The sequence below is a fragment of the Triticum aestivum genome, chromosome 4A (genome assembly GCF_018294505.1).
Source record: "Triticum aestivum cultivar Chinese Spring chromosome 4A, IWGSC CS RefSeq v2.1, whole genome shotgun sequence".
NCBI classification, from domain to species: domain Eukaryota; kingdom Viridiplantae; phylum Streptophyta; class Magnoliopsida; order Poales; family Poaceae; genus Triticum; species Triticum aestivum.
Window position 1 is genome coordinate 370,917,060 of NC_057803.1, and position 72,089 is coordinate 370,989,148.

The window sequence follows — 72,089 nt, forward strand, 5'->3', positions numbered from 1 at the left end:
TGAGCACATAAAAGACTTGTATGCGCATGATCCTACTTTTGCTACTCCTTATGACAAGTGTTTGACGCATACATCTTGAGAAAGCTATTACATCAAAGATGATTATCTTATGAGAGCTAACAAACTATGTATCCCCGAGTCTTCTCTTTGTTTGTTACTTTTGCAAGAAGCTCATGGAGGAGGACTTATGGGTCACTTTGGACGTGACAAGACATTTGCCATGCTCTCAAGAACTACTTTTGGCCCAAGATGTCCCGTGACGTCTCACGCTTCACCAACTAATACTCTACATGTCGCAAAGCTAAGTCTAAACCTCAATCCCATGGTCTCTATATGCCACTTCCCGTTCCATATCACCCATGGGAAGATATTAGTATGGACTTTGTGCTTGGTTTGCCTAGAACTCAAAATGGAAAGGATTCTGTGTTCGTTGTTGTGGACCGTTTCTCTAAGATGGCACATTTTATCCTATGCAACAAGATAGATGATGCTTCACATGTTTGCAAATCTCTTTTGTAGGGAAATCTTGCGTCTACATGGAGTGCCAAAGACGATTGTTTCAGACTGTGACGTCCAGTTCCTAACCTACTTTTGGAAGACCCTATGCGCCAAGCTCGGAATCAAGCTCTTGTTCTCTTCGGCATACCATCCACAAACCAAAGGTGGCTGGTGCTCCCGCGAGGCCGAAGGACATGACCTTGTAGTGCCCTTTTAGAGTCTAGAAGGCTGTTTTGAATTCATCGCCAGTGCCATACGAATCTGGTGATAACCAGCTCTGAGTTCGGGTTTAGAAAACCATGAGGCACCAGACATCCAGGAGTTCTTCTACCCCATTACCTTCTGGGTGGAATTGCCATGACATGGGCATTCTTCTTAGCGAGAATAATTACAGTAGGATAGTGGCTAGGAGGATTTGAAAGGCATTATGGAATTAAGATTTCCAAGGTTTAGCCAAGGGTTAGTTTAGGACCCCACTACTTGTCGTATTTGGTTTGGTATTGCTACCGCATATGATTTCGAAAGTCATGATGATATTACTGAAGAACGTCTTTATCAGAATGAGTCAAACTCAATAGAATTGGATCCATTCCAAATAGCGAGAATTAGGATTCTTGATCCCTCTCAATCTCTCTTTCAATTCGAGGATCCACCCTTTGTAGTCCTATGCATAGTAAGTACTATAGCCTCACTAGTCCTCATCGAGGAATCTCCTTGCCGCCCTAGAAGTTTGAGATCGTGCCCGACCGTTTTGGAGTCTGTTCAGGAGCTCCTTCAGCGCTCAGGGATTGACGTCGGACTAGAGTCGGCTCAACATGAAATCAAGCATGGTCCTCTTCTACGAATCTACAACTCTCTTTACTGAGCGAGACTTCATCTATATCACTAAAAGTGGATTTGGATTCCCATTTATTCTTTGAATGATACCTTCAACTAGGCTCCACCTTAGAGAGGGTTTTCGATTTGAATCAAGATAGGATCAGGAGCGCGTCGGAACGGCCAAACGGAGGTCACGAATCGGACGCTATCTATTCTCCAACGCGTGTTGATCAAGAAGAACATCAAGGAGTCGGAGGAGTGCTTACCCATCGCCGAGTACGCCTACAATCGCGCAAGACATTCGACTACCGGCAAGTCACCCTTTGAGGTCGTCTACGTCTTCAACCCATTGTCCCCATTGGACATTCTACCTCTACCACTACAAGAGCACATCAACATGGACGCGAGTGCACGAGCGAGCTATCTCAAGAAGGTGCATGAAGATACAAGGCACACCATCGAGCGCCAAGTACAACGCCTCACGACCAAGATCAACACCAACAAGAACCCCATGATATTCAACATCGGAGATCTTGTGTGGCTACACCTTCGCAATGACTGCTTCCCCAAAGAATGCAAGTTCAAGGTTCTACCTTGAGCCGACGGACCCTTCAAGGTGCTAGCACACTACAACTACAATGCATACAAGATCGACCTACCGCGCGACAGGTACAATGTGAGCAACATCTTCAACATCAAGGATCTCTCTCCCTACCATGGTGATGAGACTTTCGATCCGAGGTCGGATCATTCCCAAGGGAGGGGGGAGATGATGCGGAGCATCCTACGGTCATCCCCATGGACTTATCTACATCTCCTACGACACCACATGGACCAATGACTAGAGCTCGAGCAAAGGCTATTGAAACTAAGGTGAACTCGCTCCTCTCCGAACTACCACTCCCCACATGTGAGACATGGCTACTACCTCAAGCGGAGACCCTATGTGTGATCAGGTACTTAGAGGAAAGCCACGGAGCAACTACAACTAACGAACAAGACGGCGAGCACACCAAGTACAAGAACCAAGAAGAAGAGCTGCCATGAAAACTACAACCACCGGATGACCGAACCAGTCCGAACGTCCGACGCCTGAAGCCCCAGCCGGCCAGCCCAAGTCCCAGCCAACAAACGCTACAGCGGCCGGACATCCGACACCTCCCAGCGTCCGAACGACCGACCGGCTCCAGACATCCGGTGTCACATCACAGAAGGGAAATTAACAGATTCCGAAGACCTCCGGACGACTGAGCCCCAAACGCCGTACGCCCACCGGACTTTCGGCAACGCTTGGCCAGAGCAGAAACACCGGACGACCGGACCTTCGCAGGCCACCAAACGTCCAAGACCATCCGGACGCCCAACACCTGTCTACGCATAAAGACTAGGGCCAAGGCCCATGTACCCTTTCGTCCACCTAGACTATATATACTCCTCCTCCCTCTTATTAGGTTAGCATTGGTTTAGCTCATACTAGAGATAGAGAATTGCTCATCCACCTGATACTACTCCCTTTGGAGACCGAGGCCTCTAGGAGAAGATCACCCAAGTGGAAGACCCCCCTTCTGGGAAGATCCCCTAGTGGATTCAAGACCTCTTGGAGAAGAACTAGTTACTTGTATCCCCCTTTGTTGGATTTGAATCATGTATCTCTCTTTGTGTTCATGGATCTAGCATGTGTGATTGTATCAATCTATTTGAGTGTTTCCTCTTATTTTCCCCCTTGTATTCTTCGTGTGTTTGCCATGTTCTTCGGAAATCCCCCTCCAAATCGTGAAAGATCTACCCCTAGGATTCCACCCTACATCAGGAAGGCGACAACGAGCATAGAGGCCTGTCGTGAAGCGCATCGCCCTCCCATTCGCCCTTGCAGTCGTTCACAACGATCATCTAGCTATACCCCAATGTTTGATCACACCATTACTTGCATGGTCAATAAAACGAGCAATATATCCACATGTCATTAGATCCGCCATGTTTGCAAAATATGCATATAGTGTCCACTTAGAACTACGCAAAAATTAGTCCTTAATTACTTATTGGTGGGGCCATCTTACATTCTACTTGAAACGAGAAATAAGTTATTCAGCTTGCATCAACCAATGCTTTGATGAACTGATCCTTGAGGTGGCCATTTGATCCTGCCATTCTTTGCGCCATCAGATCAAACGCATCACCGCTCCTGAAAGTCAAAATGAAAGAAAATGTACAACAAGAAATGGAAAAACCAAATCTCATCAAATTATGTACTATGATAGCAAGAGCCAGCCACATAGTTTTGACTAAATTTGACAACTTACGGATCAAAAACAAAACCCCCAGCTTCCTTTAGAATCAAAGCTCCAGCAGCCACATCCCTAGAGGAAAATTTAACAATTAGATGTGACTTTTGGTTTATATATTTTCCATGTAAAACTATCGTTAATAATTTGGTAACCATACCAGGGGCCACCAAAACCGATCTCATAACACAAATCTAGCCTACCACAAGCAACTCCACACATGTTTAGAGCCAAAGAGCCACACATACGTATAGATCTAATCTGAAAAAAATGAATAACCCGTTAGAATATTGACATGCTACAAATAACTCCGATAAAAATGTTACTTTACAGGGTTTACCTTGAATAGTAACTTATTAATTCTGTTGGTTGTATCATCCAAAGTGGGCTTGTCTCTTTTGGTCCCTACCTGCTCAATTAATATGGTTATTTGTTGAACACTCCAGTAGAATTCTTTTGAAAGTAAAACGTCCAGACTTAAGTTTTCATGGCATAATACTACAGCTGTCGTGTGCAATATAATTATTAGTGAAGAAAAATGTGCAATGTGTGGCTACATATTCCCAATTGCCACTTAAAAGAAAACAAAAAATACTCTAGCTGCAAATGTTGTGTCGTCAAGTACGAGGGGCTTAAACTATGTTTCTCCAATGAACCATGTGCTGTATTGAAACTAATATGGAACGGATAACAGTAACTCTATGCCGTTCTCCCACTCTAACAAGAAGGCCAACAAATGAGCAATTATTTTATGCATTCTGCTAGTACGATAATTCAAGATGCAGAACAATTTAAAAGCCATTCAATGTGATATGGACAGATTTGATACACACAATTCTGTTCATCTCATTTACAATTGGAGAGTTAAAGAAAATGCATGAATGGTCATATAAGTATGTGTACCGACAAAGCATTAGCTCATAGGTTGCACATGTCTAACCAGCGACTGTTGGCTGGCTAGTCTACCTGAGCACACACCTAAAATTCTCAATATATCCTTGTCAGTTGCATACTGAAAAGGAAAAGGCTGGCCCCCCGCCCCCAACCCCACGTTTTTTTAAACAGTAACCTGGCTTTATTATTAACATACAGAAGCAGCTAGATTGCTAGCCACCAGAGATAATACATGGTACCACCCTGGGACATATGGGCACCATGGAGTAGCCAGGACATGCGCCACTGAGTTACAGCCACGCTTACACGCAAGCACCTTAAACTCGATAAAGCTAGTAAAAAGAAGAAATTTTGCCTCCCAAAAGAGAACTCCGTTACAAGCAGTATCCAATTCATTGGAAAGAAGAGCCCAAGCGAGCACAGTCGAGTCTGTTTCAATGATGATACGCCCAAACCCAACTTCAGTCGCGAACTCAATCGCCTTCAGACAAGCTATCGTCTGTATGCAAAGCATCCTTCAGGAAGTGGATGTGGCCCATACCAGCACCGATGACATCTCCAGAAGCATCCCTTGCACAAAAGCCCCAACCTCCTGTACTGTTATCTTTTAGGAACGTGCCACAAGTGTTCATCTTTAGGAAATCATCAGGAGGCTTAGACCAGCGCTCAGCAGGCGCTACAACCGAACATGAAGGTATACGAAGGTGTTCAGAAAATTCTGTAACCTGTACAGCACTACAGGATACGACCGCCGCTGCTGAAGGGCACCTATCACCATTATTGACAGCATTTCTAGCATTCCACAAATTCCACATCAAACAAATGCAGAACATGGATGTCACATTCTCCAAGCATAGCAGAACTTCGACTGATTGTTTTGCATCAGTGCAACTGAGCACCAATCCCCTTACATGCTCTTGGTTAGCTTCACGCCAAACGGCCTTCGCAAATTTACATTTGAGGAAGGCATGGCCACCATCCTCGTCGAGGTGTTTGCACATCAGGCAAATGGTATCCAGGTCAATTCCACGACGTTTAAGATTTAACCGGACAGGAAGGGTGTCGTGACTCAATCTCCAAAGGAACATGATGATTTTCCTAGGCATTCTCAAACTCTAAAGCTTGGTCCAAACCATTGCAGTGCTTGTTGTCCGATCTGCTACAGTGCAAGTTGATGTTTGACCTGCAGCAACATCATCCAACTGAAGTTTGAGTTTGTAAGCTTTTGAGTTTGTAAGCTGAACGAACCGAAAAGTTACCTTTCGGATCGGGATGCCAAGCTGGAAGATCATCAAATCCGTCCTTAATTGGAATACTCAGAATATGAGGGCCAACATCAGCATTGAATACTTGTTGAACAAGATCTTGGTCCCACTGTCCAGAAATAGGGTCGATCAGATCACAGACCTTCTGAAGTAAAATTTGGCCTCTAACTGTACTACTAGGTCTTCTAGTAATCCCTCTTGGTACCATGGATCTTCCCAGATATTAACGTTTTGGCCATTTATACGCCATATCAAGCCTTATTTGATAAGATCGCAACCTTTGAGAATACTCCTCCAAGTGTAAGAGATGTTGTTTTCAACCCAATCTCCAAGGAAACTCTTCTCCAAGCAACCACAAGGGTCAAGGATAACCTGCACTTGGCAGGATAAGATGGCAGGCATTTATTGAGCCTGTAAGGCTAGGATAGGATAGCAGTGTGGCTGGACTTAGAAGTCCATGTTCACACACTATTACTAGTTTGTAGTGCACGTAATGTGCAGCCTATAGTCGGTTCTTTGTCCTATATAAAAGACTTGTATCCTCCGTTGTAAATGAAGCCACTCCTTCAGAGAAAAATATTCAACTTCAAGCTTAGTACTGTTAGGAAAGCAACTTCTCTCTCTCTCTCTCTCTCTCTCTCTCTCTATATATATATATATATATATATATAGGGTCACGCTATTCGTCACCCTGGGTGAGAAATAGTTATTCTTCACACCCTCCTCCCCCCTCTATTTTACCATCAATGCATCGTAATTTTACGTTCCGTAAGTTTTGTCTTATTTCCGACGCAAAAAGGGACCATAAGAAAATATATAATCGCCGTAAAAAATATTTTATGTTATGTAAAATTACAAACGTAAAAACATAGTCTAAAATACACATAAACTGCAAATTTTCTTGTCTTATGACCTATATTTTTATTTTTTTATGTCAAATTTTACGTAGTGAATCAATAGGAATGTAACTATTTGAATTCAAAACGTAATTTAATTATGAAATGATCGTAAGATTACCTCGGGTGAAGAATAACTTATTTACATTCATATTGATTCAGTACATAAACTTTGGCATAAGAAAACAAATATATAGATCATAAGACCAGAAATTTTGGATTTTATGTATGTTTTACACTATTTTTTACGTTTGTAACTTTATGTAACATAAAATATTTTTTACGGTGATTATATATTTTCTTACGGTCTATTTTTACGTCTGAAATAAGACAAAATTTACGGAATGTAAAATTACGATGAATTGATGTTAAAATAGGGGGGGGGGGTGAAGAATAACTATTCCTCACCCAGGGTGACGAATAGTCATATATATATATATATATATAGGTAAACACAGACTAAAATAAGGGCTCCTAGACCAATACTAATACTTCCTAACACCCCCCCTCAAATGCAGTATGCAATAGCATTACATTTGAAGAAGTGTAATACTAGAAAAAGATGATAATCCAAATCCACGCCTTGAGAGTGTCGTCATAGAAGAGTCTTCAAAACCTGTCGAGTCGCCAAAGGGGATAACGAAGAGATGGCACATCAGAGGAAGACACCGCATCAATAGAAGATACAAGAGAAGATGGGTTGTCAAAAGAAGATGACACATCAAGAGAATGAAACATTGCTTAAAGAATCATGGCCCATGAAAACCGACGGCGAAAGAAGCTCCAAGAGAATGGGCTTAGATCAACAATGCAAAGAGAGGCCATAGAAATCCTACAGAGAGGACAATGTCCAGAAAAAGGCTCGCGGACAAAAGTTTGGCAGGCTCGCATGACATGAAAAACACAAAATATCAACGGATTTGGTAGATGCAGCGGAAAATATAGAGCAAGAAGTTAGGAAGCACACACGAGACAAAGATGCAAAAGCCATCATGTATGCAGAAGACATTGGACGTTTTTTTAGAAGGAACAAACTAGGAGGGTTGTAGGACGCATCAGCAAAACACACCAAAAACTAGACTGAGCGCCGCATGCTCTAGCCAATGCAACCAAAATCTGATGAAGAGACTAGGCAATACATTTATACGTCAACACACCCCTCACGTGTGGCTCCCCCGGACCTTAACATGGACAGAAAGTGGGCTGCAATTTAATTGCACCAGCCGGGTCTTGAACTTAAGACCTCTTAACTCTGATACCATGTTAGGAAAATAACTTATCTCTATTGAAGGTCCAAGGGGCAAGAAAAGTAAACATAAACTAATAAGGGTTCCTAGACCAATACTAATACTTCCTAACAAGTACTACTTGTGCAAGTTTACGTGTGTGTGTGAGAGAGTGGGTACTACTAGTTTGGGCACCCCTACCACTAGGAAAATACCGTTAGCACTCCAAATTAGGACTCCTACCACATATAAGGTAGAGCCCCTACCACCCATTATACACACCTACCACAATAGTTTGGGCTAACAATTTGGCATTAAAGCCTCGTTCCGATAGCCATGGCCGGTGTAGAAGGAAAGTGTTGGGACAAACCCTCCGGCAACAAACGCCGAGTAGCCCTCCGGCGAGCAGCGCCAGACAGAGGTAGAAGAAGATGAACCAAACACACTTGGTTATGGCGACGAACGCCCCGGCCGACGAACGGCCTGTATGTTGGCCTCTATTCAACTCAACTCCCTCAAACACATACATAGAGGTACACACGCACACACGCAGCACAACCCGGAAGAATTCTCACGTCGACCGGGCACACACCACGGTTCCGGCGGAGACTACATCTTCTTTAGGCCCCTCTCACTTGGCTCGGCACATATCGGAACACTTTACACCAGTACACAGTGGGGTTTTTATACCAGGCTCACACACACAGCACCGGCCGCTCCACTCGGCCACGCACGCACGTAGCCATGCAACCTTATCCTAACTAACCCGCACATGCACTAACCAATCTCTACCTACATGTACACTACGCTCGGCACTAGCACAACAGTAGCATCCGATGCATACGCACTCGACTTGGCTAGCTAGCTCAACACATGCACGCATTCTACGGATCCGCTGCACGAGCGCATGCGATCCGCATGCACGACCATGCCCGTGACGCGCACAACGCGCAGGACGCGGCCTGCCCAACGGATCGGCACGGCCTGTTTGCTACTGCTGCACACCATCGTGACACACACGACTAATCACCGTGGCGAGTCATGATTTATTTCTAACAATCTCCTCCTAAATCACAAGCTCGCGGTCGTCATCGTCGTCGTCATCATGGCCGCTGCTACGGCCTCCACCCTCTTCCTCGACGACACACTCTGAGCTTCTTCTTCACCGGCGACACATACCCGACGTTCAGGCGACATACGTCGTCTTCCTCGTGTTCAGTTGCGGTGACATATGCCATCTCCTCCGGCTCCGGCAACACATACCGGTGACAGCCGCAACACCACGCATTTCCTCAGGCCGACACATGGTCCGAAGCTCCATCACGCAGCCACCGGTGAACGCCGAACAACACCAAAGACAACCAAGCTCTAATATCAAATGTTGAGACAAGCCCTCCGGCGAGCAACACCAAGCGGAGGTAGAAGATGAACAAAACACACTTGGTTATGGCGACGAACGAACTACCTACATGTTGGCTTCTATTCAACTCAACTCCCTCAAACACATATATAAAGATACACATGCACACACGCAGCACAACCCAGAAAAACTCACAACGACCGGGCGCACACCACGGTCCCGACGGAGACTACATCTTCCTTAGGCCCCTCTCACTTTGCTCGGCACATACCGGCACACTTTACACCAGTACACAGTGGGGTTTTTATACCGGGCTCACACACAGCACCGGCCTCGGCCATGCACGCACGTAGCAGCGCACCACCTCGGGTGGTTCCAGGTCGCAGCCATCACAGGACGACTCCCAGTCGCCGCCTCCGGAGGAGCGGTGAGGGCGCAGCCAGTCTAGGCGCGGCCATAGTGGTGAGGTCGTGGTTAGGGAGATCGTGCGCGAGACCGCAGGCAGCGGTACTGTGTCCATCACCTTCCCGATGCTCACGCGCTCTGATGCGAAGCATTCCACGGACATCACCATGTCAAAAGTCCGTTTGACAAGTGACACGTTCGACATCCACTTCACATACATAAAGGTGAATCATCTCCTTTACGCGTGTTCACTTGACCCCTTCGAGGATGGTATACTACTTCTCCACTCGTGTGCATGCATAGGTATTGTCGGAACGCTACAGACGACGAGGAGTGCGAGCGCAAGTGTACAACTACACCATCCGCGAGGGAAGCGTGGAAACAAAGACGCAAGAAGAAGAGCTGCCGAAGAAGCTCCAGCGAGCGGACGTCCGAACGACACTAGACGATCGGCCCCTCCCAGCGAGCGGACGTCCAGCCCCCACCGAACGACCGGCACATCTACACCCGAGCCCATTCAGCGGAAGACCGACGACACCGAACAACCGGCGACCGGACGACCGCCAGCTACCGGACGTCCGGTGCCACCTCAACCGAGCCAAAGTGAGCGGAAGTCCGACGACTACCGGACGTCCGGAAGCCCACGAGCCACCGGACGACTGGTCCCCAGCGGACGTCCGGTACCTGTCTGCGTACAGAGATCGGGCCTGAGGCCCATGTATCCCTCTCCCACTTACCCCTTCGTGGACCTAGACTATATATACTCCTCCACCTCCTCCTAGTTAGGGTTAGCATTGTGTTAGCTCATTTGTGAGATAGAGCTTCGCTCATCCATATCGGATCTACTCCTTGAGAGAGACCGCGGCCGCTCTTCGAAGAAGATCCACCTTGGATTCAAGACCCCTTTACGGGAAGATCCCCTTGTGGATTCAAGACCTCCTCACGGAGAAGAACCGGCTACATGTGTGATCCCCTTGTCCCTTATTAGATTTGGATCATGTATCTCTTTGTGTTTCGAGGATTTAGCACATGTGTGATCGTTCTTGTTGGTTTGAGTGATTCTCTCGTGTTTCCCTTCGTGTTCTTCATGTTCTTCGCGGGATCCGTTCTTTTCGTGAAAGATCGGCCCTTAGGGTTCCTACCCTACATCATCTTGGTATCATGAGCCACGTTGATCATGATTTCGAAGCCTCCCCTCGTTGTTTTCTAGGCTAATTTTGTTGTGTTCTTCCTTAAATTCGAAAATCCCCACCAAAAATAGCCCCGAAATTTTTTGTGATTTGTTGGTTTGACGAAGTTTTGTTGGATTTGATCCATAGATTTGCTTGGTTTCAAGTGGACCTAGCATCTCCCCAAGTTTCCCCATCTTTCACCCACGAAATCTCATCAATTTTGACCCCAAAATCTCCATTTTCCGCCCAAAGTCGCGCCCCGGATCTCAAATCCCGCGTTGACCCAGACCCACCGGACGACCGTCACTTTACCGGACGTCCGGAGCCGCAGGAACCACCGGACGTCCAACCTTACCGGACAACCGGAACCCCTAACCCGAGCTGAAATTAGCGAATTTCCGACCCAACCGGATGTCCGGCGACCGGACATCCGTCCATTTCCGGACATCCGCTACCTGTAGATATCAACTTCGGCTGATTTTTGTTTCGGCCATAATTAATTCATCCGAACTCCGATTTTGACGTTCTTTAGCTCGTTTTGAAGCTCGTGACATCCCTCTTCCCACAAAAATACCACCAACATCTTTTGACTTCATCAAATTTTGTGAATTTTGGCATCTTTGCCTAGGGCTTCCACCACATCATCCGCTACACCACCACCGACTTCCGCAACCTAACCCATCTTGATCCCCATTGCATATGTGGTTGCTTGAGTAGTGATTCGAGCCTCCTAAGGTGTTTCGGCTACTTAGGGACGGTTGCTTCCTCATCAACCACCACCACCACTTCCGCATAACCTTGCCCACCATACACTTCCACCACCCAACATAACCAAATTTTGTTTAACCTTATTTGAGTTGTGTGTTGTGTCTCCTAAGGTGTTTCGGCTACTTAGGGACGGTGACCTCAACTTCGACATCGTGTATAGTACACCACCTTACCCTCCCCTTCCGCATTGCGTACTTCACAACCCATCATTGCATTTCCACAATCCCATTGAGCTTCCGCAACCACCACCGCATTCCCGCTACCACCATTTGACATTTGACATTTGAGATTTTGAGTTCGCAGTTTTTCCGTTTCCTAAGGTGTTTCGGCTACTTAGGGACAAGTCTCCATCATCTTGGTATCTCCATCAAGATCACCGCCATTCATCATCGCCAAGGACGGTAACCTCCATATCATCTCGGTATCGTGGTATCCCTCCATTGTATATTCCCTTGCCATTGCATTGTTAACCCCTAGCCCATTTTGCGTCACTTGCCTATCGAGACTAGCCATTTGAGTATTGCCGGCAACGTTACTTGTGCACATTAGTGATCATCGAGCTACACCTTCCATTGCATACATACCATATCATATTGGTATCATATCATCCCTTGTGCCACAAGTTTGTTCCCGTATATACCCAATTACTATCTTGGTTTGTGCATTTCGCAAAGTGGCCATACAAAAAAAAAGCTTTTAAGCGAAAGAGAAAGAGCAAAGAAGCTTGTAAGCAAGTGCCATAGCATCATACCACATTGCATATAAGATCATCTTGCACCTTGTGAGAAACACCGGGAACCATACATACATAGCATACTTGGGATAGAAAGTTATCCATTTTGCATCTTATAGGTTGTGCACAAGTGTCGTATCCGCCTATTGAGCAATCGTGCTAGTGTCACTCTTGAGTTGTGCAACACGAGCGTTTTTCGTGGATTCCACATTTTGTGCTCATTCCTTGGTTGCACGACCCCATTTATTTATCCGTGTGTGCGTTTCCGTGTGCCACATATTGCTATTGGTCTACTTGTTTCACTTGCGAATTTGTGAATCTCTTTCAACATTATTGACTCTTGCTAACATTTTGCATCAAATTTTTGTGCCACTATCCTCACCGAGCTCCACCATAAGCCTTATTTTATGTAGGTGTGAGAAACCGACAAGAATTTGTACCAATTGTGCTATTTCCTTGTTACATCATTGAGTGATCATTGATCCATCTTCAACATCGGTCAAGTTACATTTGGTATAGTTCTTCTCTTTCTCCCACTCATATTTGCTCGAGTCTTGTGATGGATAGGCAAGGCATTTCATCTTCGGTCTACAACAACAACGACGAGTTCGATACCACGAACAACTCCAACGACGCCAAGATGCAAGCTCAAATGGAGGAGATCAAAGCCCTCATCAAGTCCTACAAGCGATCTTCCTCATCTTCGAGAAGACTCTCAAGAGCACATGCCTCCGAGCTACCATCTCCGACAAAATCACATCGGCATCGACACCATCACCAACAAGGACGTGAACGTCAAGAGCTCAACACCAACAACCGCTCAACGACTTCACCATCTCCCTTGGCATCTTCGTCAAGCGACTTCAAGGCATCTTCGCCTTCGGATATACGGCATCTTCGCCAACAAGGACCTCAAGACTACGCTCAAGAGAAGCTTCCCAAGCTCAAGTCCGCGACTTCCACGAGCTACTACGACCTTGACACCGACCACAAGATTCCTTTTTATGGGACTCTAGAACCCGAGGAGTATCTCGAGTGGGAGCGTTTGATGGACGACTACCTCAAGCTACATCAAGTTCCTCCCGAAGATCAAGTGAAGTGCGTCACAAGAAACTTCCACGACTACGCGTCACATGGTGGCTTCACATACCTTCGGAGACCTACAACATGAGTTGGCCCAAGACGAAGAGAGCTTTGCGGCGAGAGTTCGTGCCTCCAACCTACACGGAACAACTTCAACGCCAATTGGAGAACACCATCCAAGGATCCAAGTCCATCGATGAGTACTTCAAGGAGATGAAGAAAGCCTTGCGACGAGCCGGCGTGGACGACCCCATTTCGATTAAGTTCCACTTCATGATGGGATTGCACAACGACATCTCCAAGACGATCTTCCTCGAGAACTACAAGTCCCTCGACGACAACTACATTGGTGCTCTCAAGGCGGAAGAAGAACTCATGAAGGCCAAAGCTTCTCCACCCCAAACTCATTTCGTGACGACCAAACTCCATGAGAACGAGCATGAGGCTAGTACCACCACGATGTCCAAGCCCGACGAGCTCCAAGACGATGCTCCCAAGTTCGACTTCACCGCCATCCCTCTTTGTGGCATTGATGGTGCCGAGTCTACTTCGACTCTTTTTCAAGACGGTGCGGCGACGACTATGACTACGGAGCCATTTGAGGACCAAGCTTTGAAGGCGAGCGACATGGTGACGAGCAAGGATGATGCTTCCATCTTAGAAGGCGAGAGTGATGATGTGCCATCTTTGGCCTTCATCCACGGCGACGACAACGAGATGGTTGAGCATGGGATTTTCCCTTCGACCACGACGACATATGATGACTTGAGTGACTTTAGCCACCATATTGAGAGCGAGAGTGACTTCACCACTAGCCCCATATATGATGTGTTGCCACAATTCCCATGTGAGGAGAGCCACAACCCCCACCACTTGAGTGAGATGAGTGACTCCACCATACGTGAGATTGAGTGCACCTACCTTAAGGGAGTGAGTGAACCAACACATAGAAAGAATGAGATAGTTGATAGGTCATGTGAGGCCACTTTCAACACTAACGACTTGACCTCTACCTCTAATGTGTCTTCTCATTTGGTGTTAGGTCCCATATATGATGACGCGCCGATTCTCGACGACTTCGTCCTTCCTTTGAAGGTGATGGCAGCGGAGGGGGCACGGGCAGAGGCGGCGATCGCACCCAGAGTGGTGGCGGCAACCGCGGGCGCAAGCCAGGCCAGCCCTAACAGCGTGGCGGGGCTGGACGAGGTGATGGCAGCGACGATCGGGACAACTGCCGATATTGCAGCATCAATTGGGCCCACGATTGCCGCAAGAGGATAGCTGACAAGGCTGCCGCAGCCAAGGCAAACCTCGTCCAAGCTGACGTAGATGGTGAGCCAGCAACGATGTTGGCCTGCGCCCAAACCGTGCAGGAGGGCACAACGCCTCGCGCGACCACGGTCCCGGCAACCGTCGAGTCCATGCAGGCGGCACGGAGCTTGTCAGCAGAATCCATCTCTATAGTGGTAGGAATTGCCCAAAGAATATTGTTCTCAGGGCCTATCGACTGGGAGGCAATGAAGGCACAAGCGTGGGGAAGCTACACCCCGGCAACCGCGGCTCCGACAACGTCGGGTCCTGCCAAGTCCATGCAAGACAACACGGCGCATCAGGTCGGCCATACCCCAAAAACCAAGTGTTTGGGTCCACCAGGTTGGCGGGAGATGGCTCCCTGACAACGGCGTGTGCGTGCGGCTACATCTTCCTCAATGAGGAGAAAGCTGTGACCACACCCGCGCTTGTAGGAGACAAGCGCAGCGAGGGTTGGTTCCTTGATACCGGCGCCACGAACCACATGACTGGTTCGGTCGACGTGTTCGCGGAGCTGGACCACTCGATCACCGGAAAGGCGCGGCCTGGGCATGGCTCCATGGTGGACATCCATGGACGCGGGACCGTCGTCTTCGCCAACAACGGGGCTTACCATAGGGCGTTCACGAACGTCTTCTTCATCCCAGTGCTCAAGAGCAGCATTGTGAGCGTCGGCCAGCTCGACGAGAGCTGGTACGACATCAACATCCATCGTGGGAGCGAGTGCTCTCCGTGCGAGACAAGGACGGGCGCTTGCTCATCGAGGTAACCTGAGGACCAAATCCCCTGTACAAGTTCTTCTTTGCCCCGTACAACCTTGTGCCTCACCGTGGGCCATGTTTCCGACGCTTGGTATTGGCATGCTCGGCTCGGACACCGACACTTCGACGAGCTGCAAAAGGTGGCTCGTGGTGGACTCGTGCGTGGGCTATCGCACATCATGCACGCCGACGAACTGTGTGATGCATGTCTTGCCGGGAAGCAACAGCGTCTACCCTTCCCTAAGAAAGAAAGGTACAGGGCGAAGAAGCCCCTGGAGTTGGTCCACAGGGACCTCCGCGGCTCGATCACCCCGGCAACGCCTGGCAGGCGTCGCTACATCCTGTTGCTCGTCGACGACTACGGCAGGTTCATGTGGGTGATACTCCACGCCTCCAAGAACGAGGTGGAGTGAGGCATCGTCAAGCAGCAAGCGGCAACAAAGATTGTGTGCGGCCACAAGCTGCGCGTGTTGCGCACGGACCGTGGTGGCGAGTTCACATCCGCCACGTTCTACAAGCACTGCGACGACAAAGTGGTGCAACGTTATCTCACGGCCCCCTACTCGCCGTAGCAGAACGGCGTCGTCGAGCGAAGGAACCAGACGGTGCTTGAGATGGCACGTTGCATGCTCGAAGCAAAGTAGGTGCAACGTTATCTCACGACTGTCTTCATCCTCAACCGCTCCTTCACAAGGAGCGTCGACGGCAAGATGCCTTACGAGGTGTGGTACAGGAGGAAGCCTGATGTGTGCTTCCTTCGAACCTTTGGCTGTGTTGGGCACGTCAAGACGACGCACCCACAGCTAAAGAAGCTCGACGACAGGAGCACCCCTATGGTGTTCATGGGCTACGGGACGGGATCCAAGGCGTACAACCCCGTCACGAAGCGTGTACACATCTCCCACGGCACCATCTTCGATAAGGGGGCACGTTGGAACTGGGAAGCGCCAGGAGAGGCGCCAGCAAGCAGCTCCTTCACCGTGGAGTACACAATGTGCACAAGTGATGGTGCTCGAGCAGCAACCCCGGGCACAAAGGAGACCCCGAGCAGAGCAACCCCGAGCACTGCGGCCCCAAGCCCAGTGGCTCCAAACACAGCAAGCACACCAACCTCACGGTCAGCAACCCCGGACACCTCAGGCGAGGTTGTGCCAGTTCAGTTTGCAACTCCACCAACAGTGCAATCGGACTTGTTCGACGCTGACGATAGTGCCGGCGTCCCACACTGATACCAGCGTGTCGATGACCTCGCCGAGCCACCACAATTGGCGGAGAATCTCGATGACGACGAGGTGTTGCATCTAATGGCCGTCAAGGAGCCAACCACGTTTGCTGAAGCAGAGCGCGAGGATTCCTGGCATCGCACGATGCTAGATGGCTACTTGGACACTCACCATGCTACCCGTAGGGCATCGAGCTATTGGGATCAAGCGTTGTTCAAAGTAAAGAAGGACGAGCATTGCCCCATCGTCAAGCAAGAGACCCGGCTCGTTGCAAAAGGGTATGCGCAACGCGCAGGGGTGGACTTCGAGGAAGTCTTCGCTCCCGTAGCAAGGCTCGAGTCCGTTTGACTGATCCTTGCCCTGGCGACACATTGAGGCTGGGAAGGTCACCATATGGAGGTCAAGTCGGCATTCCTCAACAGCGACCTCGAGGAGGAAGTCTACGTCCCCTAGCCACCTAGTTTCATCACCGAAGGACGCGAGCAGGGCGTGTACAAGCTACACAAGGCCTTGTAGGGTCTCAGGCAAGCCTCGAGAGCGTGGAACGCCAAGCTGGATGCAAGCCTCGCAGCACTTGGGTTCTCCCGCAACGCTTCTGAGCACAGTGTGTACTTGTGTGGCACCGCGAACACACTGCTCACTGTCGGCATCTACGTCAACGACCTGGTCATCGTCGAGGCAAAGCCCGGCGAGGTTCAACGCTTCAAGGGAGAGATGCAACGTCTCTGCAGCATGAGCGACCTCGGGCTGCTCCGGTACTACCTCGGGTTAGGGGTAAACCAGGAGCGTGGTCGCACGACAATCACGCAAACGGCCTATGCCGCCAAGATTCTGGAGCGAGCTGGCATGTTTGAATGCCACGTCGTGCAAGCCTCGATGGAGGCACAGCTCAAGCTCAACAAAGAGAGCGCCGAGAAGCGGTGGACGCAACGTTCTACCACAGCATCTAGCCTTAGGTATCTCATGCATACCCGACCGAACATCTCGTTCACTGTAGGGTTCCTGAGCAGGTTCATGGAAGCCCCGACAAGCAATCATCTCGCTGTCGTCAAACACTTGCTCCGGTACATCTTAGGCACGATCACGCATGGATGTGTGTATCGCCATGGTGGCGGTGAGAACCTGGTCGGCTACAGCGACTCCGACCACGTTGGCGACATTGTCTCCAGGAAGAGCACCTCTGGCATATTGTTCTTCCTCGAGAGCAGTTCCTGGCAATCGGTCAGGCGGAAGGTTGTCGCGACTTCTTCGTGCGAGGCGGAGTACATCGCGGCAACAACAGCTGCATGTCAGGGAATCTGGCTGCCTCGTCTTCTCAGCAGTTGGCTCGTCTTCTCAGCGAGATGTTGAACCAAGAGACCGCCCCTGCACTCATCTTCGTCGAAAATAAGTCAGCAATTTCCCTCTGCAAGAATCCGGTGCTGCATGACCATAGCAAGCACAACGATCTCCAATACCACTTTATATGAGACTGTGTCGAGAAGGGCACGATGGTCATGGAGTTCATCAAGACTGGTGAGCAGAAGGCGGACATCCTGATGAAGCCACTTGGTCGCGTCCGGTTCTAGGAGCTGCGCGACAAGATCGGGATCGTCAACATCCAACCCCGACGACAGGGTTGAGGGGGAGAATGTTGTTTTCAACTCAGTCTCCAAGGAAACTCTTCAAGCAACCACAAGGGTCAAGGATAACCTGCACTTGGCAGGATAAGATGGCAGACATTTATTGAGCCTGTAAGGATAGGATAGGATAGTAGTGTGGCTGGACTTAGAAGTCCATGTTCACACACTATTACTAGTTTGTAGTGCACATAATGTGCAGCCTATAGTCGGTTCATTGTCCTATAAAAGGACTTGTATCCTGCGTTGTAAATGAAGCCACTCCTTCAGAGAAAAATATTCAGCTTCAAGCTTAATTAGTACTACTTGTGCAAGTGTACGTGTGTGTGTGTGAGAGAGGGAGTGAGTACTACTAGTTTGGGCACCCCTAGCACCTATAGTATAGCACCACGTATAGCACCACCAGCAGGGAACTCCTACCACTCATAGTGCAGGACACCTACCACTAGGAAAATACCCTTAGCACTCCAAATCAGGACCGCTACCACATATAAGGTAGAACCCCTATCACCCATAGTACACCCCTACCACAGTAGTTTGGACTAACAAGAGATGCCATTCTTCGGCATGACCTTCAAGAAATCCTCATACAGTAAAGTATCTCGCCTTGAGAAGTTGAGCGCAAAGGGACTCGGGAGTTAGAAGGATCCTCCAGGCTTGCCTTGCTAGCATAGCAATATTAAAGAAATAAAGATCTCTAAAACCTAAACCTCCATCCTTCTTCGGCTTAGATAATCTGTCCCAAGCAACCCAATGTAATTTATTTTCTCCATTGACTCCACCAAAACCAACATACCATGGAAGAGATCTCACAAATTCCTTTAGTGATGTCAAAGCATGACATAACATAAGTTGGGATCGCCTGAGCCACTTCCTTAATAAGAATTTCTTTTCCAGCTTTAGACAGTGCTTTCTCCTTCCAACCTTGGATTCTAGACCAAATTTTCCCCTTCAGATATTGGAACACTCACTTTTTGGATTTGCCTATATGAACTGGGAGCCTTAGGTACCTCTCATTTTGCCCCTCACAAGAGAGATGAAAATGATCCATAAATTTCTAACTTTTGCGTATTATTACAATTCGGGCTGAAAATTTGTCCTGAGCATTCTTCATACAGGTCAAGGATACATTAAAGTTCAGAAGCATTGTCCCAATCTGCCTTTAGGAGGAAGGAGTCATCCGCAAAAAGCAAGTGTGACACGCTCGGTGCTCCTGGACAAATCTGAATGCCTTCAATCAGCCCTTGTTCCTCGGCAATATGGAGTAAGGAGGAAAATTCTTCAGCACAGATCAGAAAGAGAGGGGGAAAGCGGGTCCCCTTGTCTCAGAACCCATTAGGGGTATATGATCACCATTCACTTTAACTCTGTAAGTCGCTGATCTAACACATTTCATCAAGAGACCCGCTTATTATGGAAGTCAAGCTTGATCAACATTGCTTCAAGAAAATTCCATCCCACTCTATCATATGCTCTACTCACATCAAGTTTGATTGCCATGAAACCCTCTTGTCCATTTCTTTTGTTACTGATAAATTGAGACATCTCATAAGCAACTAGGACATTGTCAGTGATTAAACGACCTGGAACAAAGGCACTTTGATTTTGCGAGATAATGTCCCCGAGAAAGACTTTCAGTCTAGTAGTAAGAACCTTGGAAAGAATTTTGTATAGCACGTTACAGAGACTGATCGGTCTAGAATCATTAATCCTTTCTAGATTTTTACTCTTCGGAATTAGCACGACTGTAGTTCTATTCCACTCAGCTGGGATGGGCCACCATTTAGAACTGTCAGGACCTCACATTTGACCTGCTCACCAACCAAATCCCAGAATCTCTTGTAAAATATTGTTGGCATCCCGTCTGGGCCCGGAGCTTTTAGGTCCTCGATATTTTGCAAAGCTTGAAAGATTTCTTTTTCAATGAAGGGAGGACAGAGGGAAGCATTCATATAGTCTGAAACCCGTGGTTGCACATGTTGGAACAAATCAGCCAGTTTGTAGCAGGTTGTGCAGTGAAGAGGGAGTTGTAGAAATTATGAATATGATCCTTTAAAGTCCCCTGACCTACAGTAAAATTACCGTGGTCATCACGCAGTTTAGTGATTTTGTTTCTCCTTTTCCTCTCAGAACAACAATTGCGAAAAAATTGTGTATTATAGTCACCCTTTTTCAACCAATCTATATGTGCTCTTTGCTTCAAAATAGGTGTCCCTTTGGTCCTCTAGTCCAACTTGGTTTCAGACAGAACTAAAATATCTGAATGATTCTCACGCCTTTGGACGTCCAAAAGCCCTCGAACTGCTGGGTGATTGTCCAACCACGGCAGTTCCAGGCCACTATCTTCATTGTTGTTTAATTGCTGTTTCGGTTGTCTGTCTTTCACAACTGCTACAGCACACTCCTTTCTGAACTTGATTCAGCTGAATGATAACTGAAGCTGCAGGAACCACTCTCATCCCTCTGTATTTAACAGATACAGAGGGCTAAGGGAAATCCCTAATCCAGGATAGGTTTGATCCGCCCAAAAGATCAGCTGAGAGGATGGTAGGAGCCGATCCAAAAAAACGAGAATGGTACCAGGGGTGGAAATCAGCACAAAGCCACAAGGCAGCAAGGGCGGAGAAAGGAATTGGTACAGGACGGGAATCAGGGATAAAAACAGGGAGCGCGAGAGCCCAGGGAAGGGGATGGAAAGCTAAAACAGGTTGGGGACAAAGAGAAGGAGCAAATCAGGAGGGTAAAATACCAGGGGAAGAGGATCAGGGGGATGGGGAAGACGGCATAGCGCCAGTCGCCGGCATATCACCGCCAGTCGCCACTCCGGGCACTTCCGTGCAAGACTTTTCCTCTAAGCTAGCGTGTCTCTCTCTATTTTACCCCCACGTGGTTCCCCAACATAAAAAAGATTCCCTCTCCCGGTGTAAACCCCTCAGCCCGCCGCATGTCAATTATTTTGTTTTTTGACAAATTCCAAATGCTATACCTTTTAAACGGAATTGTGGTCCGTTTTCACCATTAGGTTTTTCGCGACAAGCTTTTGGAAACTACTCCCTCCGTCCCATAATATAAGGGAGTAGATCCCATATGGGTATGCTTTGACAAGAAATTTTTTCAAAAATAAATTTAGTGCTATAGGAAGCAACATGTTGAAAATTAGTCGCCTGAAATACTATGAAAGTTACCTACCATGGTTTCGAAGTTGCCTACCTCGGAAGCTAAGTTCTTATAGTTTATGAAGTCGTCTAGTGGTGACGCTCAGTTGCCTGCCATTGCTAATTAGTTGCCTATAGTATTGTGAAAGTTCCCTGCCATGGCTTCTAACTTGCCTACCGTTGCTAATTAGTGGCCGAGGTACTCAAGCGCAACGGCCTTGGAGAGGGCGTCTGCCCGTTATGTGGGATTGCTAAGGGCTCTAATCACATCTTCTTCACCTGCGTGTCTGCGCAATTCCTTTGGAGCTGCTTCCGCAAGGTGGTTGGTGGCCATTGGTGCAATACCAACTTCCCTGGCCTCTTCGTGGAACTCCAGGCTTCCACGATGCAGTCCCGCCACACTAGGCGCTTGGGTACTAGGGTTCTCATGTGGACGCTATGGACAGTTCGCAATAAGCTTGTGATTCAGTGTGCAACTCTTCGACGATCTACTGACACGATTTTCTAAATATGTGGTTACTTGCAGCTTTGGCGGCCGCTTAGCCGCCCACAGGATCGGGACGCCATCGACATCTTCATTGCAGATCTTCCTGTGTTGGCCTTCCGCTTGGCTCCGCCGCTTTCCCCACCACCTCCGGAGCCGGATTAGTCCCTCGGACTCGCTGCGGCAATGCCTATGGCTAGGCACTGGCCCTTTGCGTCCCCTTCTTTTCTCTCTTTAGGGCTTGTCAAGTTGTGCCCTCAACAGAACCTGGATCTTGTCGTGCTTTGCCTGTGTGCTACTTGTGTGCGTGTGTGGTGTGTGCTTGTATGTTGGAACTTGTGGCTCTGGTGGTTTGCTTTATATATAAAGTGGGGAGAAAGCCTTTTTCGGTAATACTGTGAAAGTCACCTACCGTCCCTCATTAGTCACCTAATACTCCCTCCGTTCCAAAATCTAGTGCACATAGATTCAGGCTCTAATACCAATGCATGCGCTAGAGGCTAGCTTTGGACGAGAATAACCCTGCTTCGTCTGTCACATGCCCTTGCAGACACTCAACTAGCTAGCAAACACCGGTGTGGGCATGCAGGCCAGGGATGCGGTGACGCCGACCACCGGCGGAGAAGCCGGCCGCGGGCGCAGTGACGTCGGACACCGGCGGCGGAAGGGAAGAAGCCGGCCGCAGGCGAGGTGACGCTGGCCGCCGGCGGCATAAGGGAAGAAGTCGGCCGCAAAAGCAATGCTCCTGGCCGTCGGCAGTGTACGTGGTGATGCTGACCATGGACATTGAGAAGCAGAGTCGGGACGCCGGCCACCATCGCGGACACGGTGCTGCTAGCCGCCCGCGGTGGACACGAGGAAGTCGGACGCGGTGGACGCCGGCCGCCAGTGAAGGACGCGGAGAAGGCAGCAGCAAACACGGTGACGCCGGCAGCGGACGCGGAGATGCCGAAGACGCCGGTAGCGGACATAGGTCGACGGTGACGCAGGTCTAGTGCCCACGCCCCTGACCGCCTCGCCACCGCAATCTCTTGGATCCGGCCGGGCGAAGAGGCATGCACAGACGGCGAGGAAGGCAGGCAACCCCGCAGCCTCGTGGAGCTGCCCAAGCTTAGGTGCAGACAGCTCACACTTGCACTTCTTGCCGCCGCTCGCACTCGCACTTGCACTTCTTGCCGCCGCTCGCAGACACTGCCGCCGCCATGTCCGCTCCAAGATCAAGCCGTCATGGTCTCGGCCGTTGCTCCTCGTAGCCGGAGCAGGGGAACGGGAGGCGATGGCATGGTCCTCGTCGCCGCGGAGGAGAGAAGAGGATGGTGTGGCCCTCGTCACTACTAGTCCAATCCCGAGTCCCGACCGCCTGCGATGCGTGTTGTGTGCAAGAGGAAGGGAATAAAGGCGATGTGGGCGTCCGTGCGGCTGTGGGCTTAGTTTCGTCGAGAAGAGCACAAAGTTGCTTATATGCACTACATAGTGGAATAACGCTGTTATGGTTCTACTAGGAGGGCGCAAGAGGGCCGGCCGGGGGCCTTTTTGCCCACGGCCGGGCAAGAGGGAAGGGGATTTCCTTCTTAATTCTTGCTTCATTAGATTGATACATCTCCTCTCTTTATATAGAGAGGTTTACTTGACTCCCAAGCAAGGCTTACTTGACCCCTAAGCAAGCGACCCTTATCTCTAACTAACCCTAAGACTAACGGGCTATACCGCCAGCCCAGGCCATTAGGCCCATTACGTACTCTAACACTACAGCCTAGGCCTAACCAACTTATAACCATGACTCGACGCAACACAAACCTAACACCTAAAAACAAGCCTTTTACATCTCGGCTTGTTTTATTACTCTCAACCTGAAATGGACTGGGACGATTTATTTTGGACCCTTAACAAAAAGTGGACACCATCCGCACGTCGGACGTGCACGTGTACAGCCACCTGGATCCCATGAACACCATCTGGACAAAAGGAGTGCATGTGTATGGCCACCTGGAAGTGGTCGCAAGAGCGACCGGCAGAGGCGCTCTCGCGGCGGCCGGCAGAATGCAGTGGTGCTACGCGGTGCGCTCCTGTCGGTGACACCCTGCCTTCTCCCCGCCGGACGGTTGTTGGTCTGCACCGCATAGAGAAGAGTGGAGGGCTTGCGATGGAGAATGACGAGGGGTGCGCCCCCACAACCGCCGATGTCGCAGACTTTGAGGTTGCTGCCCGCGGGGAAAATAGCATGCCCAAGATCCCCGACGCAGCGGACGAGATCGAGGTCCTTTGCGCAGCGAAGCGCAGCTGGGAGGAGCGGCAGCTGCAGACCACGCATCTCCCGCACACGCCGACGCGCTAGGAGGCTGCGCGTAACAGCCTGCAGCCTCACCGCCGCCGACACGTGGCGAGTAGTGATCCAAGCTGGAAGCGGTGACGGTGATGGCGGGAACTTGATCTGCTGGATGGGGACGCCCTGGGGAAGCGGTGATGGCGACGGCGGGAACTTGATCTGGTGGATCGGGACTCCCGTCGGCACGGTCGATGCGGGGCTGGAGCTGACCGGCGATGGCTGCTGCAGTTGCAGCGGCTGCTCCGACGAACCGCCGGGCGCGGCGTAGATCGCCAGGAGCGGTGGCTGCCACTGCAGCCAGGGCGGGGCGATGGTGGCGGTGGATGACAGCTGCTGCAGCAGCCCGGTGAGCGCGGCGGAGGCCACCTGGTGCGGCGGCTGCCACGGCAGCCATGACGGGCGGTGGTGGTGGTGGATGGCAGCTGCAGGGCTGCTGCAGCAGCCCGGCGAGCGCGGCGGAGGCCGCCTGGTGCGGCGGCTGCCACGGCAGCCAGGACAGGGCACTGGATGGCAGCTGCAGCGGCTGCTGCAGCAGCTCGGCGAGCACGGCGGGGGCCGCCTGGTGCGGCGGCTGCCACGGCAGCCACGGTGGCACGGTGGCGGTGATGGGCGGCGCAGCCGGGTGCGGCCCGTAGGACCCAGCCAAGAACATGCGGATCTCCTGGACCGCCTGTGTTAGGCCCCGCAGCGCCCCGGACACCTCCGGTGTGAGGACGACGGGGGCGGGCGCGACGGAGGATCCCGACGCGGGCAGGAGCGGGGCGACGGTCGTGGTGGTCGTCGGAGGCGACGAGGTGACCGGCAGCGGAAGAGACGGGTTGGGCGGCGGTGAAGACATGATCGAACCGAAGCTAGCTGATACCAAATTGTTATGGTGCTACTAGAAGGAGGGCGCAAGAGGGCCGGCCGGGGGCCTTTTTGCCCACGGTCGGGCAAGAGGGAAGGGGATTTCCTTCTTAATTCTTGCTTCATTAGATTGATACATCTCCTCTCTTTATATAGAGAGGTTTACTTGACTCCCAAGCAAGGCTTACTTGACCCCTAAGCAAGCGACCCTTATCTCTAATTAACCCTAAGACTAACGGGCTATACCGCTAGCCCAGGCCATTAGGCCCATTACGTACTCTAACAAACGCTAGAAAACTTATGCGCACTATAAAGTGGAACGGAGGGAGTAATGCGAAAGTTACATAACATTGCTCATTGATCACCTGAAATATTGTGGAAGTTGTTTGTCATGGTTTCTAAGTTGCCTACCTCGAAAACTAAGTTCTTACAGTTTATGAAGTTGTCTACTGGTGATGCTCAGTTGCCTGCCATTGCTAATTAGTTGCCTAGAGTACCATGAGTTTCCTACCATGGCTTCTAAGTTGCCTACATCGAAAAATAAGTTGTCTACAACACTATGAAGTTGCCTACCTATGATGCTCAGTTGCCTGACATAGCTAATTGGTTGCATGTAGTACTATAAAAGTAGGCCTACCATACTGAAAATTACATAAGCAACTTACCATAATGCACTCAATGGTAAGCAATTTAGGAATAAAAGTTAAGCTACTTGGGGGTCATGGTAGCCAATTTAGTGCAGACATTAGGCTAACTAGCGCCATGGAAGGCAACATCACGAGTTGTTTCCTATAGAACTAAAAGTTGCTTCATGTAGCACCCAAGTTGCTTTGGAAAAAGTTCATCGGAACATACTGATATGGAATCTGGTTTTGAAGAACTCGTCACGAGAGGTCCAGCAGAGAAAACGGATTGTAATTCCGACGCTCAATTCAAAAGTTATAGCATTTTGAAATATCGAAAAGAGGAATTAGTATGACAGTACAGAGGTTTGATATTCACATGCAAGCATGGGGGTGCAGCATGTGCATCAGCGCAGAACACCACATGTCATTTTCCTTGCATGGACCAATCACCTTTTGCCATCTTGGGTAAAGGAATCAAGTTTTCTTGTTTCCCATTTTTTGGTCTATACTCCATATAACTAAAAAGTGCAGCTGCACTTATCAGAAATTGATTTATTTTGCCAAATATATACATTCGACACCCACATAATACTTTGCTATTATTTGTTACTTTCTTCAAGATTCCACAACTAGGCTGAATCAAAAGATTCAGAAAATGGAAGTCCTAGATTACTGCTGCTCATTCATGCACTTGGATTGCAAGACCCTGGTTAAACTTTATGAGAGGGAAAAGAAAAGAAGTCCTAGATTACTGCTGCTCATTCATGCAAGAGGCTACTCTAGTGCCCCCAGTCAAACTTTAAGGTCGGTGTTGGACCTGGAGAATCCAAAGAAAACAAGTAGTAGTCATGTATTTAATTTCGAAACATCAGCTAACCCTGATTTACTACTTGTAGTATTTTATGACAACTAAACTGTTCTGATGACTGATGAAATCTTAAAGGGGTTAGCAGCTAAGCCAGCAACAGAGTTCAAACACTATGCATCAAAAAGAAAGTTATGTACCGCAAAGTATCAATTATTTCAGAGTGTGGTATGATTCCCTCTAGTTGAATGTGTGAATGACATGGAAATGATAATCTTTGACAGTCTGTCACCTACCTCTGTCACCATAAGAGCCTTCACCAACTCATTTTGAGGCGATGCTGCACATGAGAGGTGTATATTGAAATTAACACACGCGGACGCGGGCAATCAGAAAAAGGGACTGTAATCTTGACTTGCTTCTTCTGTTGAATCGCAACAGATCAGGACCTAATCAACAAAAATGTCCTTACTTTTAATTGGAGAACCATTGAGAAAAGCACCTTTTCCACGAACAGCTGTGAAAAGCTAATTGAAGAAAAAACACAAAATCAGACTCAAAACCTTTCCGAGTTCCTTTGCCCAGATTATATTGCACCGATCCTCAAATAAAACAAGGAAAAATTACATAGGAAAAATTACATAGAGTAACAATATTTACCTCATTCATGATGGGGTTGTACACAACTCCAACGGTGGGAATCTTCCCAATGGTGAGGCCAATCGAGACGCACACAAAAGGAAAGCTGAAATATAAAAAAGTGCACAATCTTGGCATAAGAAAAGAAAATGCACGATGAAGAAAGGTACTTTGTCTTTTTGACAGATGGCTTTCACTCTTGTACCGACACGCTCTCGCAGCTGGCAAGGTTATTCCGCCGAGTTCAATCGGGGTCGCTGCCTCACCGGAGTCTCACCTCCTCGACCTTCACTAGGGGTGTGGGTTAGTGCAGCCGCTTCTAGGCGCTCATGGATACTGCCGAGAGTCTGACGGCGAGCCAGATTCAGAGGTGACCGCGGGTGAGAGGCGAAAGGAGGAGAAATCCTCATCTCGTCTAGCGACTTTGGGAATTCGACAAGGGAGCTCTGGACAAGCCCTCAGCGCACGACAACCATACAAGTCAACGCCTGTAGCATGCACTCCTTGTCGCTGGTCACCTCGGTGGCAAAGAGATCGTTGTCAGTATGGATACCCGTTCAGATAGAGGCGGTACGGGCGCTAGGGCTGGGCATTCGGTATAAACCGAAAATTCGGTTTCTACCATTCGGTTATTTCACAAATTCGGTTAGCAAAACCAAAAACCAAAAATGATAGCCCAAAATAACTAACCGAAAATTCGGTTAACCAAATATTCGGTTCAGTTTCTCGGTTTACACCGAACAAATTTGCTTCAAGCATTTGTGCCAGCGGCACACTCTTATAGCCAAGAAAATTTGCCTCGTGTCTTCAGCCAGGCGAGGTGGGACTAAAGGAATAAAGGTGTCTCTGGTTGTCTATTCACATGCGGACTAAGCATGCATGCACGTGGTCGGCCCATGGTCAAAGAAAGTTTGCATATTTTTAACAACGTCCAAGTTTGCTAGTGGGCACGCACATGGGCTAGTGGCTGGCTGGCTTGGTCCAGTAGCAACGTCGAGGCCTTGCCCTATAAAAAAAGCAACATCGAGGCGAGAAGGACAGCGCCGTCGCTTCACGCCAGCCTTGCATCTGCGTTGACTCTCTGTGTCTCACGTACACGTAGTGTTCGGTTTTGTTTCGGTTAACCGCATTAGAAACCAAACCAACCGAACTTAGTTCGGTTAGTACAAGCAGAAACCAAAATTTCCTGTATTATTGACAAAAACCGAAATTTCGGTTTTTTCGGTTTCGGCTTCGGTCCGGTGTTCGGTTTTTCGGTTTTTATGCTCACCCCTAACGGGCGCACCCGAACCATATTACCCGCCCGAGTGGCTAAGGGGCCCCGAGCCTTGCGCCCCACTATGCTCGAATATGCACTTCTAAGCAGTGACAGATCCAGGAATTGAACTTATTAGTGCCCCACATTTAAGGTCTGAACATTTTAACATGCAAATGCAAGTCCTCTCAACCAAAACTCATAAAACTCAAATACAAAGCTAGATGTACTAAAAAATTAACATAACTAATGGTTCAAAATAGTTCAAGACTCTCAACAACTAGGTGATGTAACCACAAAAAAGCACAAAATACAAACATTCCCAATTCTCGACAAATATTCCCTCCTCGCTGCATGAAGCAGCACAAGGTTGTGGAGGAGCTAACTCCACCTTGCTGCTACAATGTGTACAGCACAAGTGTTGAAGGAACAACTTCAACGTGCTGCGCTAGATATCACTCTAGAGACGAATGTAGGCCAATATGGCAGCAGGAGTTCAATCCAGAACTCCTAGAGCACAAGATCTACTCCAAGATCTTAGATAAGAACACCAAGTTCTATTATAGGTAGTGGGGTAAGTAGTCTGGGTACAAAGTAGAGGTGAGGACCTCTATTTATAGGGCTTTGGGAAGCCTTCACGTACTTCTACTTATAGCTGGAATACTCTAGAAAACATTATTTAAGTTTCACCATTCTACTCATAGCTACTCACAACTAGAAGACTCTAGAAATCAGTAGGTATGGTAGAAAAGAAAAGAAGTACTACACTAGAGTGGAAGCATCTAGACGTAGCCAAACAAATCTGACATGCGATTTTTTTCCTCATCTAGTGTTCCTCATCACTGCGTCTTTAATTTCTGGAGTAGAATAATTTCCAATTTGTTCTAGAGACCGGAATCAGGTTGAATATCAGCTTGACTAAATCCTTGAATAGAAGTTTGCAAAATGTTATCACGAGAGCCCTCATTACACACTGCAGGTTCAGGAACAGGAGCTCATAAAATGTTTGCATCAGAGGCTTCATTAGACAATTAAGGTTCGGTAATTGGGGGAGTTCCAAATTAAGCAGCAATTGGTTTCATTTTCTTATAGATTCCCTACATTACATCATCACCAGGTTCAATAATTGCCCACAAGACCATAAATTTAAGGTTCATATGAGAAAAAAAATGAATTTGACTGGGTATACCTGTTGGTCGCGCTTGCTGCCCTTGCAAACTGCAACTTCCCGTTTGCGCAAGCTCGATGCCGTGCCACTGCCGCTGCTGCCACCCACGCAGGCCAAGCGGGGGACTATTTATTGTTTTCCCATTCGTCAGGTGCCCGGTGTCCGGCGAGCCGGAGCTACGCATGATTGCGGATTTTTGGGATTGCCTGCTACTTGCTCGACAGTTCTAGGCTATCTAATTTGGGCTGGTTCTAGGCATTTTTTCTGTAAGTGCTAGCCCACGTTTAAAACGAATGGTTTTCCTATTTCATATCTCTATGTCGTCACGTTGTTTGCCTCCTCTTTCAAAACGAATCGGTGTTGGATTTGGCCACCTAGGAAACACATTACACGGCTACCCGGGGCAGCCACCCATACCTGCCCCTACGGTGGCATCACCCTTGGTCGTAAGGAATAAGATCAGGAGCGCTTCTTTAGGAATTCTACGATAGCGGGAGGTTTGTACCTCGTAACTGCAGGATAACCTGATTGTATCATATCCCTGGAAAATCAGGACCAAACTACCGACCTAAGACTAGCTATATAAGGGCGGTACCAATCCCCACCAAGGGGACGAAGATATACGGGAGCTCATTTCCACACCCTAGCTCAGTAGATAGGAAAACACAAATGTAATCCTCTGTGATCATCTATAAAGATGGGTAGGAAGGAAGTAGGGCTATTGCCCATCCACGGGCCTAAACCTATGTAAAACCACGGTTTCACCTTCATCGCCGACGAGAACCCTTCGAGCACCAACCCTCTCTCTCCACTTCCATGATAAACCTCAGATCTTAAGATCAGCGGACCATTATTCATCAACATTTGGCATCCGCCGTGGGGCCCGAACGGATCTTCGTCACCAACAAACCTTTTCACAAAGCACAAACATACTAACAAAGCGAAAGGTTGGGGCTAGTCCCCCACTTTGACCCAGGAGGCGTACATCAACCTCGCTCTTCGGGGCGAAAACCTTCTAGTGTCGGTTTGGGTCCTCCTAGATCGTCTCGCTTCGGCACACCCACCCAGGTCAACTTGAGAAGTGGAGGAGGATCTCTTACCGCTGGGGTACCCCATTGGTTCAACATAGTCAATTACCGTTCAGGCAGAAACCCTTGTGGAGAATAAGGTTGCACGCCAAATCCCCTCGCCAGAGAGCTGCCCAGATCCCGCCACACTGTTGTGAATCGGATTGTCATCAGGGAATCGTTTCACCATACATTGGGATTATTTGGAGATCGGTTCATCCAACTCGTAAATCCGAGCCGTGCACCATGTCGGCCTGCACCACCAAACTCCCTCTTGGTGGTTAGGGACCACCACTCCTAGTGGACCGGGGACCGCGCACAAGACTTTGTTCAACCTTCGGATTATCCATTCATCATGTAGTCGATGCTTCAGAATCAAGTCGTCTCTGAAGTCTCTACTCATCATATCCTCTCGACAAGCCTCCTCCAAGATGGTCCTCCCTTCGCCCCAAGGACTCACCTTTGCGGGAGATATTCGTCGGGGCGCCTTACCTGGTAAGGCGAATTATCCTCTCCATACGCATGGGATGAGGGAAATATCTGACTACTCCCACCCACGTAAGCGTTATCGAGGTTTGCACAATGTTCATGTCCATCTTGGGTAAACCCACACTTCTCTCGCTATGTGCAATAGTGTTTCATGACCGCCTGTGCCTCGGAACATGGGGACCAAGGGCATGATTACGGTCAAGAGTTCCCTTGGAGCGGTCTCTTGACCGCAAGAAACATACCTTGATTAAGTTATGAGTGACATCCATAACCTCATGAAAGGGTACCAGCTGGGGAATGTCCTACTGACCGAACCTAGGAGTAACTGCTCCAGAGTTTGACCACCAGACCATCGGATAAATCTCACGAAAGAGGACGATATGGTTGTCTAGAAATAAAAGGCTACTCTTCCCAGGCACTGGTCAGGAGATACGGCTCATTGTCGACTCTATAAAAGTTCCAAGAGTCTCGCCTAGGTCAAAGATCTGGCTCGGGGCTCGAAGGTGAAAGATCTCACTTCCGTGACTTCAGTCAACAACGCTACACAAGTTCCTATTTCATAATAACGTGTTCACAATAACCTTACTATACAGAAAATATAAAGACCGTATTCACTATTTTCGGACATGATCCTCTTTTATGCTTCGCCTTTCCATCAGAACCTATCATGGCCATTAAGCACTCCTATGTTGGCTCGGCAGGAGCAATGGGCTCCCCTCAAGTCACGAACGAATTATGGCGACCGTCGTCGCCTCTCCACCCCACGTATGTTTTCCCCAGGGACACATAAATGTCAAGGGGTTGCCGAGAAGCCATGGATCAATGAGACCCGTAAGTGCAGCCCGAGCAAAACATTCCAGGTGCATTACCTCGGCACTTCTTCCTCGGATGAAGGAAAAGAAGGTTGAGCATTTCCGACGCTTTTTTCACCTCTAGGGGAAGTTTCTTCGGAAGCGCTCTAGGGTATGCTACCTATAGGTATGGCCCGAGATAAAAAAACTGGGAGATCCACTTTCCTGGTCACAAGAACAAAGTGCCCACCTGAATAAGCCTCCCGGGCGCAATTGGAGGGACTGGAGAAGGGGAAGAAAACGCTCGGGGTCCTGACCTTTCTTTGCAGATCAAGACAAAAACTTGCAAAGCTCTTGTAGGACACACAAGGACCTCACCAAGCTCGGGGGCAGGAGATAAACATTAGAGACGAAAACAACTTGCTCAATGGTAATTTTATTGCACCAATTCATTAAACACATAAGGAGTTTTTTCCATAGTGCTTTTCAGGAGAGTACAGAAGCCCACTACTCAAAAGATACATCTAGAACGGAGTACTGATGTCCGGCTAGTTCACAAACTTCTCCACCGCTGGCAATAGTTTTTCAACATGGTCACGATGCCCCTCCGAATGAGGTTGGTCTAGCAGCAGACCAATGAAGTCGGGACCAATGAAGCAGATATGCGGATGACACCATGCTCCCTTTTAGCCTACTATCAAAGCATTGCCATGGTCCAATTGGTCTAAGGTGATGTATTGTATGAAGATTATTTTTTTAAGAATGTGAGACTGCTGTTATGGGGGTGTCGATAGCGCAGTAGCAAAGGGTTGCTACTCTATTTTGAGGTGATGTCTTATACGAAGATTATTTTTTAAGAATATGAGATTGCTGTTATGGGGCTGTTGATCATGGAGTAGAAGGGCTGCTAACCTTTTACTCCCTCCGTTCCCAAATATTAGACCTTTTAGAGATTCCATTATGAACTACATACGGATGTATATAGACATATTTTAGTGTAGATTCATCCATTTGCTCCGTATGTAGTCCATAATGAAATCTTTGAAATGTCTTATATTTAAGAACAGAGGGAGTAAATTGCAAATCTGCCAATTTTTCGATCTCATACCACGATATTCCTATTAGTGAGAAAGTTTTATGCCTTAACTAAAACCTGTCATGCAATAAAGTATCCGAGCCCTGGAAATGCAAATTTTCTCGTGTTAGGGGGAAGATTGGTTCTCAATAATGTGTGTCTCCCGCCAGTCCCAACTTACACCATGGGTCGCTTTCTGTTAGCCAACAATGTGCACACAAGTTTCAACAAAGTGAGGCTCATTTTTTTTCTAGGAAAGACATACACTCAAACGTAAATACCGTACATAGTGAAATGGGCATCTATTTGCAAACCTAAAGACCATGGGGGTCTAGGAGTGCTAAACTCCCAACTTATAGACATTGTTCTACCAAGCAAATTTATATGGAAGATTAGTCAAAACTCTCTAGGTCTACAATTGGATCTCATCAAAGACAGATACTAGAAGGTCCAACTTCTTCACCTCGACTAGGCGTAGGACCCCTTTCTGGAATGGAATCCAGGCCATCAAGCCAATCTTTGATTTAGGAGCAAAGCATCTTGTATGGGACAGGCAATCGACCAGATTCTGGTTGGACAATTGGATTGGTGGGCCCCGCCCCACATCAGATACCGCCAGCTCTTCATCATGGCCTCTGATCCAGAGATGTTAGCCAGCTCAGCAATTAGACAGGGGTCGCTCAACGTCTTGTTTCATCATACCTTTGACCAGGTCGAGGCAAACTTATGGGAGGCCCTTGGTGCCAAAGTTATTAATGCCCTGCTATTGAATTCATCCAACAAAATCTCCTGCGACCTAGAAGCGACTGGTCGGTGAAATCTTTATACGCCAAACTCTCTTCCGACCCTGTTGTTCAGCATGCTAAACTTCTTTGGCAAGCGGCCATGCACATGAAGATTAAGGTCTTCATCAGACAGCTGATTAGGGGGAGATTACCTCGGTTTGCAATATCTTGAAAGTTGAAACACAACGGTCCGAGTGATGGCTCCTATGCCTTGTGCGGTAAGCGAGAAGATAGAAATGATATATTATTTTGCCCAATGGAGAAATTCATGTGGAACTTTGTGAGGGAGAGACTGGGATGATCCTGGAACCCAATTTGTTGCTCTGAGCTCTTGGGCCTTGTCCTGGGTGTTGGGGGTATGCAACGAACAGTCGCATGGCATTGCATTGCAGCCATGTGTTGAGCCTTATGGAATATTCATAACAAATGGCCATTGAAATGATGTTTCCATCCAATCCTGTGTTTAAATGTTCGACCTTCTTTCAGCTTTGGATGCCTCCAGGGAGAATGAAGGACAAGGAAACTTCATTGGATGGGTTATAGAGGCTTATAGATCTTCATGCTACGAACTGAAACGTTCTAGGCACTTCAGGAGCTGCTTAGCCTCTAGTCCTTTTGTGCGAGGTGCATGCTTGATTTGCACTTTGTGCGAGGAGCCGAGGAGTATGTGTTTTGGTTTGTAAGACTTATATGTTACTTTGCCACTGTTTGAGCGCTTTATATAGTATAAGGCCAAGCGCTCCTTGCGCCTTTTGTTCTAAAAAAAAGCAAGAAAACAAGGGTCCACAACAGAGTGCGCATACTAGAACATCGTCGTTACCCATGAACGAAATTGGTGGTGCCATCGAGAGGGTCGACTATCCAGGTGGGGTCGTAGGTGAGGTCATCGGTGGAGCCGAGGGCTGCAGACGTCTCCTCGCCGATGAACTTGTGGTCCGGGTAGAGCATCCGGAGGTGGTTGAAGATGAGATCCTCGCAGGCCTTGTCCGTCTCCGTCACCAGATCCACCTGCAGCAGCAACAATCCATAGCACCATGACGACTACGTAGATCGCAATCCAATCAAGGCAGACAGCGGCATCAAAAGGAGGCAAGATGCGTGGGGAAAAGAAAGAGGCGAGAGGAAAGACCTGGCCCTTGTGCTCCACATTCTTGGTTAGGTAAAAGCTCTTGCGGATAATCTGCATAGACCATAGGGTACAAATCGGTCCCAGAATGAGCGAACAGGAAATCGCGAATCCGTCACGAGCAGTGGGCCTGAGAAACAATTGCGGCAGGAGGATGAAGGGACGGATCGAGTTCATGGTATAGGAGGATTACCTCGCCGGCGCTCTTGGCGGCGTCCACCGCTGCGGCCAGGAACTGCTCCTCCGCCATGGCTTCCGAATCTCCCGCCTCCAGACTACGAAGAGGGATTTTTTTTTTTTGAGCTATACGAAGAGGGAATTTGATGTGTACAGGAACCCTCGGCTGGGTGGAGCGCCCTAGGTGTGTAACCTTTTCGTTGGACGCCAATGGCCAGGATCATCGGGTTTGAGCTAGTTTGGGTTAGTTTGGAGCTCAAATAAGCTAAAAGTATCAAACAGGAAGGGTTAGAGTAGATTAGTTTCACCAACTATCTCGGTGGAGAGATGCTTATTTGGGTTAGAGTGGATTAGAAAATAACTCTAACTCTAACTGTGTTAGAGTATCCAAACAGGGCCATTGTGGTCTCGGTGAACCAATCATTCGCGTTGGATACACCTCCCACGCAAACCGCCACCGCGCATGGATTCAAGCATCATAACATCGAATTGAGGTAAGATCTGCACTAAACCTATCATCCCCACCCTCCCATGTCACTCCCGCATCTAACAATGCCAAAACCTGCTGCTTTTACCACGAGAGTGTAGCAAAAGCACACAAAAAAATGACATGTTATGTAAATTTTGGAGCTACAAGTAGTATAAACTTGCACATGTATACTTAATGGTTTTGCTATGTAAATTTGTGTGGAAGGTATCAATAGGTGTCAATAGCATTTTATGGCACACAAATGTTGTTCTTTTAAATGAAAGATAAATAATAGAAAAAAAATGTCATGTCATGTCCACTAAAACTGTCATGCCATACCCACTAAAACTATTATGCCATACAATCAGCCATATGTACTAAAATTGTCACCTGAAAGCTGCTAAAATGCCAAATGAGTAGTACTAAAATTGCGAGGTGAGTGCTGCTAAAAAATGCCTGGTGAGTAGTACTAAAAATGCCATGTAAGTGCTGCTAAAGGATGCTATGCTAGATCCACTAAAACTACCATGCATGCCATACTATGATCCACTAAAACTATCATGCTAGGGGAAATGAAAAATGACATGCCATATCCAATAAAACTGCACATGCCACTTTTGGGGAGAAAACAACCATATGTACACCGCTGGAAAAAATGCCTAATGAGTACTACTATAACTGCCATGTAAGTGCCGCTAAGAATCCTGATAAATTGTCAATCAAAAAACATGTCATCCCTGCATTTTAGACCGCGTACTTTAGTGTGGGTGTTCAATTGCATGGCTTAGATACAAAAACTGTCATGCAATCTTCAAAAAAAAAGGCATGTGACCAGTGGCGGAGCGTGAACCAAGTGTTAGGAGGGGTCAAAACAAGTGTATGACATAGAAAAGGCTAGGGTGATCGGACATGCCGGAGAATTAGTAGAGCGATTAGTTGAAATATAAGCCTATTGTGTAATTTTTTCTCTAGCAAGGGGGGGGGGCAACGCCCGGTATTGTCCCCACTACTCTCCGCCAATGCATGTGACTACTACTGAAAACTACCATGTTAGTGCTACTGAATGCTGCTATGTGATATCAGATAAAAACCCTGCTAAAATGCAATTTAAACAAGAGCATTGTTTTTTTAAGAAAAAAAGAAATTGCGTGCTTTGTAATACAAAATGTCATGGCATACACGCATCTTATGAAAAGACGTGTTTATCTATTTACATTGAGGTTTTAACCCCCCCCCCCCTCCCCCCAAAAGCAATTCATGTACCTGTAAGAGAGGCATTGTTTCGGCATGGGGGCACGAAGAAATCATGGATCAAGGGTCAAACAATGAGCCGCAGTTGAATGCTGCTTGGGTAAGTCAGTTTGCCTTTGCTGTCACTACTGCAAGAATACTCAAACGAAGATGCATGTGATGCGGAGCATCCTACGGTTATCCCCATGTACACTACAACTACTCCCCAAGCCCCAAGTGGACATACGGCGAGAGCTCGAGCATATGTCATTGGACACAAGGTGAACCGGCTCCTAAATGATTCCCCTTTCCATTCATGTGAGACATGGTTGCTACCTGTAGAATATGTGAATTGCACGATGTATTGCTCTTCGTGCATAGGCACGTATATATGATGTACAAAGGTGGGCCACGGACCTCAACTATACAAGGAACTAGGAGGCGGGCCCAATACACAATATGCACATAACACATATACTCAACCCCCCCCCCCCGCAGTCAAAGCGGCACCGCGGCTGACGCAAAGACTGGACCGAAACTCCTCAAAGGACGTCGTAGGCAAGCCCTTGGTCATGATATCGGTAAATTGTTGGGAAGTAGGGACGTGTAAAACATGAATATGACCAAGGGCCACCTGTTCCCGAACAAAATGAATATCCAACTCAATATGCTTGGTCCGTCGATGATGCACCAGGTTAGTGAAGAGGTAGACCGCCGAGACGTTGTCGCAGTAGACCACCGTGGCACGGTCGACAGGGCAAGAGAGCTCCTAAAGCAGTTGGCAAAGCCACAAACACTCGGCGACGGCGTTGGACACCGCACGATACTCAGTCTCAGCACTGGAACGAGAGACCGTAGGTTGTCGCTTGGACGAGCACGAGATAAGTGAGGGTCCAAGGTAGACACAATAGCCCGAAGTGGAGCGACGAGTGTCAGGGTGATACGTCTCCAACGTATCTATAATTTTTTATTGTTCCATGCTATTATATTATCCATCTTGGATGTTTTATATGCATTTATATGCTATTTTATATGATTTTTGGGACTAACCTATTAACCTAGAGCCCAGTGCCAGTTTCTGATTTTTCTTTATTTTTGAGTTTTACAGAAAAGGAATACCAAACGGAGTCCAAATGACGTGCCAATTTTTAATGATTTTTTATGGACCAAAAGAAGCCGTCAGAGTAAAAGAGTTGGGCCAGAAGAGTCTCGGGCCGTCCACGATGGTGGGGGCACTACCCCCCCCCCCCTGGCGCGCTGCCCTATCTCGTGGACGCCTAGGGGACCCCCCTGACTTGTTCCCGATGCCAAAAATTCCTATAAATACAGAAACCTCCAGGAAATAACCTAGATCGAGAGTTCCGCCGCCGCAAGCCTTTGTAGTCACCGAAAACAAATCTAGACCCGTTTCGGCACCCTGCCGGAGGGGAATCCCTCTCCGGTGACCATCTTCATCATCCCGGCGCTCTCCATGATGAGGAGGGAGTAGTTCACCCTCGGGGCTGAGGGTATGTACCAGTAGCTATGTGTTTGATTTCTCTCTCTCTCTTATGTTCTTGATATGGCACGATCTTGATGTATTGCGAGCTTTGCTATTACAGTTGGATCTTATGATGTTTCCCCCCTCTATCTTCTTGTAATGGATTGAGTTTTCCCTTTGAAGTTATCTTATCAGATTGAGCCTTTAAGGATTTGAGAACACTTGATGTATGTCTTGCATGTGCTTATCTGTGGTGACAATGGGATATTCACGTGATCCACTTGATGTATGTTTTGGTGATCAACTTGCGAGTTCTGTGACCTTGTGAACTTATGCATGGGGGTTGGCACACGTTTTCGTCTTGACTCTTCAGTAGAAACTTTGGGGCACTCATTGAAGTTCTTTGTGTTGGTTGAATGGATGAATCTGAGATTGTGTGATGCATATCGTATAATCATATCCACGGATACTAGAGGTGACATTGGAGTATCTAGTTGACATTAGGGTTTTGGTTGATTTGTGTCTTAAGGTGTTATTCTAGTACGAACTCTAGGATAGATCGAACGGAAAGAATAGCTTTGTGTTATTTTACTACGGACTCTTGAATAGATCGATCAGAAAGGATAACTTTGAGGTGGTTTCATACCCTACAATAATCTCTTTTTTTGTTCTCCGCTATTAGTGACTTTGGAGTGACTCTTTGTTGCATGTTGAGGGATAGTTATATGATCCGATTATGTTATTATTGTTGAGAGAATTTGCACTAGTGAAAGTATGAACCCTAGGCCTTGTTTCCTAGCATTGCAATACCGTTTACGCTCACTTTTATCATTAGTTACCTTGCTATTTATATATTTTTAGATTACAAAAACCTATATCTATCATCCATATTGCACTTGTATCACCATCTCTTCGGCGAACTAGTGCATCTATACAATTTACCATTGTATTGGGTTTGGGGACACAAGAGACTCTTTGTTATTTGGTTGCAGGGTTGTTTGATACAGACCATCTTCATCCTACGCCTCCCAGGAATTGATAAACCTTAGGTCATCCACTTGAGGGAAATTTTCTATTGTCCTACAAACCTCTGCACTTGGAGGCCCAACAACGTCTACAAGAAGAAGATTATGTAGTAGACATCAAGCTCTTTTCTGGTGCCGTTGCCGGGGGAGGCGAGTGCTTGAAGGTATATCTTTAGATCTTGCAATCGAATCTTTTAGTTTCTTGTTTTATCACTAGTTTAGTTTATAAAAGAAAACAACAAAAAATGGAATTGAGGTTGCCTATGCTTCATCTTTTTAATATCTTTCGTGAAAATAAGGATTCCAATAATTGTGCCAAAGTGTTAGAAGAAGAATGCATTAAAATGTTTGGCACTAAATCTTTGGATGATGAGCATGGTTGCAATGTTGTTAGTATGAATCCTTTGAATATCCATGATGCTAGTGATATGCAAAGCCACAAGTTTGGGGATGCTATGTTTGATGAAGATGATATTTTTTGTCCCCCAAGTTTTGATGAGCAAATTTATTATGATGAAAGCATCCCTTCTATCTATGATGATTATTGTGATGACACGTATGCTATAAAGAATAATGATATCCATGAAACTTGTCATCATGATTTTAACTTTCAATTGGATTATGCCTCACATGATAGTTATTTTGTTGATTTTGCTCCCGCTACTATTCATGAGAAGAAATTTGCTTATGTGGAGAGTAATAAAAATTATATGCTTGTAGATCATGAAAATAATGCTTTATGTGATGGTTATATTGTTGAAATCATTCATGATGCTACTGAAAATTATTATGAGGGAGGAATATATGCTCATAGGAATTGCAATAATATCAAGTTTCCTCTCTATGTGCTTAAAATCTTGAAATCATCCTTGTTTTGCTTTCCTATGCTAGTTGATTCTTGTTCCCATAAATTGTTTGCTCACAAAATCCTTATGTATAGGAAGTGGGTTAGATTTAAATGTGCTAGTCATATTATTCATGATGTTCTCTTTATTTTTCAATTCTTATCTTTTATGTGAGCATCATTGAAATCGTCATGCCTAGTTAGGGGCTTAAACGATAGTGCTTGTTGGAAGGCAACCTAATTTTATTTTTTATTTACTTTTTGTTCCTATTTAGTAATAAATAATTTATCTAGCATCTGTTATGATTGTGTTTTTTATGTTTTAATTAGTGTTTGTGCCAAGTAAAGCCTTTAAGATCTTCTTGGGTGATTGTTGTTTGATCTTGCTGATAAAAATAGAAAGTATGCACTCACGAAAATAATTTTCATTTTTTACCAGAGAGCAATAAAATACCAATTCCAGCTGCAGTAGATCAATATACAAATTATTTAGGTCGTCCTAATTTTTCAGGATTTTTGGAGTTACAGAAGTATTCGAAACCTCCAGATTTCTACAGACTGTTTTGTTTTTGACAGATTCTGTTTTCTATGTGTTGTTTACTTATTTTGATGAATCTATGGGTAGTATCGGAGGGTATGAACCATAGAGAAGTTGAATACAGTATATACTACACCAATATGAATTTATAATAAGTTCACAACAGTACTCTAAGTGGTGATTTTCTTATACTAACGGAGTTTACGAGTTTTCTGTTGAGTTTTGTGTTGTGAAGTTTTCAAGTTTTGGGTAAATTTTTGATGGACTATGGAATAAGGAGTGGCAAGAGCCTAAGCTTGGGGATGCCCCGGGCACCCCAAGGTAATATTCAAGGACAACCAATAGCCTAAGCTTGGGGATGCCCCGGAAGGCATCCCCTCTTTCATCTTCGTCTATCGGTAACTTTACTTGAGGATATATTTTTATTCACCACATGATATGTGTTTTGCTTGGAGCGTCATTTTATTTTATTTTGTTTTGCTTGCTGTTTAAATAAAATACCAAGATCTGAAATTATTAAATGTTAGAGAGTCTTCACATAGTTGCATAATTATTCGACTACTCATTGATCTTCACTTATATCTTTCGGAGTAGTTTGTCGTTTGCTCTAGTGCTTCACTTATATATTTTAGAGAATGGCGGTGGTTTTATTTTGAGGAAATTAATGAACTCTCATGCTTAACTTATATATTTTAGAGTCCTAAACAGCATGGTAATTTGCTTTGGTTATGAAACTAGTCCTAATATGATAGGCATCCAAGATGGGTATAATAAAAAACTTTCATATAAAGTGCATTGAATACTATGAGAAGCTTGATTCCTTATAATTGTTTTGAGATATGAAGATGGTGATATTAGAGTCATGCTAGTTGGGTAGTTGTGAATTTGAGAGATACTTGTGTTAAAGTTTGTGATTCCCGTAGCATGCACGGTGAACCGTTATGTGATGAAGTCGGAGCATGAGTTATTTTTTGATTGTCTTCCTTATGAGTGGCGGTCGGGGACGAGCGATGGTCTTTTCTTACCAATCTACCCCCCTAGGAGCATGCGCATAGTACTTTGCTGAAGGAAATATGCCCTTGAGGCAATAATAAAGTTATTATTTATTTCCTCATATCATGATAAATGTTTATTATTCATGCTAGAATTGTATTAACCGAAAACATAATACATATGTGAATTCATAGAAAATTATAGTGTCACTAGTATGCCTCTACTTGACTAGCTCGTTGATCAAAGATGGTTGAGTTTCCTACCCATAGACATGAGTTGTCATTTGATCAATGGGATCACATCATTAGGAGAATGATGTGATTGACTTGACCCATTTCATTAGCTTAGCACTTGATCGTTTAAGTTTACTATTATTGCTTTCTTCATGACTTATACATGTTCCTATGACTATGAGATTATGCAACTCCCGAATACCATAGGAACACTTTGTGTGCTACCAAACGTCACAACATAACTGGGTGATTATAACGGTGCTCTATAGGTGTCTCCGATGGTGTTCGTAGAGTTGGCATAGATCAAGAATAGGATTTGTCACTCCGATTGTCGGAGAGGTATCTCTGGGCCCTCTCGGTAATGCACATCACTATAAGCCTTGCAAGCAATGTGACTAATGAGTTAGTTGCAGGATGTTGAATTACGGAACGAGTAAAGAGACTTGCCGGTAACGAGATTGAACTAGGTATTGAGATACCGACGATCGAATCTCGGGCAAGTAACATACCGATGACAAAGGGAACAACGTATGTTGTTATGCGGTTTGACCGATAAAGATTTTCGTAGAATATGTAGGAGCCAATATGAGCATCCAGGTTCCGCTATTTGTTATTGACCGGAGACATGTCTCGGTCATGTCTACATAGTTCTCGAACCCGTAGGGTCCGCATGCTTAAAGTTCTGTGACGATCGGTAGTATGGGTTTTTGTGTTTTGATGTATCAAAGGTAGTTCGCAGTCCCGGATATAATCACGGACATGACGAGGAGTCTCGAAATGGTCGAGACGTAAAGATCGATATATTGGATGACTATGCTCAGACACCGGAAGTGTTTCGGGAGGTTTCGAACATTTACCGGAGTACCGGGGGGTTACCGGCCCCCCCCCCCCCCCGGGGAGTATATTGGGCCTAATGGGCCTTAGTGGGAGAAGAGGAGGGGCAGCCAAGGGTAGCCGCACGTTGATACTTCTCCAACGTATCTATAATTTTCGATTGTTCCATGCTATTATATTATCAACCTTGGATGTTTTATATGCATTTATATGATTTTTGGGACTAACCTATTAACCCAGAGCCCAGTGCCAGTTTCTGTTTTCCCCTTGTTTCAGTGTTTCACAGAAAAGTAATATCAAACGGAGTTCAAACAGAATGAAACCTTGGGAAAAGTTATTTTTTGAAAGAAAGCAATATAGGAGACTTGGAGTGCACGTCAGGGGATCAACGAGGAAGCCACGAGGCAGAGGGGCCGCGCCCACCCCCTGGGCGCGCCCTCCACCCTCGTGGGCCCCTCGTGGCTCCCATGATGTATTTCTTCCGCCTATATATATATATATATATATATATATATATATATATATATATATATATATATATATACCCTAAAACCATCGGGGAACACAATAGATCGGGAGTTCCACCGCTAGAAGCCTCCGTAGCCACCGAAAGCCAATCTAGACCCGTTCCGGCACCCTGCCAGAGGGGGCAATCCCTCTCCAGTGGCCATCTTCATCATCCCGGTGCTCTCCATGACGAGGAGGGAGTAGTTCTCCCTCGTGGCTGAGGGTATGTACCAGTAGCTATGTGTTTGATCTCTCTCTCGTGTTCTTGATTTGGCACGATCTTGATGTATCGCGAGCTTTGCTATTATAGTTAGATCTTATGTTTCTTCTCCCCCTCTACTCTCTTGTAATGGATTGAGTTTCGAAGTTATCTTATCGGATTGAGTCTTTAAAGATTTGAGAACACTAGATGTATGTCTTGACGTGCGTATCTGTGGTGACAACGGGATATCACGTGATTCACTTGATGTATGTTTTGGTGATCAATTTGCGGGTTCCGCCCATGAACCTATGCATAGGGGTTGGCACACGTTTTCGTCGTGATTCTCCGGTAGAAACTTTGGGGCACTCTTTGAGGTTCTATGTGTTGGTTGAATAGATGAATCTGAGATTGTGTGATGCATATCATATAATCATACCCACGGATACTTGAGGTGACATTGGAGTATCTAGGTGACATTAGGGTTTTGGTTGATTTGTGTCTTAAGGTATTATTCTAGTACGAACTCTAGGGCTGTTTGTGACACTTATAGGAATAGCCCAACGGATTGATTGGAAAGAATAACTTTGAGGTGGTTTCGTGCCCTACCATAATCTCTTTGTTTGTTCTCCACTATTAGTGACTTTGGAGTGACTCTTTGTTGCATGTTGAGGGATAGTTATATGATCCAATTATGTTATTATTGTTGAGAGGACTTGCACTAGTGAAAGTATGAACCCTAGGCCTTGTTTCAACACATTGCAATACCGTTTACGCTCACTTTTATCATTCGTTACCTTGCTGTTTTTATATTTTCAGATTACAAAAACTATTATCTACCATCCATATACCACTTGTATCACCATCTCTTCGCCGAACTAGTGCACCTATACAATTTACCATTGTATTGGATGTGTTGGGGACACAAGAGACTCTTTGTTATTTGGTTGCAGGGTTGCTTGAGAGCGACCATCTTCATCCTACGCCTCCTACGGATTGATAAACCTCAGGTCATCCACTTGAGGGAAATTTGCTATTGTCCTACAAACCTCTGCACTTGGAGGCCCAACAACATCTAGAAGAAGAAGGTTGTGTAGTAGACATCAAGCTCTTTTCTGGCGCCGTTGCCGGGGAGGTTAGCGCTTGAAGGTATATCTTTAGATCTTGCAATCGAATCTTTTTGTTTCTTGTTTTAGCACTAGTTTAGTTTAAAAAAGAAAACTACAAAAAATATGGAATTGAGTCTACCTCATATGCTTCATCTTTTTAATATCTTTCGTGAGTATGATGGAAAGGAAAATTGTGCCAAAGTGTTACAAGAAGAATGCATTAAAATGTTTGGCACTAAATCTTTGAATGATGAGCATGATTGCAATGTTGTTAGTATGAACTCCTTGAATATCCATGGTACTAATGATGATTGTCACTAGTTATGATGAAAATGTCTCCTATAAACATGTCAATTTTTGTGGAGTGCATTGGGTTTGTAAGTACACACCAAATAGGGAATATAGATATTGCAATAGGCATAAGTACTTAGAAACTAAATTGTTGCAAGAAAGGCTAGATGATTGTGCTGAAAATTTAAATTTTCTTGGCCGTACTTGTGGTCTTTGCAATGAACAGGGTCATTTAGCTATCCGATGCAAATTGTTTCATGATCTAATCTTGTCCAAAAATTGTGATGACTTGATTCCCTTGCACATTATAATGAACTCAGTTTGCTTATGGGTTACGAAGAAATGAAACGTATAACTAAGCATCTTCCAGAATTTGCCCGTTATAAACTTCTTGGTTTTGATCTAGAGGAAATTTATATGTATTGTGTGGTGAATTGTATTGAAAATCCTTATATTGCCAACTACATAAAGAAAAGAAAACAAATAGAAGATGAAGAGAATACTAACGAAAGGGAAGAGACTTCCCAATATTCTCCTATTATTTCTTATGATGAATCAGGTAATGAGGAGGAGCCTTCTATTCAACCAATCTCATTAATAAGGAGCTCCAAAAAGAGGATTAAACCCACACATGATGTGAAGAAGAAGAAAAGAAAAAGGAAGAGAGGTTAAAAGATATCTCCCCCGAATAATGTTGCTCCTATTATTGTTGTGCCTCATGAAAATGAATCAAAAATAATTGTGGAAGATGACGCACTTGATGATGATCTCGTTATGCCTATTGCTTGTTGTGATGATTATGATTGGGAAGATAATGGTACTTCTTATGATCTTGAAAATCTTTTTGGCACTTGCCTGGAAGAATATGATAATTGCTATACTATTGGTGCTATCCATACTATTAATGATGAGAGTGATTATGCTTATGATATAAAAAGGCCCAAGCTTGGGGATGCTATGTTTGATGAAGATGATGTTTTTGAGAATATATTGGCTGCAATTAATGTTTGTCCCAAGCTTGGGGATGCTATGTTTAATGAAGATGATATTTTTAGTCTCCCAAGTTTTGATATGCAAATTTATAATGATGATAGCATGCCTCCTACCTATGATGATTATTGTGATGATACTTATGCTATAAAAAGTAGAGATTATATTTATAAAACTTGTCACAATTATGATTACCCCTTTTCTGAACATTACTCTTTTAATGTGGAAGCAATTTATAGTATTCGAGTCTCTTATGATACTCTCACTATTCCGAATGAGAAGAATTTTGCTTATGTGGAGAGTAATAAAAATTCTATGCTTGTAGATCATGAAAATAATGCTTTAGGTTATGGTTATATTATTGAATTCATTCATGATGCTACTGAAAATTATTATGAGTGAGGAATATATGCTTGTAGGAATTGCAATAATATAAAGTTTCCTCTGTATGAGCTTAAAATTTTGAAGTTATGCTTGTTTTACCATCCTATGCAAGTTGATTCTTGTTCCCACAAGTTGTTTGATCAAAAAATACCTATGCATAGGACGTGGGTTAGACTTAAATGTGCTAGTCATATTCTTCATGATGCTCTCTTTATGTTTCAATTCTTATCTTTTATATGAGCATCATTGAAATCATCATGCCTAGCTAGGGGCGTTAAACGATAGCGCTTGTTGGGAGCCAACCCAATTTTATTTTTGTTCCTTGCTTTTTGCTCCAGTTTAGTAATAAATAATTTATCTAGCCTCTGTTATGATTGAGTTTTTTATGCTTTAATTAGTGTTTGTGTCAAGTAGAACCGTTGGGAAGACTTGGGGAATGTCTTGTTGATCTTGCTGTAAAAAACAGAAACTTTAGCGCTCACGAGAATTGCTTCCATTTCTTATTGGAGAGTGATATTTAGTTAATTATTTTTGCAGATGATTAATAGATAAATTACTCACGACCATCAATTTATTTTAGAATTTTTGGGGTTCCAGAAGTTTGCGTTAGTTACAGATTACTACAGACTGTTCTGTTTTTGACAGATTCTGTTTTTCATTTGTTGTTTACTTATTTTGATGAGTCTATGGATAGTAAAAGAGTTTATAAACCATAGAGAAGTTGGAATACAGTAGGTTTAACACAAATATAAATAAAGAATGAGTTCATTACAGTACCTTGAAGTGGTGTTTTTTTTTTCTTTCGCTAACGGAGCTTACAAGTTTTCTGTTAAGTTTTGTGTTGTGAAGTTTTCAAGTTTTGGGTAAAGATTATATGGACTATGGAATAAGGAGTGGCAAGAGCCAAAGCTTGGGGATGCCCAAGGCACACCAAGGCAATATTCAAGGATAACCAAGAGCCTAAGCTTGGGGATGCCCCGGAAGGCATCCCCTCTTTCGTCTTCGTTCATCGATAACTTTATTTGGAGCTATATTTTTATTCGCCACATGATATGTGCTTTGCTTGGAGCGTCATTTTACTTTCTTTTGCTTTGCTTGCTATTAAATAAAATACCAAGATCTGAAATTCTTAAATGTTAGAGAGTCTTCACATAGTTGCATAATTATTCAACTACTCATTGATCTTCACTTATATCTTTCAGAGTAGTTTGTCGTTGCTCTAGTGTTTCACTTATATCTTTTTAGAGCACAGTGGTGGTTTTATTATATAGAAATAGATGAACTTTCATGCTTCACTTATATTATTTTGAGAGTCCTAAACAGCATGGTAATTTTCTTTGGTTATGAAACTAGTCATAATATGATGGGCATCCAAGAGGGATATAATAAAAACTTTCATATGAAGTGCATTGAATACTAAGAGAAGTTTGATACTTGATGATTGTTTTGAGATATGAGGATGGTAATATTAGAGTCATGCTAGTGAGTAGTTGTGAATTTGAGAAATACTTGTGTTAAAGTTTGTGATTCCCGTAGCATGCACGTATGGTGAACCGTTATGTGATGAAGTCGGAGCATGATTTATTTATTGATTGTCTTCCTTATGAGTGGCGGTCGGGGACGAGCGATGGTCTTTTCCTACCAATCTATCCCCCTAGGAGCATGTGCGTAATACTTTGTTTCGATAACTAATAGATTTTTGCAATAAGTATGTGAGTTCTTTATGACTAATGTTGAGTCCATGGATTATACGCACTCTCACCCTTCCACCATTGCTAGCCTCTCTAGTACCGCGCAACTTTCGTCGGTACCATAAACCCACCATATATCTTCCTCAAAACAGCCACCATACCTACCTATTATGGCATTTCCATAGCCATTCCGAGATATATTGCCATGCAACTCTCCACTGTTCCGTTTATTATGACACGCTTCAGCATTGTCATATTTCTTTGCATGATCATGTAGTTGACATTGTATTTGTGGCAAAGCCACCATTCATAATTCTTTCATACATGTCACTCATGAGTCATTGCACATCCCGGTACACCGCCGGAGGCATTCATATAGAGTCATATTTTGTTCCAAGTATCGAGCTGTAATTCTTGAGATGTAAGTAAATAAAAGTGTGATGATCATCATTATTAGAGCATCGTCCCAGTGAGGAAAGGATGATGGAGACTATGATTCCCCCACAAGTCGAGATGAGACTCCATACGAAAATAAAAATAAAAAAAGAGGCCATAAAAAAAGAGAAAGGCCCAAATAAAAAATAAAAATAAAAAAATGAGAGAAAAAGAGAGAAGGGACAATGCTACTATCCTTTTACCACACTTGTGCTTCAAAGTAGCACCATGATCTTCATGATAGAGAGTCTCCTATGTTGTCACTTTCATATACTAGTGGTAATCTTTCATTGTAGAACTTGGCTTGTATATTCCAATGATGGGATTCCTCAAAATGCCCTAGGTCTTCGTGAGCAAGCGAGTTGGATGCACACCCACTAGTTTCTTTTCTGAGCTTTCATACATTTATAGCTCTAGTGCATCCGTTGCATGGCAATCCCTACCCACTCACATTGATATCTATTGATGGGCATCTCCATAGCCCGTTGATACGCCTAGTTGATGTGAGACTATCTTCTCCTTTTTGTCTTCTCCACAACCACCATTCTACTCCACCTATAGTGCTATGTCCATGGCTCACGCTCATGTATTGTGTGAAGATTGAAAAAGTTTGAGAACATAAAAAGTATGAAACAATTGCTTGGCTTGTCATCGGGGTTGTGCATGATTTAAATATTTTGTGTGGTGAAGATAGAGCATAGCCAGACTATATGATTTTGTAGGGATAGCTTTCTTTGGCCATGTTATTTTGAGAAGACATGATTACTTGGTTAGTATGCTTGAAGTATTATTATTTTTATGTCAATATTAAACTTTTGTATTGAATCCTATGGATCTGAATATTCTTGCCACAATAAAGAGAACTACATGGATAAATATGTTAGGTAGCATTTCACATCAAAAATTCTATTTTTATCATTTACCTACTCGAGGACGAGCAGGAATTAAGCTTGGGGATGCTGATATGTCTCCAATGTATCTATAATTTTTTATTGTTCCATGCTATTATATTATCAACCTTGGATGTTTTATATGCATTTATATGCTATTTTATATGATTTTTGGGACTAACCTATTAACCCAGAGCCTAGTGCCAGTTTCTGTTTTTCCCTTGTTTCAGTGTTTCGCAGAAAAGGAATATCAAACGGAGTCCAAACGGAATGAAACCTTCGGAAAAGTTATTTTTGGAAAGAAAGCAATACAGGAGACTTGGAGTGCACGTCAGGGGATCAATGAGGAAGCCACGAGGCAGGGGGGCGCGCCCACCCCCCTGGGCGCGCCCTCCACCCTCGTGGGCCCCTCGTGGCTCCCCTGATGTATTTCTTCCGCCTATATATATCCATACCCTAAAACCATCGGGGAACACAATAGATCGGGAGTTTCGCCGCCAGAAGCCTCCGTAGCCACCGAAAGCCAATCTAGACCCATTCCGGCACCCTGCCGGAGGGGGCAATCCCTCTCCGGTGGCCATCTTCATCATCCCGGTGCTCTCCATGACGAGGAGGGAGTGATACGTCTCCAACGTATCTATAATTGTTTATTGCTCCATGCTGTATTATCTACTGTTTTGGGCAATATTGGGCTTTATTATCCACTTTTATATTACTTTTGGGACTAACCTATTAACCAGAGGCCCAGCCCAGATTTGCTGTTTTATGCCTATTTCAGTGTTTTGAAGAAAAGGAATATCAGACGGAGTCGAAACGGAACGAAATCAACTGGAGAAATTATTTTTGGAAGGAAACGCACCTGATGGACTTGGACCCCACGTCAGAAGATACGGGAGCTTCCCACGAGGGTGGGGGGCGCGCCCCTGCCTTGTGGGGCCCCCGTGGCTCCCCTGACGTGCTTCTTCTGCCCATATATATCCACGTACCCTAAAACTTCCAGAACGAAACATAGATTGGGAGTTCCGCCGCCAGAAGCCTCCGTAGCCACCGAAAACCAATCTAGACCCGTTCCAGCACCCTGCCGGAGGGGGCAATCCTTCTCCGGTGGCCATCTTGATCATCTCGGTGCTCTCCATGACGAGGAGGGAGTAGTTCTCCCTTGGGGCTGAGGGTATGTACCAGTAGCTATGTGTTTGATCTCTCTCTCTCTCGTGTTCTTGAGATGATACGATCTTGATGTATCGCGAGCTTTGCTATTATAGTTGTATCTTATGTTTCTCCTCCCCCTCTTCTCTCTTGTAATGAATTGAGTTTCCCCTTTGAAGTAATCTTATCGGATTGAGTCTTTAAAGATTTGAGAACACTTGATGTATGTCTTGCCGTGGATATCTATGGTGACAATGGGATACCACGTGCCACTTGATGTATGTCTTGGTGATCAACTTGCAGGTTTCGTGACATTGGGAACCTATGCATAGGGATTGGCACACGTTTTCGTTGTGATTCTCCGGTAGAACTTTGGGGCACTCTTTGAGGTCCTTTGTGTTGGTTGAATAGAATTTGAGATTGTGTGATGCATATCGTATAATCATACCCACGGATACTTGAGGTGACATTGGAGTATCTAGGTGACATTAGGGTTTTGGTTGATTTGTGTCTTAAAGTGTTATTCTAGTACGAACTCTAGGGTTGTTTGTGACACTTATAGGAATAGCCCAGCGGATTGATTGGAAAGAATAACTTTGAGGTGGTTTCGTACCCTACCATAATCTCTTCGTTCGTTCTCCGCTATTAGTGACTTTGGAGTGACTCTTTGTTGCATGTTGAGGGATAGTTATGTGATTAAATTATGTTTGTATTGTTGAGGGAACTTACACTAGCGAAAGTATGAACCCTAGGCCTTGTTTCCTAGCATTGCAATACCGTTTACGCTCACTTTTATCACTTGCTACCTTGCTGTTTTTATTATTTCAGATTACAAGTACCCTTATCTACTATCCATATACCACTTGTTTCACCATCTCTTCGCCGAACTAGTGCACCTATACAATTTACCATTGTATTGGGTGTGTTGGGGACACAAGAGACTCTTTGTTATTTGGTTGCAGGGTTGCTTGAGAGAGACCATCTTCATCCTACGCCTCCTACGGATTGATAAGACTTAGGTCATCCACTTGAGGGAAATTTGCTACTATCCTACAAACCTCTGCACTTGGAGGCCCAACAACGTCTACAAGAAGAATGTTGTGTAGTAGACATCAGGGAGTAGTTCTCCCTCGGGGCTGAGGGTATGTACCAGTAGCTATGTGTTTGATCTCTCTCTCGTGTTCTTGATTTGGCACAATCTTGATGTATCGCGAGCTTTGCTATTATAGTTGGATCTTATGTTTCTTCTCCCCCTCTACTCTCTTGTAATGGATTGAGTTTCCCCTTCGAAGTTATCTTATCGGATTGAGTCTTTAAAGATTTGAGAACACTTGATGTATGTCTTGCCATGCGTATCTGTGGTGACAATGGGATATCACGTGATTCACTTGATGTATGTTTTGGTGATCAACTTGCGGGTTCCGCCCATGAACCTATGCATAGGGGTTGGCACACGTTTTCGTCGTGATTATCCGGTAGAAACTTTGGGGCACTCTTTGAGGTTCTATGTGTTGGTTGAATAGATGAATCTGAGATTGTGTGATGCATACCGTATAATCATACCCACGGATACTTGAGGTGACATTAGGGTTTTGGTTGATTTGTGTCTTCAGGTGTTATTCTAGTACGAACTCTAGGGCTGTTTGTGACACTTATAGGAATAGCCCAACAGATTGATTGGAAAGAATAACTTTGAGGTGGTTTCGTGCCCTACCATAATCTCTTCGTTTGTTCTCCGCTATTAGTGACTTTGGAGTGACTCTTTGTTGCATGTTGAGGGATAGTTATATGATCCAATTATGTTATTATTGTTGAGAGGACTTGCACTAGTGAAAGTATGAACCCTAGGCCTTGTTTCAACACATTGCAATACCTTTTATGCTCACTTTTATCATTCCTTACCTTTTTGTTTTTATATTTTTAGATTAAAAAAACTATTATCTACCATCCATATACCACTTGTATCACCATCTCTTCACCGAACTAGTGCACCTATACAATTTACCTTTGTATTGGGTGTGTTCGGGACACAAGAGACTCTTTGTTATTTGGTTGCAGGGTTGCCTGAGAGAGGCCATCTTCATCCTACGGTTCCTACGGATTGATAAACCTTAGGTCATCCACTTGAGGGAAATTTGCAACTGTTCTACAAACCTCTGCACTTGGAGGCCTAACAATGTCTACAAGAAGAAGGTTGTGTAGTAGACATCACACGCCCCCTCCCCCTCTAGTCCGAATTGGACAAGGAGGGGGGCGGCGCCCCCTTTCCTTCTCTTCCTCTCTCTCTTCCTTCTCTCCTACTCCAACTAGTAAAAGAGGGAGTCCTATTCCCGGTGGGAGTAGGACTCCCCCCTTGGCGCGCCCTCCTCCTTGGCCGTCCGCCTCCCCCTAGCTCCTTTATATACGGGGCAAGGGGGCACCCCATAGACAACAATTGATCTGTTGATCTCTTAGCCGTGTGCGGTGCCCCCCTCCACCATAATCCACCTCGGTTATATCATAGCGGTGCTTAGGCGAAGCCCTGCGTCGGTAGCTTCATCAACATCGTCACCACGCCATCATGCTAACGAAACTCTTCCCCGAGCTCTACTGGATCGTGAGTTCGGGGGACATCACTGAGCTGAACGTGTGCTGAACGCAGAGGTGCCATACGTTCGATGTCGAGGATCCGTCGATCGTGAAGACGTACGACTACATCAAGCGCATTGTTATAACACTTCCGCTTAATTGTCTATGAGGGTACGTGGATGCCACTCTCCCCTCTCGTTGTTATGCATCACCATGATCTTGCGTGTGCGTAGGATTTTTTTGAAATTACTACATTCCCCAACAGTGGCATCCGAGCCAGGTTTATGCATAGATGTTATATGCACGAGTAGAACACAAGTGAGTTGTGGGCGATACAAGTCATACTCCTTACCAGCATGTCATACTTTGGTTCGGCGGTATTGTTTGGATGAAGCGGCCCGGACCAACATTACGCGTACGCTTATGCGATACTGGTTCTACCGACGTGCTTTGCACACAGGTGGCTGGCAGGTGTCAGTTTCTCCAACTTTAGTTGAACCGAGTGTGGCTACGCCCGGTCCTTGAGAAGGTTAAAACAACACTAACTTGATGAACTATCGTTGTGGTTTTGATGCGTAGGTAAGAACGGTTCTTGCTCAGCCCGTAGCAGCCACGTAAAACTTGCAACAACAAAGTAGAGGACGTCTAACTTGTTTTTGCAGGGCATGCTGTGATGTGATATGGTCAAGACATGATGCTATATTTATTGTATGAGATGATCATGTTTTGTAACAGAGTTATCGGCAACTGGCAGGAGCCATATGGTTGTCGCTTTATTGTATGCAATGCAATCACCCTATAATTTCTTTACTTTATCACTAAGCGGTAGCGATAGTCATAGAAGCAATAGATGGCGAGACGACAATGATGCTACGATGGAGATCAAGGTGTCGCACCGGTGACGATGGTGATCCTCATGGTGCTTTGGAGATGGAGATCAAAGGCACAAGATGATGATGGCCATATCATATCACTTATATTGATTGCATGTGATGTTTATCCTTTATGCATCTTATTCTGCTTTGTTTAACGATAGCAATATAAGATGATCTCTCACTATTTCAAGGTAAAAGTGTTCTCCCTGAGTATGCACCGTTGCCAAAGTTCGTCGTGCCGAGGCACCACATGATGATCGGGTGTGATAAGCTCAACGTTCATCTACAACGTGTGTAAGACAGTTTTGCACACGCAAAATACTCAGGTTAAACTTGACGAGCCTAGCATATGCAGATATGGCCTCAGAACACTGAGACCGAAAGGTCGAGCGTGAATCATATAGTAGATATGATCAACATAGTGATGTTCACCATTGAAAACTACTCCATTTCACGTGATGATCGGTTATGGTTTAGTTGATATGGATCACGTGATCACTTAGATGATTAGAGGGATGTCTATCTAAGTGGGAGTTTTCAAGTAATACGATTAATTTAACTTAAATTTATCATGAACTTAGTACCTGATAGTATTTTGCTTGTCTATTTTATTGTAGATAGATGGTCCGTGTTGTTGTTCCGTTGAATTTTAATGCGTTCCTTGAGAGAGCAAAGTTGAAAGATGATGGTAGCAATTACGCGGACTGAGTCCATAACTTGAGGATTATCCTCATTGCTGCACAGAAGAATTACATCCTGGAAGCACCACTAGGTGCCAAACCCGCTGCATGTGCAACGCCAGATGTTATGAATGTTTGGCAGAGCAAAGCTGATGACTACTCAATAGTTCAGTGTGCCATGCTTTACGGCTTAGAATCGGGACTTCAACGACGTTTTGAACGTCATGGAGCATATGAGATGTTCTAGGAGTTGAAGTTAATATTTCAAGCAAATGCCTGAATTGATAGATATGAAGTCTCCAATAAGTTCTACAGTTGCGAGATGGAGGAGAATAGTTCTGTCAGTGAACATATACTCAGAATGTCTGGGTACCATAATCACTTGACTCAGCTGGGAGTTAATCTTCCGGTTGATAGTTCAATGACAGAGTTCTTCAATCACTGCCACCAAGCTACAAGAGCTTCGTGATGAACTATAATATGCAAGGGATGGATAAGACAATTCTCAAGCTCTTCGCAATGCTAAAGGCTGCGGAGGTAGAAATCAAGAAGGAGCATCAAGTGTTGATGGTCAACAAGACCACCAGTTTCAAGAAAAAGGGTAAAGGGAAAAAGAAAGGGAACTTCAAGTAGAACGGCAAACAAGTTGCTGCTCAAGAGAAGAAACCCAAGTCTGGACCTAAGCCTGAGACTGAGTGCTTCTACTGCCAAGGGACTGGCCACTAGAAGGGGAACTGCCCCAAGTATTTAGCGGATAAGAAGGATGGCAAGGTGAACAAAGGTATATGTGATATACATGTTATTGACGTGTACCTTACTAGAGCTCATAGTAGCACCTGGGTATTTGATACTGGTTCTGTTGCTAATATTTGCAACTCGAAACAGGGACTACGGATTAAGCGAAGACCGGCTAAGGACGAGGTGACGATGCGCGTGGGAAATGGTCCCAAAGTCGATGTGATCGCCGTCGGCACACTACCTCTACATCTGCCTTCGGGATTAGTTTTAGACCTAAATAATTGTTATTTGGTGCTAGCGTCAAGTATGAACATTATATCTGGATCTTGTTTGATGCGAGATGGTTATTCATTTAAATCTGAGAATAATGGTTGTTCTATTTATATGAGTAACATCTTTTATGGTCATGCACCCTTGAAGAGTGGTCTATTTGTATTGAATCTCGATAGTAGTGATACACATATTCATAATGTTGAAGCCAAAAGATGTAGAGTTGATAATGATAGTGCAACTTATTTGTGGCACTGTCGTTTGGGTCATATTGGTGTAAAGCGCATGAAGAAACTCCATACTGGTGGACTTCTGGAATCACTTGATTATGAATCACTTAGTACTTGCGAACCATGCCTCATGGGCAGGATGACTAAAAAGCCGTTCTCCGGAACAATGGAGCGAGCAACGGATTTGTTGGAAATCATACATACTGATGTATGTGGTCCAATGAATATTGAAGCTCGCGGCGGGTATCATTATTTTATCACCTTCACAGATGATTCGAGCAGATATGGGTATATCTACTTAATGAAACAAAAGTCCACAACATTTGAAAAGTTCAAAGAATTTCAGAGTGAAGTGGAAAATCATCGTAATAAGAAAATAAAGTTTCTATGATCTGATCATGGAGGAGAATATTTGAGTTACGAGTTTGGTCTACATTTGAAACAATGTGGAATAGTTTTGCAACTCACGCCACCCGGAACACCACAGCGTAATGGCGTGTCCGAACGTCGTAATCATACTTTACTAGATATGCTGCGAGCGTTCTGCGCCTTCCACAACCTAAACACGCACAACACCAGCGACTGCCAAGAGCTTCGAGCCCTACGCGAGGGACGCTACGTTCGACGACCCGAGCGCGGCGACCTGGGCTACTGCCGTGGAGGAGGATGAGGAGGCGGACGCTGGGACGACCGCGGCCCGCGCCAGGAATGGCGCGAGAGGCCTCGTGAGGACTGCTGGCAGGACCATCCTCGCGAGAGGCCCTGGAGGGACCAGCCTCGCGAGGATTTCCCCCAAGGCAACACCGGTCTTCCTCCATTGCCACCACCAAGAAGGAACGACGACCATCATCAGGACGAGGGGGCTGGGGGCTTCTAGGAGCCGCGTGCAGTTGCCTGCATCTTGGGTGGCGCCCAGGCCCCAGCCTCTCAGCGCATCTTCAAATGATTCGCTCGCGAGGTGAACGCGGCGCTCCCCAAGCTTGAGACCGCGCGCCCGCTCAAGTGGTCCCAGTGCGCCATCACTTTCAACTCGGCAGATCAGCTCAAGTGCGCGGCCACCACCAGCGTCCTCCCGATGTTGTGTTCCCCAGTCATCAGCAATGTGCAGGTTACCAAGACTCTCATCAACGGCAGTGCAGGACTCAACGTCCTGTCCGTTGACACTTTCGACAACCTCCAAGTGCCATATGAGCAGCTCCAGCCTACCAAACCTTTCTCGGGAGTGACCCATGACTCCACCACACCGATAGGGCAGGTCCGCCTGCCTGTCACCTTCGGCACACGCGACAACTACCGCACTGAGCTCATCGACTTCGACGTCGCGCACATCCGCCTGCCGTACAATGCCATCCTTGGGTATCCGACCCTGGGGAGGTTCAGGGCGGTCACCCACCACGGCTACAATATCCTCAAGATGCGTGGAAGTAGTGGGTTATCACGGTCCCGTGTGAATAGAGGGATGCGGTGTGCTCCCTCGAGCTCGCCTTCCAAGCTGCAGCAATCAACGACCCCGACAGCAGAAGTGAGGGTCCTCCGGAGGCCATCCCCAAGAAGAAGCAGTCGCGCCGCGCAAGACCTCAAGAGGATGGCGTCGCGGCAGGAGCCTTGTCAGGATCAGCGTCCGTCCCAGGGACGCCTCCCTCCATCGCATAGGAAGGCGTGCCCGGCACCCTCCTCGGGCAGGGCTCAGGGGCTCTCTCCTGGAGGGCCTCAGACCTTGCCCACCTCACGAGGGAGGCGCTTGGGCACCACTTGGAGGCGTGCTACGTGGCACGTTTTCCTTAGGAGAACATTACGCGTACGCTTATGCGAGACTGGTTCTACCGACGTGCTTTGCACACAGGTGGCTGGCAGGTGTCAGTTTCTCCAACTTTAGTTGAACCGAGTGTGGCTACGCCCGGTCCTTGAGAAGGTTAAAACAACACTAACTTGATGAACTATCGTTGTGGTTTTGATGCGTAGGTAAGAACGGTTCTTGCTCAACCCGTAGCAGCCACGTAAAACTTGCAACAACAAAGTAGAGGACATCTAACTTGTTTTTGCAGGGCATGTTGTGATGTGATATGGTCAAGACATGATGCTATATTTATTGTATGAGATGATCATGTTTTGTAACAGAGTTATCAGCAACTGGCAGGAGCCATATGGTTGTCGCTTTATTGTATGCAATGCAATCACCCTATAATTGCTTTACTTTATCACTAAGCGGTAGCGATAGTCGTAGAAGCAATAGATGGCGAGACGACAACGATGCTACGATGGAGATCAAGGTGTCGCGCCGGTGACGATGGTGATCATGATGGTGCTTTGGAGATGGAGATCAAAGGCACAAGATGATGATGGCCATATCATATCACTTATATTGATTGCATGCGATGTTTATCCTTTATGCATCTTATTCTGCTTTGTTTGATGGTAGCAATATAAGATGATCTCTCACTAAATTTCAAGGTAAAAGTGTTCTCCCTGAGTATGCACCGTTGCCAAAGTTCGTCGTGCCGAGACACCACGTGATGATCGGGTGTGATAAGCTCAACGTTCATCTACAACGGGTGTAAGATAGTTTTGCACACGCAGAATACTCAGGTTAAACTTGACGAGCCTAGCATATGCAGATATGGCCTTGGAACACTGAGACCGAAAGGTCGAGCGTGAATCATATAGTAGATATGATCAACATAGTGATGTTCACCATTGAAAACTACTCCATTTCACGTGATGATCGGTTATGGTTTACTTGATATGGATCATGTGATCACTTAGATGATTAGAGGGATGTCTATCTAAGTGGGAGTTTTCAAGTAATATGATTAATTTAACTTAAATTTATCATGAACTTAGTACCTGATAGTATTTTGCTTGTCTATGTTATTGTAGATAGATGGTCCGCGCTGTTGTTCCGTTGAATTTTAATGTGTTCCTTGAGAGAGAAAAGTTGAAAGATGATGGTAGCAATTACACGGACTGAGTCCGTAACTTGAGGATTATCCTCATTGCTGCACAGAAGAATTACATCCTGAAAGCACCACTAGGTGCCAAACCCGCTGCATGTGCAACGCCAGATGTGATGAACGTTTGGCAGAGCAAAGCTGATGACTACTCAATAGTTCAGTGTGCCATGCTTTACGGCTTAGAATCGGGACTTCAACGACGTTTTGAATGTCATGGAGCATATGAGATGTTCTAGGAGGTGAAGTTAATATTTCAAGCAAATGCCCGAATTGAGAGATATGAAGTCTCCAATAAGTTCTACAGCTGCAAGATGGAGGAGAATAGTTCTGTCAGTGAACATATACTCAGAATGTCTGGGTACCATAATCACTTGACTCAGCTGGGAGTTAATCTTCCGGTTGATAGTGTCATTGACAGAGTTCTTCAATCACTGCCACCAAGCTACAAGAGCTTCGTGATGAACTATAATATGCAAGGGATGGATAAGACAATTCTCGAGCTCTTCGCAATGCTAAAGGCTGCGGAGGTAGAAATCAAGAAGGAGCATCAAGTGTTGATGGTCAACAAGACCACCAGTTTCAAGAAAAAGGGTAAAGGGAAAAAGAAAGGGAACTTCAAGTAGAATGGCAAACAAGTTGCTGCTCAAGAGAAGAAACCCAAGTCTGGACCTAAGCCTGAGACTGAGTGCTTCTACTGCAAAGGGACTGGTCACTAGAAGCGGAACTGCCCCAAGTAGTTGGCGGATAAGAAGGATGGCAAGGTGAACAAAGGTATATGTGATATACATGTTATTGACGTGTACCTTACCAGAGCTCGCAGTAGCACCTGGGTATTTGATACTGGTTCTGTTGCTAATATTTGCAACTCGAAACAGGGACTACGGATTAAGCGAAGACCGGCTAAGGACGAGGTGACGATGCCCGTGGGAAATGGTTCCAAAGTCGATGTGATCACCGTCGGCACGCTACCTCTACATCTGCCTTCGGGATTAGTTTTAGACCTAAATAATTGTTATTTGGTGCTAGCGTTAAGCATGAACATTATATCTGGATCTTGTTTGATGCGAGATGGTTATTCATTTAAATCTGAGAATAATGGTTGTTCTATTTATATGAGTAACATCTTTTATGGTCATGCACCCTTGAAGAGTGGTCTATTTGTATTGAATCTCGATAGTAGTGATACACATATTCATAATGTTGAAGCCAAAAGATGTAGAGTTGATAATGATAGTGCAACTTATTTGTGGCACTGTCGTTTGGGTCATATTGGTGTAAAGCGCATGAAGAAACTCCATACTGACGGACTTCTGGAATCACTTGATTATGAATCACTTAGTACTTGCGAGCCATGCCTCATGGGCAAGATGACTAAAACGCCGTTCTCCGGAACAATGGAGCGAGCAACGGATTTTTTGGAAATCATACATACTGATGTATGTGGTTCAATGAATATTGAAGCTCGCGGCGGGTATCATTATTTTATCACCTTCACAGATGATTTGAGGAAATATGGGTATATCTACTTAATGAAACAAAAGTCTGAAACATTTGAAAAGTTCAAAGAATTTCAGAGTGAAGTGGAAAATCATCGTAATAACAAAATAAAGTTTTTACGATCTGATCATGGAGGAGAATATTTGAGTTACGGGTTTGGTCTACATTTGAAACAATGTGGAATAGTTTTGCAACTCACGCCACCCGGAACACCACAGCGTAATGGCGTGTCTGAACGTCGTAATCATACTTTACTAGATATGGTGCGATCTATGATGTCTTTTACGGATTTACCGCTATTGTTTTGGGGTTATGCTTTAGAGACGGCTGCATTCACGTTAAAAAGGGCACCATAGAAATCCGTTGAGACGACGCCTTATGTAATGCCCCGAGACTGATGTGCCACGTGTCCTCCAGTTATTCGCTGTTGTTGCCTTGTCATTGCTTGCATGTCATGCATTGCATATCATGTCATCATGTGCATTTCATTTGCATACATGTTCGTCTCATGCATCCGAGCATTTTCCCCATTGTCCGTTTTGCATTCTGGTGCTTCGTTCTCCTCCGGTGGTCATTTCTACCTTTCTTTTATGTGTGGAGATTAAACATTTCCGGATTGGACCGAGACTTGCCAAGCAGCATTGGTTTACTACCGGTAGACCGCCTGTCAGGTTTCGTGCCATTTGGACTTCGTTTGATACTCCAACGGTTAACCGAGGGACCGAAAAGGCCTCGTGTGTGTTGCAGCCCAACACCCTCTCTAGATGGCCGAAAACCCACCTAAACCTCCTCCATCATCTTGGTCGTTTGATCATGATCGTGTGGCCGAAAACCGCACCTCATTTGGACTCTCCTAGCTCCCTCTACCTATAAATAGGTGGCTCCCTCCGAAAAATCTCGCAGTCCAAACCCTAGCCCCGCTCCTCTCGCGCCGCCGGACATGTCCATCCAGTCGCCGGACATGTCCACTCCCGCCGCCACGTCGTTCCAACCAATCACAAGCCGCCACATCATCGCCTCCGCCGCCCTCGCCCACTCATATCGCGCCACCTGTCGCCGCCACTTCCCACCAGCGCCGCGGCCCGCGGAGACCATCGCGGGCCCGCGCGATCCCGGATCCGCCAGCCACCGCCTGTGCGCACCGTTGACCGTGCCCGCTCACCGGACTTCACCGGCCGGATCGCCGGAGCGCGCCGCCACCACATCGTCGTCCCGGATCCCGCACCGTGCCTCGCCACCGACCTCGCCGCGTCGCCTCCTCACGCCTGCGCCCCCGCCTTCGCCCTGCTCCACCGCCGCCGCGCGCATCGCCTCCGCCCCGCCTTGCTCGCCCGTCGTCCAAGTTCGCTGCCGGCAAACTACTCCGCCGTCTCCGCCGCCTTGTGCTGCCCTCCGGCCACCGCACGTCCCCTGCCGGCCCTTCTCCGCATCGCCGGTCACCTGCTGACCTCCACCGCACCCGGATCCGGTGCCCAGTGGTCGGATCCGTTCCTGCCGTCGATCACCGGCGTCGCGCCGGTCGACCTCGCCGCCGGCGTCCCGATCAGGATCAGGAGAGCCCCGATCTGCCATCCTCCGTTGACCGCGCCACCGTGTGGGCCGCGCCCCGAGTCCGGACCAGCGCAGCCGCTCCCGCCGGCCTGCCTTCTCCTCTTCCCGTGGGCCGAGCCCAGTGGTGAGCAGCCCAGCTATCCTCCATCCCGTGCAATTTTTACTATTTGACGCTCACTGAATTTCTGCTAAGTCCTGAGATTCCAGGTTCATGTGCCTCTCTTCATCATGTCGTAACTGCATCACCGTTGCTTCGATTCATGTATATAGCATATCAAAATGTTCAACTCAGAGAGTACATCATTTCATATCATTGCATCATTTTCATTTGAGTTCATCTTGATGCCCGAAATGCTGTTAGAAGAGTGCTACTTGAGATAATTGTCAGATCTGCTGCTCCATTTAGATATTTGTCATTTTTGCCATGATTATTGTGTGCATGATATGCCCATGAGCTCTACATATGTTTTGTTAAGGGTTTTGCCATCTTTCCAGAGGTGCAACCCATGTATTTTTGTGATGTGTGTGGTGACTAGCACAAGCTTGCAAAGTGAGGCACTTGGTAATGCTGATTTCAGGGACTTAGCATTTCCACTAAGTCCTTGGTCTGTTTATCTCATTATGCCATATGTTCATGTTGTTTCCTAGTGATCCGTGCCTCTTTTGAGGATGATCAGTAAGGATGTTTTGTTAATATTGTAGTGCTCTATCCATCCATGTCTTCGTTTTCATTTATGGAGCACCCTAGCTTGAGTCAATCGAGCTCTACTTTTGCTATTTCGTGAATCTGGGCAGATTGTCTACTTGTTAGCGATTTTGCCGATGATCTTGTAGTTGATCCGTGCATGCTATGCTATTGTTCTTTCCATGTATAGCTTGCATTTTGTGTGTTCTTGATGAGTGTATGCTTAGATTGTCATGACTTGCTCTGTAGTGAGTGCATCGAGCTCGTAAACATGCCTACTTGATATCTGTTTTCAGCATGCTCCAGTTTTCACAAAGTCAGTGATCTGATTATGTTTTTGCCATGTTCACATGCTTGCAATTGTATTTTCTGATCCCTTTTGGCTCAAGGTCACTAAGGGACTTTTGTTAAGATCTTTGAGTAGCTTCGTGTCATGCTTTACTTTGCCATGTTCAGGTCCTGTAGCATATAGTTTTCATGCTCCGAAGAGTGCTACCTGATCTGAAATTCCAGACAAGTGTTAATTTCACTAAGTCTGAGATCTGTTTACCGTTTGCTCTTTTGCCATGCTTGTTTGAACCTGTTAATGTATGAATTGGCCGTAGCTGAGTGCTAGACTTTTGTTAAGCATCATGAATGGATCCCTTCCATGTATTTTGTTGCCATGTTTGAGTGATGTAGCATGTTCATCGTGCTGCATTTAGTTGGCTACTTGCTGTAAATCGCAGACCAGTGTCATATTTGAATTGCTTGCCATTTCCAAACCGTAACTCTGATTCCGGCGTTCTTTATATCATTTTCAAGCGATTTCATCTCATCTTTCCAGTGGCACACTTGGATTTCCAAGTTGAGGCCAGGTTCATTCATTTCCTTGCAAATCATGCATGTGCATCGCATACCGCGTCTCGCATATCATACCATGTTCATGTGCTGGTTGTTTACTATGTTGTGTGCTTCTTTCCGGTGTTTGCTTCTCGGGGTTGGTTCCGATAACGTCGCGTTGTGAGGACCCGTTCGTCTACGTTCCGTTTGTCTTCTTCATGGACTTGTTCTTCTTCCTTGCAGGATTTCAGGCAAGATGACCATACCCTCGAAATCACTTCTATCTTTGCTTGCTAGTTGCTCGCTCTTTTGTTATGCCTATGCTGGGATACCTACCACTTGCTTATCATGCCTCCCATATTGTTAAACCAAGCCTCTAACCCACCTTGTCCTAGCAAACCGTTGATTGGCTATGTTACCGCTTTGCTCAGCCCCTCTTATAGCGTTGTTAGTTGAAGGTGAAGATTGAAGTTTGTTCCTCGGTGGAACATGGAGATGTTGTTCCTTGTTGGAACATGTTTACTTGTTGGGATATCACAATATATCTTATTTAATTAATGCATCTATATACTTGGTAAAGGGCGGAAGGCTCGGCCTTATGCCTGGTGTTTTGTTCCACTCTTGCCGCCCTAATTTCTGTCATATCGGTGTTATGTTCCCGGATTTTGCGTTCCTCACGCGGTTGGGTTATAATGGGAACCCCTTGACAGTTCGCTTTGAATAAAACTCCTCCAGCAAGGCCCAACCTTGGTTTTACCATTCACCACCTAGCCTTTTTCCCTTGGGAGTCGCGCATCCCAAGGGTCATCTTATTTTAACCCCCCCTAGCCAGTGCTTGTCTAAGTGTTGGTCCGAACTAGAGCCCCTTACAGCGCCACCTCGGGGAAACTCGAAGGCTGGTTTTAGTTGTACGGATTGCTTATCCGGTGTTGCCCTGAGAACGAGATATGTGCAGCTCCTATCGAGATGTCGGCGCATCGGGTGGTCTTGATGGACTTGTTTTACCATTGTCGAGGATGTCTTGAAGAACCGGGATACCGAGTTTGATTGGAATGTCTCGGGAGGAGGTCTATTCCTTCGTTGACCGTGAGAGCTTGTCATGGGCTAAGTTGGGACACCCCTGCAGGGATTTGAACTTTCGAAAGCCGTGCCCGCGGTTATGGGCAGATGGGAATTTGTTAATGTCCGGTTGTAGAAAACCTGAAGTTGACCTTAATTAAAATACATCAACCGCGTGTGTTACCGTGATGGTCTCTTCTCGGCGGGGCCCGGGAAGTGAACACGGTGTTGGAGTTATGCTTCATGTAGGTTGTTTTAGGATCACTTCTTGATCATAGTTTCTCGATCGTGCTTTGCCTTCTCTTCTCGCTCTCTTTTGCGTATGTTAGCCACCATATATGCTAGTCGCTTGCTGCAGCTCCACCTCATACCTTTACCTTACCCATAAGCTTAAATAGTCTTGATCGCGAGGGTGCGAGATTTCTGAGTCCCTGTGGCTCACAGATACTTCCAAAACCAGCTTGCAGGTGCCGATGAGTCCGTGCAGATGACGCAACCAAGCTCAGGAGGAGCTCGATGAAGATCTTGTCCTTTGTGTTGTTTCGTTCTAGTTGATCAATAGTGGTGCCCAGTTGGGGTCGATCGGGGACTGTGTCGCATTTGGGGTTCTTCTTTTATTTTGGTTCCGTAGTCGGACCTTGATTGTATCTGGATGATGTAATGCTTTATTCATGTATTTGTGTGAAGTGGCGATTGTAAGCCAACTATGTATTTCTTTCCCTTATGTATTACATGGGTTGTTTGCGAAGATTACCTCACTTGCGACATTGCTTTCAATGCGGTTATGCCTCTAAGTCGTGCTTCGACACGTGGGAGATATAGCCGCATCGAGGGCGTTACAAGTTGGTATCAGAGCCTTCCCCGACCTTAGGAGCCCCCACTGATTGATCGTTTTTAGCAGCCGAGTTGTGTCTAGAAAAAAAATGTTTTGAGTCATTTAGGAATTATATATCGGAGAGTTTAGGAATTCTTTTTACTTCCCAGTCTCCTCATCGCTCTGGTAAGGCATCCTGACGTAGAGTTTTGACTCTTCTCTTCTCAAATTTCACTAAATTTTTTTTAGGATCACGCGGGTATCTTGGAATCGTTCCGATGGTTTTGTGACGAGAACATTGTCTTGGTGCCTCCCGTCAGGGGTTTTGTGGCAGTGTCCTGGGGAGTTGAGCTCCGAGGTGTTGTCGTCATAATTTTATCGTTGCAGTTCTGGAATACCTGAGTTTAGTACGCCGACATCGAAAATCTCTTTTATGCAGTTCGTTGGTGAGATAACCTCGACGCCACCCTGTACTGGGGCGGGAGTTCGGGAGTATTGCCATAACTCGTATAACGGATGCTTTTCGAAGGTTGAGGTAGATGATTTCCGAAGGTTTCTTGGTTATGTGTTGAAGGATGGATACAGCTGGATGTAGGATTTGCTAGCTTTGGGTGAGATATTATGCTTCCCCTGTATCCCCAACACCTGATTGCATAACTGGAAAAATTTCGGGAGTTTATAAGTGGGAATTCAAGTAGCTCTTAGGATTTCTTTCCGACGGATGTATTATATGAAATTGGGGTTCGACGTCTAGTGGTCCGCCTATTCACGGTCAGTTTTACAGTGGTCTCGTTGTATCTTAAAGAGTCCTTGGCTATGCCGACTCAGGGACGCTTCGTATGTCATGTGCACTGCCTTGTACATGATGGTGTTGTACGATCGAGCCCGTGTAGGCCCCACCACAAAAACTTCGGACGAAATCTCTATCATATGTTTGTTCTGGCTTATTTCGCAAGCCAATCCTTTGTTTTTGTTCTTTTGAGTTGTGGCATTCGAGTTGCTTCGAAGTCAAATGTTGATTCCATCCCTTTCCTAAGTGGTGTTATCATACTCCTATGCGAATACTAATCCTCCTTGATAATCGAGATTGTTATGCCAATCTTGTTCAACTGGTGTGCTTCTCTTCAAGTGGATCCGATCACTTCAACATTCGCAAGATTCAATCTCAGCTTTCTCTACGGTGTTCATTTCATCCATCCCAAGTTGCATTTGTTTTCCTGCCCACCACCCTTTTTCGTGAAGGACTCAGATTTCTCAATCGAGTATCCATCTTATTGATGTGAAGCCTCTCCATTCTTTTTCTATCAATATTCTTATCCGGTGATTCTCAAGAAGATTCTAATGGAGCTTCAAGTTCGTCTCTCATCACTCGTTTTCTTCTCCGGTGAACCAATTCAAGCTTTCGGTGTTGGTCATACCTTTTTCCTCGTTTCAAATGCCTTCTCATAATGGTACACCTAATAATCTTTCACCGCTCGCTATTCTATTGTTCCGGAGTGCTCAAGTTATCTCGAAGATTCATGTTTTCCACTCTGCATTCGTTCAAGATTTTTCGAGGTTGTTATCTCATTCAAGCCTTTTAATTCAACCGGTGCAACCTCTCTTTTAAATCATTTCAACGGTGTTTTCTTTTTAGTGGGCCCTAACCCATAGGTCTTTTCCCAGGATCTTACCTGGCTCTTCTTATTTTTCCCGGAGCTATCCTAAATTCTTTTTGAAGTTTGATGTAAGAATGAATTATCATCAGTCAAATGTCTTCTCCAAGATCTTCCAAATTATTTTCATTGTTGGCTCAACCTCTTTGTTTTGATTCTTCCGGAGTGTCTAAATAATTCTTGGTGGTGTTTCTCGTCGTCATTCTCAACATTTGAAGACCGATGAAGAATTTTTCCTCCATATTCTATCCACTCTCTTAGAGATTCATGGTTCTAGCTACATGTCATCCCCTCATAATTGTTTTGAATGTGGCAATTCTTCTCACCTATCCGGAGCAATTCGAGATTCTGCTCAGTTTGATTATCCGGAGCCCATCATCTAAGATTTATTCAGTCCAGCTTTCAGCTCTCATACCCTAAATCATACCGGTGTCTAAATCAAGGATTCTCTAATCAGCTCGTAATCTCTTCGTTCTCATAGATCTAATTTCTCTCAAGCATCTTCATTTATTTGCTAATTCTTCCCGGTGATTCTTTATCTTTTCTTCGTTTATTTTAATTCTAACGGTGGTTCGTGCAAGATTCTTCTTCCTTCGTGTATCATATCAATTTATTCGTTGTTTCAATCCTACCGGCGATTTGTTGAAGACGTTCTCAAGTTTATGGTATATCTCTCTTAATCTTTTCCACGAGAATAAGTAATATGTCAAATCCGTTGATTGTCATCAATTTAATTGATGAAGGATAAGCATAATGTAATTCTTATTCTTGTTTCATCGAGTAAATTCAATTCCTTATTCCGGAGCCTCATCAAAACTCTCGGTTTCACTTGTTTAATCTTTCTTTCTGGAGCTCAAAGTTATTTCAATTATATCATCGCGAAGATCCATCTAAATCATTGCAAGGATTCACCTTGTGTTTTCAATTTCTCCTTCTTTTTATTCTTTTGTTACCGGAGTTTCTTCATGGAGGCTATACATGATGGTTCATCAAAGAAATGATTCCTTCTCCTAGCGTTCATTGAGATTCTTTTCAAAGGAGCTCAAGCTTTCTTCATCTTGTTATCCGGAGTGCAATTCTTTCTTCCGAATCATTGGAGGTGGTATTATGTCATTCTTGATAATTTGAGTTCATGTTTCATGATTCACATGTTATTAAGAATGAGGTATTTTAAATCCACCAATCTCGTCATTGGGGTTACCTTGGGTTATATTTCACCTAAAGCCTTCCCTAAGGTTTGTTGCTATCTATGGTGCTTATAAATGACCCACGTTCTTCATTTATCCTCCCGGTGATATAGTTTCTCGTCTCCTTGTTCTTACCAATCAAACTCTTTTTCCCGTGAGTGGCAGGTTTTCATCTCTTAATTTGATATGTACTCCACAAGACCATATCAAGCTTATCCTTTCGTTGTTGGTTTTCCAACAACTCCGCTTGACCCGTTTCCTAAGGATGCCTTCTCAAGCTCTTTTGTGGCATAAGATGGCATTTTCTTCTCCATTCTTTTCCAATTATCTATATTCTATTCTTTCGTTCCGGAGGCATTGTGATGTTGCTCTTTTCAACCATCATCTCGTTTCATCTAAGATCATGTTCTTTCCTGTGCTTATCCATCTAACCGGAGTGTTGTGCCCTTTTGCTCAAGTTCTTTTCATTTTATCAAGTTTTTGACTTCCGTTTCAACCGGAGTGATGGCCGAATTTGTTCTTCGTTGTTCCTCTTTTCTAACGGTATATTTTCAACTTCGTTCATCTCCGTCGTATTCTTTTTCTCGAAATGGCTTATCCTCTTCAAGGTTCTTTGGTTTCACTCATTGGTCAAAGAAGCAAATTAGTTTTACCTCTTCTCTTTCTCTTCCGTTGTCCCTCCGGTGCCATTCTAGATCTCGGGACGAGATCCTCTCGTAGTGGTGGAGTGTTGTAACGCCTCGAGACTGATGTGCCACGTGTCCTCCAGTTATTCGCTGATGTTGCCTTGTCATTGCTTGCATGTCATGCATTGCATATCATGTCATCATGTGCATTTCATTTGCATACATGTTCGTCTCATGCATCCGAGCATTTTCCCCATTGTCCGTTTTGCATTCTGGTGCTTCGTTCTCCTCCGGTGGTCATTTCTACCTTTCTTTTATGTGTGGGGATTAAACATTTCCGGATTGGACCGAGACTTGCCAAGCGGCCTTGGTTTACTACCGGTAGACCGCCTGTCAAGTTTCGTGCCATTTGGACTTCGTTTGATACTCCAACGGTTAACCGAGGGACCGAAAAGGCCTCGTGTGTGTTGCAGCCCAACACCCTCTCTAGATGGCCGAAAACCCACCTAAACCTCCTCCATCATCTTGGTCGTTTGATCATGATCGCGTGGCCGAAAACCGCACCTCATTTGGACTCTCCTAGCTCCCTCTACCTATAAATAGGTGGCTCCCTCCGAAAAATCTCGCAGTCCAAACCCTAGCCCCGCTCCTCTCGCGCCGCCGGACATGTCCATCCAGTCGCCGGACACGTCCACTCCCGCCGCCACGTCGTTCCAACCATTCACAAGCCGCCACGTCATCGCCTCCGCCGCCCTCGCCCACTCACATCGCGCCACCTGTCGCCGCCACTTCCCACCACCGCCGCGGCCCCCGGAGCCCATCGCGGGCCCGCGCGAGCCCGGATCCGCCAGCCGCCGCCTGTGCGCACCGTTGACCGCGCCCGCTCACTGGACTTCGCCGGCCGGGTCACCGGAGCGACCCGCCACCACATCGTCGTCCCGGATCCCGCACCGTGCCTCGCCACCGACCTTGCCGTGTCGCCTCCTCACGCCTGCGCCGCCGCCTTCGCCCTGCTCCGCCGCCGCTGCGCGCATCGCCTCCGCCCCGCCTTGCTCGCCTGCCGTCCAAGTTCGCCGCCGGCAAACTACTCCGCCGTCTCCGCCGCCTTGTGCTGCCCTCCGGCCACCGCGCGTCCCCTGCCGGCCCCTCTCCGCATCGCCGGTCACCTGCTGACCTCCACCGCACCCGGATCCGGTGCCCAGCGGTCGGATCCGTTCCTGCCGTCGATCACCGGCGTCGCGCCGGTCGACCTCGCCGCCGGCGTCCCGATCGGGATCGGGAGAGCCCCGATCTGCCGTCCTCGATTGACCGCGCCACCGCGTGGGCCGCGTCCCGAGTCCGGCCCAGCGCAGCCGCTCCCACCGGCCTGCCTTCTCCTCTTCCCGTGGGCCGAGCCCAGTGGTGAGCAGCCCAGCTATCCTCCGTCCCGTGCAATTTTTACTATTTGACGCTCACTGAATTTCTGCTAAGTCCTGAGATTCCAGGTTCATGTGCCTCTCTTCATCATGTCGTAACTGCATCACCGTTGCTCCGATTCATGCATATAGCATATCAAAATGTTCGTCTCAAAGAGTACATCATTTCGTCTCATTGCATCATTTTCATTTGAGTTCATCTTGATGCCCGAAATCCTGTTAGAAGAGTTCTACTTGAGATAATTGCCAGATCTGCCGCTCCATTTAGATATTTGTCATTTTTGCCATGATTATTGTGTGCATGATATGTCCATGAGCTCTACATATGTTTTGTTAAGGGTTTTGCCATCTTTCCAGAGGTGCAACCCATGTATTTTTGTGATGTGTGTGGTGAGTAGCACAAGCTTGCAAAGTGAGGCACTTGGTAATGCTGATTTCAGGGACTTAGCATTTCCACTAAGTCCTTGGTCTGTTTATCTCATTATGCCATATGTTCATGTTGTTTCCTAGTGATCCGTGCCTCTTTTGAGGATGATCAGTAAGGATGTTTTGTTAATATTGTAGTGCTCTATCCATCCATGTCTTCGTTTTCATTTATTGAGCACCCTAGCTTGAGTCAATCGAGCTCTACTTTCGCTATTTCGTGAATCTGGGCAGATTGTCTACTTGTTAGCGATTTTGCCGATGATGTTGTAGTTGATCCGTGCATGCTATGCTATTGTTCTTGCCATGTCTAGCTTGCATTTTGTGTGTTCTTGATGGGTGTATGCTTAGATTGTCATGACTTGCTCTGTAGTGAGTGCATCGAGCTCGTAAACATGCCTACTTGATATCTGTTTTCAGCATGCTCCAGTTTTCACAGAGTCTGTGATCTGATTATGTTTTTGCCATGTTCACATGCTTGCAATTGTATTTTATGATCCCTTTTGGCTCAAGGTCACTAAGGGACTTTTGTTAAGCTCTTTGAGTAGCTTCATGCCATGCTTTACTTTGCCATGTTCAGGTCCTGTAGCATATAGTTTTCATGCTCCGAAGAGTGCTATCTGATCTGAAATTCCAGACAAGTGTTAATTTCACTAAGTCTGAGATCTGTTTACCGTTTGCTCTTTTGCCATGCTTGTTTGAACCTGTTAATGTATGAATTGGCCGTAGATCAGTGCTAGACTTTTGTTAAGCATCATGAATGGATCCCTTCCATGTATTTTGTTGCCATGTTTGAGTGCTGTAGCATGTCCATCTTGTTGCATTTAGTTGGCTACTTGCTGTAAATCGCAGACCGGTGTCATATTTGAATTGCTTGCAATTTCCAAACCGTAACTCCGATTCCGGCGTTCTTTATATCGTTTTAAAGCGATTTCATCTCATCTTTCCAGTGGCACACTTGGATTTCCAAGTTGAGGCCAGGTTCATTCATTTCCTTGCAAATCATGCATGTGCATCGCATACCGCATCTCACATATCATACCATGTTCATGTGCTGGTTGTTTACTATGTTGTGTGCTTCTTTCCGGTGTTTGCTTCTTCGGGTTGGTTCCGATAACATCGCGTTGTGAGGACCCGTTCGTCTACGTTCCGTTTGTCTTCTTCATGGACTCGTTCTTCTTCCTTGCGGGATTTCAGGCAAGATGGCCATACCCTCGAAATCACTTCTATCTTTGCTTGATAGTTGCTCGCTCTTTTGCTATGCCTATGCTGCGATACCTACCACTTGCTTATCATGCCTCCCATATTGTTAAACCAAGCCTCTAACCCACCTTGTCCTAGCAAACCGTTGATTGGCTATGTTACCACTTTGCTCAGCCCCTCTTATAGCGTTGTTAGTTGTAGGTGAAGATTGAAGTTTGTTCCTCGGTGGAACATGGAGATGTTGTTCCTTGTTGGAACATGTTTACTTGTTGGGATATCACAATATATCTTATTTAATTAATGCATCTACATACTTGGTAAAGGGTGGAAGGCTCGGCCTTATGCCTGGTGTTTTGTTCCACTCTTGCCGCCCTAATTTCCGTCATATCGGTGTTATGTTCCCGGATTTTGCGTTCCTCACGT

At 45.9% G+C, this 72,089-nt stretch overlaps 1 protein-coding gene across 2 annotated transcripts; it reads right to left on the reverse strand.

Moving 5' to 3' along the window:
* Positions 1 to 3,253: 3,253 nt before the first annotated feature.
* On the reverse strand, positions 3,254 to 35,379 carry LOC123086122 (inositol monophosphatase 3). 2 transcript variants are annotated; one of them, XM_044507838.1, is made up of 10 exons: positions 35,146 to 35,378; positions 34,956 to 35,006; positions 34,647 to 34,834; positions 27,218 to 27,302; positions 27,030 to 27,084; positions 26,854 to 26,897; positions 3,940 to 4,008; positions 3,760 to 3,860; positions 3,618 to 3,674; positions 3,254 to 3,499 (listed from the first exon to the last, which is right to left on the reverse strand). In XM_044507838.1, the coding sequence occupies exons 1-10, from the start codon at positions 35,200 to 35,202 to the stop codon at positions 3,403 to 3,405; spliced, it is 804 nt and encodes a 267-aa protein (XP_044363773.1). In that variant the 5' UTR covers positions 35,203 to 35,378; the 3' UTR covers positions 3,254 to 3,402. The 2 variants fall into 2 exon arrangements, with proteins under 2 accessions (XP_044363773.1, XP_044363774.1); XM_044507839.1 differs by lacking the exons at positions 3,254 to 3,499; positions 3,618 to 3,674; positions 3,760 to 3,860; positions 3,940 to 4,008 and adding exons at positions 5,119 to 5,676; positions 5,753 to 5,867 and having other exon boundaries at positions 35,146 to 35,379.
* Positions 35,380 to 72,089: the final 36,710 nt, after the last annotated feature.

What these genes read in the sequence shown, in the direction of transcription:
- LOC123086122 (XM_044507838.1), bottom strand. Translation starts at nt 35,202, where the DNA reads ATGGCGGAGGAGCAGTTCCTGGCCGCAGCGGTGGACGCCGCCAAGAGC. An exon ending in ATCGGTTTTGGTGGCCCCTG is followed by an intron (nt 3,675 to 3,759) that starts GTATGGTTACCA and finishes ATTTTCCTCTAG; the next exon opens with GGATGTGGCTGCTGGAGCTT. An exon ending in GGGGGTTTTGTTTTTGATCC is followed by an intron (nt 3,500 to 3,617) that starts GTAAGTTGTCAA and finishes TTTGACTTTCAG; the next exon opens with GAGCGGTGATGCGTTTGATC.